This window comes from Centroberyx gerrardi, chromosome 6, assembly GCF_048128805.1.
Source record: "Centroberyx gerrardi isolate f3 chromosome 6, fCenGer3.hap1.cur.20231027, whole genome shotgun sequence".
Classification (NCBI taxonomy): domain Eukaryota; kingdom Metazoa; phylum Chordata; class Actinopteri; order Beryciformes; family Berycidae; genus Centroberyx; species Centroberyx gerrardi.
Window position 1 is genome coordinate 9,423,568 of NC_136002.1, and position 72,089 is coordinate 9,495,656.

Consider the following 72,089-nt stretch of genomic DNA (forward strand, 5'->3'; position numbering starts at 1 on the left):
ACCAGCAATTAAAATCAAAGCTGGATGATTTCTCATCCAACTTTTTATTTTAAATACTTATTTGGAGTGCACTTCCTGTGGTGATGTAAGAGTCTTGAGGAGAAAGGGGAAAAGTGATCCTCACATCCCAGACTTCAGTATGAAGTCAAGAGCCATACAGCTCAAGCTCAGCAGTTGTCTTCTGAGACAGAGAAAACCCTGCACCCAGCTGGGATGACACCCATCCACAAGCTGCTGAAGAGGCACAGCTTCACTCTACTGTATAGTCTAATGGGATTATCAATTCAGCTGCTTTGAATAAGAATCATTATCTGAGTTTAGAGTAGATACTCCATGGAAGATGTATTTGCTTACAAGAGATACTTCAACAAAGGCAACAAAGGTTGAGTGTCAGACTGCTCTGACAGAGGTCAATGAAGGCAGAAGTCTTCAGAAGTCAAAAGTCTTCATCTCCCACAGCCAATGGGACTGAAGACTTTAACAATAATCACACACTACAAATGATACAAACATTCATGGAGCTGTTGCTTTGCTTTGCTTTGTTGAGGTGATCTCAAACTCTGGCAAAACTCGCCGCTGGCCTGCGTGTGCATGTGTTGTGCACCAACACGACAGTTTCACGAGATTGAGCTTCGCTCGCCGCTCCACCTAGACAAAGCTGACGAAATTCCGCCCACCGCCCTCCTCTCATTGAAAAATGTGAAGTTGCGTGCCGTTTATTTGTCCCATCAGAAGTCTGCTACAGGAGTGGAACACTGTGAAGTGTTTGACCACATTAGACTGTGAAAAAGCCACAGTGGCCAGACTGACATTAAAACATTTCAAACAGGATTCCTCTACATCAGCTGGTATGACCTGAACACAGCAGGTGAGAGGAGGAATGACAGGAATGGAGAGAGAGAGAGAGAGGAGAAAGCTGAGTGCTACAAGCATCTGACATTAACTCTGACTGCCCTTTACCTCTAGAGAGAATGGAGAGACTTTTCCTTCTGTAAAACAGAGCTGGGCTTGTTGTTGAGTTCATGTTTGATTATACTCTAATGTTAAATGGATATTAAACAGATGAATACTGTAGGTTTCTTATTGTTTATTACCTTTTAATTTTACAGCCTACTTCAGGGGAAAGGGGAACAATGGATTCAGTTGTCAAGGCCCTGAGAGAGCATGATCCAGCTAGTCATTATCCACTATCCGCTGAACTGAAGCGCGGTTAAGTGGTGCTTTCCAGTGCTGTCCATAGTGGATAAAATACTGGACATCTTGTCCGACCCCCCAGACATCGATATGGTTATTATCCGTCAGATCAAATGACACCGCAGCCACTCCTGTCACATAGCTGAACTCCCTTCAAACTGTCACCACTCTGCATCAGAGGACAGCAGGAGTCCAAGTGTCAGCTGCTTTAACACTCATATATTCCACAGTACTACAGTACACTGATATATTCCACAGTGCAACCGGAAATTATCAAAGAGTTTTCCCCCTCCTATTATACAGTTCAATCCAACATGATTACAGCACTTTTGATTTCCTTCAAATCCTGCTGATTGAATTCAAAGTCCCAATCAAACAGCTTGGAATGACACAATGAAAGAGTTTTCCTCCCTGTATGAGCTACAGAGAGAAGGAGATGGAAATCAAATCAAAGAGCCATCAGTTGGAAAGATGAGCAGACAGCAAACAGAGCATCACCAAGCTGTGTGTGTGTGTGTGTGTGTGTGTGTGTGTGTGTGTGTGTGTGTGTGTGTGTGTGTGTGTAGGTGCGCATGCGTGTGTGTGTGTCGTATGTATGTAGAGTCTTATTGTCTCTTCTCAAGTCCTAAATTCCCAGAAGGCAGTGCCCTCATCACGCCTCTGGCAGACAGGAACAAACACACACACACACACACACACACACACACACAACGTATATGCAGGTTGAAAGAGTCCCCTCTTACCTAGAAAAAGCATAAAACAAACAAAAAAACATATTTTAGAATATTGAGTGTCACTGTGAAAACACTGGAGGCAGTGTGTTGATTTCTTCATGTCAAACATGGAACAACTGACTGACATCATGGAACAGGTGACATGCGTAAAATGTGTCAGTAAGGGAAAGAGCATCAAGTCTCTATTTATAGGAGCTCAGCCATTTGGATAAATTAAGAAATGCTGCATATTTTTTTCCATCTTTTTGGTGTGTGTGGATAGTGATAAACACAAACTAAATTAATAAATATTGCCAGGAATGATTAAAAATGAACATCACTGTATCAGTGTTGCTTCCAAACAGCAACCTGCCAGCATTCAAATATCTATGATATTAAAATGCTATAACATTGGCAGAAAGAAATTCATCAACCTTTCCATTCCAGACCTTTCAACATTTACTGATTAATCATAATTTCACAGCAGCTTAGTCCAACAATAGTTCACTAGAAGCCTCATGTTCACTCAGCTATGAGAGCAGAGGAGGTTTCTCTCAATGGACTGAGCTGAGGCAACATGGATTTATAGTCACCAGTTTAGCATCACATGGACACAGGAGCACTGACTGGATCATTCCTCCAGAAGCTGTAAACCTATTTCTAAATGGATTCTGGTACAGACACTGTTACTCTAATTAAGATTATATGTAGCTACGTTGATCAGCTTGATATCAATAGTGCTGCTAAAAGTACAGTGGGATCTATTAGGAAGCAAAAGTATTTCAGGGGAAATTGTCCTCCAGATATAAAGCAGCATCCAACCAAACACTTTTAAAATGATTCTAAAACAATAAAATAAGAAACAGCAACAGCAAGGACACACAATTATCTCTTTATCTATATTTGGATTTCAAATGACTCTGGTTGGCACAAATCCTGCCAATCTGTCTCTCCCTCTCTCCCTTTCCCCTCTTCCTCTCTTCTCTTTTTCTTCTGTGTTGCCAGAAACTGAGCTGAAGGGCTGATTGCTAAATAGAAAGTTTAAAAACCCAGGGTGACTTGGACTGTATGGATTCACCTCTGAGAACAAATAGAGGGCAAAAAGAAGAATGGATGGAGCTAGAGAGATTTAAACTGATCAGCAGTGTGAAGCTCAGCTCCTCCTTGAATATGTTCTCATTCTATTCTGTTATATGCTGATGATATCCTGCTCTATCTATACTGTTACTCTAAGCCTGCCAGCATGTTGCTTTAAAGCCTTGAAGCTCCATTCTGAAGCAGAGAGATAAATGTAAATGAGTTGACAGAGAGGGGAGAACTAGTGTGGAGTGAATGCAATATCCTGACTGCATTCTCCTGACAACATGACTAGAGAGCCCATAAACACCAGAGGCAGAGTCTTCATGTCTGAATGAATGTATAACTAAGACCCTGTAAATGATATGCAAATTGAAAGGCGAGTCAAACCCTCTTTTCTATCTGAGATTTTCAGTTTAACATTCCATTAAGATCTGTGATTCACTATGACAGTTCTGCTATAACAACCTGAGAGGGAGTGTGGATGCATTTGGTTGAGGCGTATTATCCACCTGAGAAACAGCCTCATAGTCATTTCATATCTGATAACAGAAAATAACAAACGCACCCAAACCCCCAGCACCTATTGCACTCAGCCGTCCTGGTGGGGGAATCCTCTGTGACTCAGGCCTGCCCAAGGTTTCTTCCATTTTTTTTTTCTTGGAAGTTTTCCCTGTATGATTTGAGTGTTGGCTGGTGGTGCTGGGTGGGTTAGGATATGTAGAATAGGTAGGCTGTTATATCTTGCTAAAATCTGCTTTTGTGTGTCTTGTGCTTTTCCTGATGTTTGTCCTATGTCATTCTGCTCTATGGTTGATTGTTGATCAGTTGATCTAGTTAGGCTCATTCTCTGTAAAGTCCTTTGAGACATGCACGTGATAAAGGGCTATACTTGACTTGAAACAAAAGCAATCAGTTGTAAATTGCCCAGGGTCTTGCATGCAACATATGTCTGTCTTTGGCAATGCCAACTCAAACATGATCACAGATTATCAACATTTCTGAAATATCTTATCATAAATTGTAAACCACTGCAACGAAAATCCAGGACATTTCCCTAAAAAACACAGCATTATTCCCCATTTCGTATGACAACTCTCATGCTCAGTAGGTGTCACTTAATAAAAAACAACAGATCAAAATGCAGAAAGTCTTTAAGGATGGAAATCTCTTCCCTTTTGCCTGTTGTGGCTCAGATCACAGAGGAGTTGAGTCTGTCTCAGCTCTCCTCATCCCTAATGCACTATCCTCATCCCTAACTCCAGTTCAGCAACACTGGAACTATGCCAGCAGCATGATATTAAGATACATAGTTAATAAGTTAGACTGTGGTGAATTTTGCCTGAGTAAGGACTTGTCTGATGACTGTTGCTCAACCTTCTGTTCCCTTGTGCTGCATCAGTCCACTGAGCAGATGTCACATCCTGCTCAACCTTTCTAGCAAAGATTAATACTATGAAAACAAAATAACAATAAAATGACCTCTGAATGCGTGATGCTTTCCCTGAAAAAGGAGGTTATTCCTGACTGGAAAACAAAGCATACTAGCTTTGTCCAAATACACAATTACCATTATTTGTATTGTGGCACCCCAGTGCCACTGTGTTGCATTATTGGAGCAAGCCAACAACTTCAGCGCCATGGACAGCGTCCTTTCCACAGCGCAGGCCACTGGGGAAAGTACTAGAGGGCAAGTATTACCCCAACGACCTGCTCTGCACCTGGTAAAGCAGCCACAGGTGAGCTGCATTATCCTAACGGCTGCTGACCCAGTTGGGAGCAGTTTTAAGCAGAGGAAGACCAGAGGGAGGCAGAGCCTGCTGGGACTCTCAGCAGGGAGGATCGCTGTGGCAGCCTGAGCAGGTTGTAGAGACCAGACACCAGACTGCAGACTGCAGACTGCAGAGTCCACCTCTGCAGAAACCCTGGAGGAAGAACCTGAGATTCACTTATTCCCCCCAAACCTTTCCCTGCACTTTTAAATAAACCAACTCTTATTTTGGGACCACATGCTGACTCTGGCTCTCCTTATTTCATCTGTTGTGCTGAATTCACCTCCTGCCAGGCCATGGCCCCCACAGTATTTAGAAACTATAATTTGTGTCAGCCTGTTTTAAAAATCTGTTTATCAGTGTAGGTCCTGCAGAGAATCTACTGATAAACTCAGCAAAATGTTGCAGAATCAATGCTCAACTTAATCACATCATTGAATCTCTGATTATAACTTCTGAAACATAATTACCTCAGTAACTCATTCATGCTAATTGATTCAGCAAAACCAGCCACCTCTGTTGCTTTATTTAAGGTGTTCACAATACACATTTGGAGAGTAAATAAGATAGAGATGATGATGCAGCTACACCAGTACTGTCAGACTCATTACATTATTCCCAGCTAAAGATACCGTTTATCACCACAGCTTTATAGAGCTATAGGAATTTGAATTCACTGTGGCTGAGGAGTTGGTTACAAAAATGCCCCCTTCCCCTTGACAAACAGGAATTAGGGAGAAGAAAGGAACTCTGAAACAGTGACTTTCAATAATTCTGAAATCATCAGGCAGAGAAAAGTTGAGGTCAACTCTTACCTTTTTCTCTCTCTCTCTCTCTCTCTCTCTCTCTCTCTCTCTCTCTCTCTCTCTCTCTCTCTCTCTCTCTCTCTCTCTCTCTCTCTCTCTCTCTCTCTCTCTCTGCATTCTCTCTACATGTTTAAGTGACTCAGCAGACTTGTGTATTCTTCTTTGCTTTGCTCTGTCACTTTGCTTTAAGAGACAGTCGTTACATAAATCTTGAGTGTGAATTGGTTTAAAGAGTTTTAATGAAAAATTGGAAACAGATCTGCAGCCAAACAGATGCATTGACCAGAGTCTCTAGCATTCTTCCCCATGGAGGTTTTCCCTCTGTCCATCCATATTGTTGTGTAGTTGAGGAAATGATTTAGTGCTTCAGAGAGTTCTCCCTGTGGTAAAATGGACTCAAGGAAATCAATTCTGCATTTGACCCTGTGAGGTCCAGAAATTGATCTCTACCAAGCAGAGCTAGCCAGGCCTTCTGATCATGACTCCTCTCTTTCTTTCTTTTTCATTTTTTTGTTTCTTTCTTTTTTCTTTCATTATCTACAACTTATAGACCTGACCTCTAGCTTAATCATGCCAAATATCCACAGAGATCTTAGTGTCGTGTATGTACTTACTTATGTATGGCAGTGTTGAAGCAGGTAGGGTACACAGACAAACTGAACTGCTGTGTGTGTGTGTTTGTGTGTGTGTGTGTGTGTTCGTCAGGCACATGCTGTTGTAACAATGACACTACTAAACTCAGCGCGAATCCCTGAGCATTTTGGTATCAAACATTACTACCTCAGCCCCATGGTAAGATGAATGAATTGATAATGTGAATAACTATTGTATAAAACATCACAGTTACACATAAAACAAGAGGTATTCATTAGAGTCTAACACAACGTGATACCCAAAGGTCTCGAATCTGTATCAAAGCTTTCTTATGATTTTGGGCGCATTCCGATGTGTCTCATCTCAGACGATCTGTAGCCTCACGGTTTGTGTGGGAATAGGATAATTTACCTTCAGGAACTTTCTTTAAGATCCCACAGTTCCCCCCCACACAGCTCGTCTGTTAATCAGCTGAGAGATCACAGACAGGATGCAAAGGGAAATTCCCTGTAGGATGACAGGCTACGTCCACTACAATAGTATGCTAAACATCCCCACTGTTAACTGGGAAAATTGGCAAAGAAATCGTCCCATTTATCTTCTGCAAGACAAAGTATGCAAACAGAGTATACTGTTTTATCATAGTCTATTTAGCAAAATACCACTAGATCCAATCAGAGCTCTGAAGAGGAAGAAACAGGTTTCACTTCATATCCAGCAGGACTGAACCTTTTCCAGGGCAGGGAAGCTGCCACAGATTAACATGGACTTTACAGGATTATAAATTCTGAGTAAGTTCTGAGTGGTCCTGAGTGGTCCATCTCTATTGCTCTTCCACTATCAGACATTTCTATTTTCTATTCTAGGAGGCTCAGGGACAAAGCAGGAGAATCAATGGACAGGCCTTCTCTTCTCTCTGTAAATGCCAGGTCCGTATCAGCAAGGCTGTAGGGAAGGCCTATTGAGTACAGTGCAGCCTGTGTTGAATGAACCAACTGTAGAGGCTTTCACATGGTGTGATCACAACTGTCATATTATTTGTTAGTGAAGAGAAAGAAAGTGCTGTAGCTGCCATGCTGAGTTCAGCTTCAGCTGTTCTGTCCTTGGAGATTAGTATGGGCTGTTGAGGAGGCTGGAACCTATTTGCCATACAGGACATTCATGACCCATTTGGACTGCTTGTTAGCAGCAATGGGAGTTCACTGTTTCAACTGACAGCTGACCAATATCGTCTGCCCTTTCACGGCAATAAAACACAGAGAAGCACAAATACACTGAGACCTAATGACTCTCTTGGCTATTCTCCATTCAGTCTAAGGGACGACTGAGGCAGAGCTGCAGGATACACTGGAGAATTTTCCAGTCTTCACATTCTATGACAGTCTATGGGATTTCTGTTTGTTGGGCTTTCCTGTAAAAGACAGTAGACTTCTGATATTATAAGTTGAATATTTTGTTAGTACACTGGAAGTAAACTCATCCTGGGCTAAACAGTTTATTCAGTAATGATTCTCCATTGTAATTTCCCATTCCTCTACATTACTAAGGTCTATCATCTAGGCAGGGATCCAGTCCATGTTATGAATAATAAAAATACAAGTCGATAACTTCAGCAGGAGTGGAAAATAAGACTTTAACTCTATCAGACAGCCATGGTCAATAGCACACAGCAGGAGAATCTCTGTGTAAAACAACATATTGGGTCTTTGCTTTAGCAAAACTCCACTTTCACCAGCTGCTGGCCTCAAGTTTAGCTTGGCTCTGTGTAGGTGGAGGAGCTGGACTGAACCTCTAGAGACTTTACCATCCACCCACTGTCTGATTTGAACCATCTGCTCCAATGGAATAACAATCACAGTCAAATAACTAGAAGGGCACTCGAGGAGCGCAGACCTCCGCCAAGGTTCGTGCTATTATTGCTTGTTCGTGAGTCGATCCGGAGTCGCTCCAAAATTGAATGGGTTCTTCCTTGGCCCATGCTACACCCTTCCACGAAGTTTCATGAAAATCGGGCCAGTAGTTTTTCCATAATCCTGCTAACAGACAAACAAACAGACAAACAAACAAACGGCACTGAAAACATAACCTCCTTGGCAGAGGTAATGATAAGGAAATATAAAACGGAAGCTGACATTAATCACTAAATTAAAAGAAAGTAAAAGTAGTATAATAGTGACATAAGATGAATGATTTTTACCACTTTTACTTTAAATGCTACTTCTTATCTTTCTGGTTTTTCCCATGGCGCAGCTGAGGGCATCACGAGGCAGGTCAGGCAGTCAGTCAGTCAGTCAGTCAGTCATCTGTCGCTTCGTGAGATGATGCGATCAGATGGCCTCTAGAGGGCGTCTGTGACTTTGAGAAGCAGTGTTTCCCATACAGAGGACAAGATGTCTAGATGTATAGAAATGTATCTAAATCAATCTCTAATGTGCCTGATGTGCGCATCACAACATGTTTGTCATTTGGAGAAGCACAGACAGCAGACCAGCAGCATTGACCTCAATCCTACAGAGTCTCCCGGTGTGAAAACAAAAGTAAAACTTAAAGCTACACTAAGCGATTTCCGACCACTAGAGGGTGACAGAAACTGCAACACCTTTGTAAATAAACCAACAGCAGAGCTGCTGGACTACGGAAGCCCCAAAAGACAAACCTAGTGAAGCACCGTGCATAAAGGCTAATGGCTAAAATAAACGTACCTGCAGAGAAGTGTTGCCGGTTACCAGTCTCACTTTGCCAGATCTTTCTCCCTCTGAAGGTTACATGTCCCACAATGACAAGTGAAGAGGCAGGTAGCAAGTTTACTAGTAGAACAAGTTTAAGCGCTTGCTTCATCGATTCCGCCATTACGAGAATTTTTTTCAGGAATGGGAGGGCGTGAGTGCCGCTTTTAAACAGCGAGGAGGAGACAAGCTAGTAAAATGAAAAGCTACTGAATGGGTCAGGAGGAGCTTCAATTCGGTCCGAGTTTGACAACAAGCTTTAAGAAAGAGGTGAAAACAACAACACAGCTGGCCCACATGTGTGGCTATTTGTTTATATCATTACGTCTCAAAAAAATCTCCACGTAGCACACGTTAGTTTCAGGATTGGTTATAGGGTCTGAAATTGGATATTGCAGGTTTAACAAATTTGCTCCAAACTCGCCTGTGTTAGTAACAGGATTTTTAAACTGTAACCTGACTCCTCTTCTGCTGCCCTACAAACTTTAACGATGGGTAACGTTATTAAGTAACGTTAGTGGAATTTGGTAATTGAACCAATAACTGTGTTGCAGGGCTTCAGTGGATTGAATTGAATTGAATTGAATTGAATTGAATTGAATTGAACACACGCCGTGGGTCTGTACAGGATCTGTGCTTGTTGATGTATCCATAGCCCATTAGAGGACTGATGGCAGGGGAAACATTAAAGATAAAAAGTTGGTTGGAGCTTTGGGGCTTTGAGGCTGGGCAGGCTGGCTAAAGCGATGTGTGATATTAATTCATTATGCTAATTTAGGCGCTGTATTCCCATAGATGAAGCCCAAGTGAGGGTGTGTGTGTGTGTGTGTGCGTGTGTGTGTGTGTGTGTGTGTGTGTGTGTGTGTGTGTGTGTGTGTGTGTGTGTGTGTGCATGCATGCATGTGTGTGTGTTAGTCTCAGTGTCAACTGGCCTTAGTGTTTGGTGTGAAGTATGTGTGTATGTGCATACATAGGTGTGTGTGTGTGTGTGTGTGTGTGTGTGTGTGTGTGTCGTACCAACTAATTATCCACCAGTCACACTGAACAGCAAAAGCGTGGTTGTCATTCAGCTGATATTGAAAGTTCCTCTGTTCATTATGTGACAGTAAATCCATTACTCTGAAACAACATCACTGTAGTTAGTAGTGATACATCATGTTAGCAAATAGCTGCTTTGACCGTCATTGTCATTGCTCTAATATTACACTGATGATTTCCATAGCACATCAGATAAACTGTGATGAATGTGTCATTACTAACAACAGCATCAGTGTGGTTAGTAGTCATGCTTTGGGTCAGATAATTATTGGTTATTACATATTATTTGAATAAATATCATTGCAGTTAATAAAAGCCTTGCTCGAGTAAAGCTGGGAAATGGAGCCCAAATTAATTATGTTATCATTGAACATTAAATCAATGCTATCTCTGTTGGTCATTGGTCATTCAGCTGGTTAACACATTTTAATTCTGATGTTTACTGGGAACACTGGACTGTATCCAGTGTCAGTATCTGTCAGAGAGAACTGTTTACTGCTATGCCCAGGAAAGATGAGGAGGTCTAATGTCACCTCCCTGCTGGGCTCTCACTCACACACACACACACACACACACACACACACACTCAACCACTCTTCATGGCAGATTGCCAGGAATAATTTCCCTTGCCGGTACTGCTACACTGACAGGTGAACGCTGGAGCAGATGTCGCACACACAGACATACACACACACACACACCACACGCAAGCACACACACACACACACACACACACACACACACACACACACACACACACACACACAAAAGGCAGAGCTGAGGAGCACCTGAGTAAACTAATATCACAGTATTGACCATAGATTGTATTTGTGTGGATGAAGCCTGGTATTCAAATGACATAACACAGCAGACTGCCTTTCCTGAATTTACCTTTGCTGTCCTACATGCTCAAAACAATCAGACTAAAATAGATTTAATGGAAATTATGTGCAGAGAGAGAGAGAGAGAGACAGAAAGAGAGAGAGAGAGAGATGGTGACAGAGCATGGTGTCCTGGGAGACAACATGTGAAGGAGACATGCTACGTTGTCAGGGGGGTCAACACTTCACTGTGTGTGTGTGTGTGTGTGTGTGTGTGTGTGTGTGTGTGTGTGTGTGTGTCGTTTTCAGCAGGACTGGATGTGAAGCTAGAGAAACCACTGACTCCTGTAGATTAGATGAAGATTAGATTAAATGCTTAGATGAATGAAGATAATGGATGTTGCACCGTTACAATGTTTACTTTAATGGAGACAGTTTACCTGCTAATGAGACTAAATCACTATCGACTTCCATCAGCATCACAACCTAGCATTAATACATAGCCTACATGATATACTGTAGCTGAATGGGTGGAGCATCACACCAACACTGCCAGGGTCAGGAGTTTGATGAGCGTCTCATACATAATATGTATACACTCATGGTGCATTAAGATGCTTTATAACAAATGCTTTCAGGTCTTTATAACAAAAGAGCCTCTGTTGTGTCAGTGTTTACCAGCCAGAAGACTCAGCCCATCACGTGTGTGTGGTAGAGTAGCTGAGTTGAGTAAGTTGTATGATACTGTGTTGTGTTAAAATTTAACATTTCACCCTGCTTAGTGTAGCAGAGCCTTAGGGAAGCTACCAAGGTTACTGTGATTCTAGCTGAATCAGCTATTAGCTTTAGTGTAGTGTACATGATGTGATAGTACCAAAGGTTACAGTAGGTAGGTTTTATTAAAAATAATTACTTGTCTTGGGTGTAGAGTAAGTGGAAAACCAAAATATCACAGAATATCTCTAAAATAGTGTAGTATAATTTCTTACTTTCGGCTAAATGTGTTTTCCATTGCATCACATCCTGCTGTAGAATGAATGCAGACTGAGACCAGCCTCAAGCATTGTAATCACATGAGCTCATTTTTATAAGGACAATCATTTCAAGAGGACATACTAATTTGATTTTCCAACAGAAACCATGGGAATAATATTAGCAGAAGCTGCTGTCGCTTCCTTACTTATAATGAAGACACAAAATTCGAGTGAGAGAGAGAGATTCTGAGAGTTGATTGAAAAACTATTTTCCCTTTGTGAGAATGTAATAAACAAGGGTTCTGCCAAAGAGCTTAGAGTCATTGGAGAGGCTTGTATTATGTATTGAAGCTGTGGAGAAGCCTTTGATTTGTAATGAAGCGTGTTAGTCAAAAATACACTCACTTGTCTGCACAGTGTGAAAATGTAGTGTGAAAACAACAGAGCAAAAGAGATTATAGATAATAGATACATACATCCTGGGTTGTATTCCAGAGTCTGGAGTATGGAAAGTATATGTGCTGAATGCACAAATACCAACACACACCAACACAAACTCGTAAATGTTGCCATTGAAACCAGCAGCCTGCAGCTGGATGATCTTCCAAAGTCCTTTAGAATGGAGCTGGTAAGGTTCTACATCTCATTATGATGTCACAATGTCACAGCAACAGACAGCTATGGAAGCAGTCACTTCACCAGCAGAGGAGAAGACTGACAACCACAGGATGGACACTGGAAGTAGATGGAAGAAGTTCATCTGTACTGCACACACACACACACACACTCTCTCTCTCTCTCTCTCTCTCTCTCTCTCTCTCTCTCTCTCTCTCTCTCTCTCTCTCTCTCTCTCTCTCTCTCTCTCTCTCTCTCTCTCTCTCTCTCTCTCTCTCTCTCTCTCTCTTGTATATTATACTTTGCATTTTGCTGAACTGTTTTAAGGTGCCTCACGAAAAGAGCACAGGAAGGTAAACAGTTTTGCAACTTGCTGATCTGTATGAAAAAGTATATAAAATATCCAGTAACTCACTGTGCTGTGCATTTTTGACTCCATCTGCATTTACAGTATCATTCATAGAGCAAAATAACCATCATATTTTATTGCTAGTTACAAAGACAGTGAGAGATGTCTGTACTGTCAGAAGAGTCCTTGGTGAACAGCAGCTAGATTCAACAACCATAGCAGCAGTGAAAACAAGAGAAACTAACACTGATATGAAAAAGATCATCATTCAGACCAATGCTGATCAAACTAGCATCTGTGTTTAACAATATTGCAGGTCTGATTTCAAGATGACTTCAGTCAGTACAAGGCATGTTAACTAACAAAGTTATTAACCCTAACAATAAACATCCGCTTAAATCCGGCAAACAAGGAACAATCCATACACCAACCAAAAGGCTTTTCATGTTTAAAAGGAGAACTAATGATTTCATACTGTTTTCTTTGTTTTAGGGGTTTTGCTAGTTTATTCTGGATCTGAGAACACAAAGCAGCTAGAAGCAGCTTACCATAAAGTCTGCTGAATCTTCTCCACACATCATCAAGAATGACTCCACACAGTGATTAGCAGCCTCTCTGTGGTGGCTATGACTTCCACCTGGCAGGGATCAGGATCATTACACTTTACCGAATCACCTCTAAATGTTACAAGTCCCAGTTCAGAGAAAGAATGAGAAGTGGCCATTAGTTTTTCTTCAACCTCTTGGGTTTCTTTTAGTCTATGTTTTAGTCTTATGTTTAAGCTATTACCTTATATGTGAATATATTTCACAGCTTAGTGTAATTCAGAGGTATTAACAGTCCAAGATCTTTTATAATTCCAATTAAATATAACTAATTCGTTAAAAGTTCAAATATATTTGATCACAGATTAAAAAGTAATGAAGTTCTAAGTGAAAATGTGACAGAATGATGGAATTAAAGTGAGTTGAAATGAGGTATTGACACAAGTAAAATTAATCTCCAGTTGTGGTAATAACTATTATTAAAAAGTAATTAACTGAAAAGGAGAACTGGATAATTGCTTCAGGTAAATGATCCAGTATGTGTTTGCAATAGACTGTGGATTCACATTCACAAGAGTATTCAGCCGGTTGTTCATTCAATGTTCACTGTGTCATTGCCATTTAAACCTGGAGCTCCATAACAGAAGTTCCTATTCTTTATTTAAACAGGTCAACCAGACTAAAGCAGGACCTTCCATTTCCACACAGGGCTGCAACATACAAGACATTTTCTAGTTTGGATAAGAAAGCTGCATGTGGTTTTCACAGCAAACATCAGAATCACAATATTTTCCTCATTTTGGCGTCAAATACCACATGAATCAAGACACACACACACACACACACACACACACATCCTTTTCAGATCTGCCTGGGCCCATTATCAAAAGGTCAGTGGACTGTGAAAAAAATGATTTAAGATTAAATATGCAGCTTACAAAGCACTCTCTCTCTGTCTTTCTCTCCCCCCCCCCTCCGACCTGGGATCAGTGGGTCCTTACATTATGCATTACAATCTGCTGAAGGTGTCTAAATGTTTGGACACACTACAGGTTTAGGCAGCATGGAACAGAGGGCTGAAATCTCCATAATAAATAACTCTGACTGTCAGGAAGAAGCACTGACTTGTGGCTGAAGATGCAGTATGGACAGTATGGAACTCAAACACAGAGTGTATGCTAATACACACTGATGATCAAGATGAACACATGGTCAACACAGCTAAATGACAAATTATGAACATTACTTTAACGTGAAGAGTCATAATTATTATGTATGGTGACATAAATTATAGAGCCGAGGCAATTCAAGATTATGAAAAATCTGCAAAGTCTTTAATGTGCTGTACAGGAAGAACACTTCCCCTAAAACTCTAAGATCTTTTAATAACTAATACAAATGCATGAAGCAGATAGGACATTAATTCTTCTGCTTTTCGTATTCCCACATTCCACGCTGAATATGTGTCATCACGTGGCTCATATGTGAAACTCAATAGACAGAAGAACCAGCTCTAATAAAGAATGATAAACAAAACTAAGTACAAGTGCTGTACCCTTCTTGGAACATTAGTGGAATCCGAGGGCGTTACGTTCTCCAGGTAGTGTTTTGCCGCTGCGTATAAGCTTTGTTAGAGTAACTCCCTTTAGAAAACTGCATATACGCTTGTATTATCCTTCTCTCCATTCATGAATGCATAAATAAACATTAATATAGAGGGAAGACTGTTGGTGTACTGTATACAATAATTCATTGAAGAACCTAGATCATAAAACATGTTATTCTTCCACAGCAGCGTGGCCTACATAGTCTTGTTCATGACTCCAAAATGATCCAAAAAGGCCAACAGATGCAAAAAGACTGATGTCTATTGACAGAAGGTCAAAAAAGTTTGAAGTGTGTAATTTGCTGTACAGGAAGAACACTTCCCCTAAAACTCTAAGATCTTTAAATAGCTAGTGTAGGTGTATGAAGCAGATAGAAGGACATGAATTCTTGTGGTTTTCAGGAAATCCTCCCTGAGGCAGCGTGGCCTACATAGTCTTCTTCATCAAGCTCCACTGCTGCATTTCAAGCTGCTGCTTTCTGCTGGAAAAGGTAGATTAAAAGAGATGGGAGACAAGTGTCTATCTATATGTCTGTCTCTCTCTCTTTCTCTATCCATCCCTCCATCTCTCCATCCCAACCTCTTTCTTGTCTTCCTCCCCTGGGAGTTTGTACCTGGTTCCTGTGAGACTCGACTCAGGAATATGTGGGAGCCAGTCAACCAGTCCCAGAGGAAACAAGCCCTGTGACAGCTGAGACAAAGACAATGGGCCTCATTCACAAAACGTGCGTACGGTCAGATTTGATCATAAAGCGCTCGTACAAGCATTTCTACGAACACAGTCCAATTCATAATTTTTGTTCTTACCTGAATTTGTTCGTTGGTATGAACAAAACTCATGTGTGCCTTTAAACATGCGTATGCCTTTGGAAACATGCGGGAAGGCACTTAGAATACCTTATTCTTTATGCAAAATCAATTACAGTAGTGCCAAACCTCACTAACAACAAAATGTTTCAGTGGCCAACATTTGTAAAATAAAAAAAATAAAAAAGACCTAATCGGCTACTGATCATAACCAGCTTGGTCAAAGTGATTAATGATGCTATATAAAGGACCCAAGGGCTTGCTGTCAAACCCGGCAACAATGGCGTATTTGCAGTTATTGGAATACTTGGCTAATCGTGCCATGAGGAGAGAGTGCATCTTCAGGGACCGTGCAGACATGTTTGCAGAGAGCGATGAATGGCTGATCATGCGGTTCAGACTACCGAGGCCAATTCTCCTGGATCCCTGCAACACCCTGGAGCCACAGCTGACCAGGAGAACAAATAGGTCCCAGCCTGTCCCGCCACATGTCCAGGTGCTGTCTGCTCTGGGTTTTCTAGCTACCGGGACATTCCAGAGGGAGATAGGTGATCGGGCGGGCATATCACAGCCATCCATCAGCTGCACGCTCCCAAAGGTGTTGGATGGTATCATCCATCTGGCACCACAATATATTAAATTCCCATATTCTGCAGAAGAACAAATTCAAATAAAGAGAAATTTCTTTGAAATTGCTGGTATCCCAAACACCATCGGAGCAATAGATTGCACACACGTGCGCATCAAAGCACCATCTCCCATATCCTTTCCGTTTTTAAATCGTAAACTGTTCCACTCCATAAACGTGCAACTGATTTGCGACGCAAGCCTCAACCTGCTGAATGTGGTTTCCCGTTGGCCAGGAGGGACCCACGACTCGTTCGTGCTTCAGAACAGCAGTGTGGGCCTGCGCCTTGACCAGGGTGCTGCTGGAGACGCATGGCTCATTGGTAAGTTGTTTTTCTCACTGACTAAATGGAAATTCAATTTACAGGATCTCATGGCTAACTACTTTATCTCTCACCTACCTGTAGGTGATAGATAGTTATGCCCTGAACACATGGCTAATGACACCCCTGACCAACCCCCAGACCCCTCAGGAGCGGTCATATAACTATCGCCATGCGCGCACTCGCTCCGTCATAGAGCGCACCATAGGTGTGCTGAAAGGCCGCTGGATGTGCTTGGACACGGCAGGTGGAAAGCTCCTGTATAAACCTGACAAAGTATGAAATACAAATAAAATATATAACCTACACATTCCCGTTTAGGCAAAGACCTGAAAGCAGTATGCTATAATATTACCCAATTCATGTTTTGTGGAGTCTGAGATGAAGCTATTCATTCCCATCTACTATAACAGGTGTGTAGGATAACCATGGCCTGCTGTGTCCTGCATAACATCGCTAATAAAGGCGGTGTACCTGTTCCACTTCTGCCACCTCCACTGGACATGCCGCAGGACCCGCCTATTGGAGCTGACAACAGGCCTGCTGTTCAACTTCGCCAACAACTAATTGCTCGTTTTTGAAGTAAGGATGCATAACTGGGCGTATACACATGAGGCAATTTCAAACAGATTTTTATTTATTTTTACTTTTAGCATTCAGAGCTGAACTTATGTCCTTCAGCGTGTTTGACATTTCTGCCAGTGTGGCCGCAATTTGGGCAATAGTTTGCATATCACACCACCTCCGCCCGTGGTGGTGCAGTGGTGGTTGAGGGTCTCCTCCGGCTAGCAGTGGCAGAGTCCAGTGGAGCCTGTGACAGAGGCACACCCACAGCGGCCGACGACGATTGTGCCTGACCTGTAATAAATTGCTTCAGAATTATTTGAGGTCTTTGTCAAGATTATCCAAAAATACTGCAAATACTGTTTTCTTATTTTCTAATACTGTTTTATTTTTTAAATAATATTTTATTTCTAAATACTGTTTTTATTTCTTACTATGCAAAGTCGAGTTGGCTCTGAGACCAAGAATTCCGTTACTGGTAATGATGTACATTGTTATCTAGTACATGACAATAAACTTGAACTTGAACTTGTAATGGGTTGATCACATGAACGCCATACAAATACAATTTATAGTCTTACCATCTGATGAAGATGCAGCCTGGATTTTATCTGTGTCCATTTCCAATTCCGACAGGACACCCGATATTGAGGTCTCTCCAATTATGCTGCTTATCCTCTGATCCATTTCGGATAGCGTTCCAGTGCCCTGCCCTCCTCCCGTGGCTGATAAATTGCGCCTACTCGTTGTGATCCACATTAGTCAGACAGACTCAATGCAGACTTGACAAGCTAAAATCCAATTTTAATGGGGGGGAATATGGGGAGTGAGATTTATGTATGTATACTCCTCGTGTTGTTCTCAAAAAGATAATAAAAAAATAAAATAAAATAAAATAAAATCCAATTTTAAGAGTGGGTATCTCTGCAGACCAGAGACTTTGAATGGGTGGAGTAACTGTCATTTTTTATTTTTTTTCAACATATTAATAGTTTTGTATATTGAAGATATAGATAACTGCATTATGGAGAGACTTGGGTGTAGGGTTTTGCAAAAAAAGGTTTAACAAATCTGCAGTCTCTGTGTAGCTGACTCATCTAGTTTAACAAAACTGACAGGTGGATATCCGGAAGAGATAACATACACCCCCACAGACACACAGACACACACACACACACATACACACACACACACACACACACACACACACACACACACACACACACGCACACACACAGTCAGGTTAATCCCTGTGTGTCAGCTGCTATTTCCTATTCTAGAGGGAGATGGGCTGTGACAGTCATTACTGCAGCACACACTCCCTGAATAAGAAACCAGACACCGCTTTTACACTGGAAACACAAGAAAGAAAGAAAGTATTCTTTTGCAAAGAATGCATTAAATTTGGATATCATCAAAAAATTCAACACATATTTAAGTTGAATCTTTTCATGCAAACATAGGGTAATTGTTGTCAACTTTGAAGTACATGGAATCTCTAGATCATCTACTGCTCTACTGCTCCCCAAAAAAAAAAAAAAAAGATTACTTTCCTCCAGGAATGATGGTGATGTGTGTCTGCCAGTAAGAGACCGGATGAAACCAGAAAAGCTTGAAACTCAGGAGTCAGATCTCAGGAAGTGTCAAAAACCATTAGAAAGACAGAGGAAATGGGAGTGAAAGGCTGAGATGTGATGCTGGAAACAGAGCTAGGTGTTGTTAAAGCTTCACCCTGTGATTCAACTCCACTCTGAGGAATAGAGGGATGACATTTATAGGATGGACAATGGATTCTAGTATCAAAAATGGCATATAACTATAGGGCAGATAAATCAGTGTCACACCGTATGAGTTGCTGCATTTTTTGCTTTTTTTGTGTCCTCTCTTAAAATAGTCATGTAGATGTGATGTTCCATCCCTGAATCAACCTTAAAGTCTTCTATTGCCAGAGAAAACACATCTCTGTTTGACATCTTTATATTCTCAGGGAGTGTACGACTCACTGAGGCTGAATCCTTGACAGCAAAAAGATGTCAGACTCACTGAAGCTCAACTTTTACAGCACTTAACCTGTTTAGAGCTGCAGCCGGGGAAGTAAGACAAGGACACTTTTACCCTCCACCTTAAAACATGTGACTAAATATCACTTATCTCCTCGCCTCAGAGGACATCTGCAGTGAAACACATGCAAGATATTACTTTACTTTCCCTCTATGGGGTTTGTGTGTGTGTGTGTGTGTGTGTGTGTGTGTGTGTGTGTGTGTGTGTGTGTGTGTGTGTGTGCCCCTCCAGACACTCGACCAGCCAGACTCTAGACTATGAAATATGCAACAGCAAGAAAGCTGTAACACAAAGTCAAAGGTCTCAATCCAACTGGGTGATTCCAAGAAAACTGGACAGATGGCTGCTTATTAGAAGTCTATGGAGGAAGACAAGGCTCTGAAATCTAGAAACAAACTCTAGCTTTTACAGATTATGGAAGACACTGTAACAAATGGTAACATATGGGTGACATGTAAATTTGTATGTAAAGAGATTACAACATAGTATAGAGCAGATTCATTTAAATGTAGCCTACCTTCTGTTCAATATTTCAACCCTTCACCCTCACTAAACCTGTGAAACTTCTCCATCATGCAAAAGTGTCTGATGAATAATGTGTCAAGTTCTTCATTAAAGCTCCATTAAGCCATCTGTAGATAAACTGATTCTGATTTAAAGGCATACTGAGCAGGATTTTCCACCTAAAATAACATAAACTCCTCCAAAAATGTGTGTGTGTCTGCAGAGAGCCTGGATTTTCTTATTTCTGAATGTTCGGGATGTTTCTGGGCGTCAACCTTTTGGCAGCAGGTATATCCGCCTGCAACCGAAACCACTGCTGAATTGTTTTATAGGAGCTAAAAGCCACACGGACTCTAACACAGAGTAACTGGAATTCTGGTCAGAGCTAATGTGTGTAGTGAGCTGGCAGCTAGCTACCATTGTTAGCATTGCTTCATTGTAGTAGAAAAGCTGATACCTAGCTAGCTAGCTAAGCTAACTGGCACCTATCTGTCCAACAGAAAACAGGCCAACTCTGTGTCATTCTTCATCCCCATCCTCTCCTCCAATACTCGCCAGCCGGTGAAAGCAAACCCCAGATTCACTCTCGTTTTGGAACGAGTCTTGTCTGCTTGGTGTTTCGCATCGCTGTACTTGTGTTTTTTACCGTTCTGGCAATTGCTTTCAGGGTGCGCGCACTTCGCATTTGTTGAGCTATAGAGGGGTCAACTTTGAAAGTTGTGTTCACAAGCCACAACTGGTATGCCTTTAAGAGTAGAGAAGAGGGGGGAAAAAGAAAAAAATCAGACAGGACAGGGAGAGTAATGGACAACATCTTAATTTGTCTTTCTTTAATAACTATAAACCTTTATATAGAGATACCGTATTCACCCCACCACCCCTCCAATTGTTTATGAAGATAAATTGATTTGGATTTTAATAAAGGGAGTTTTCCTCATTTATTTCCTCCACTTAGTTCTCTCTCATAAAGCTTCTCTGCCAAACACAGCAGTGATGATGAATTAGCAGCCGGCCTTGTTAGAGGGGAGACAGAGTAGGTGGAACAGTGAGCTACCTGTGTGATTACAATGATACTGAGCAGGTGATGAGCGCTTATTGACTGGAAGAGGCAGAGCTGATTATACATTTAAAAAGTAGATGTAGGCTCTCTTGATTCACAGAGGTAGCCTAATAGCCAAATGCTATGCTACATTTGTTATACTTTGCTGTAACATTTAAGAAAAGCCTAATATCACAGTTATATATCTCTAGTTTATTTGCAGTGTATTTGCAGCCGATACTGAGCTGTTTGCTTAAATACACCAAAGCCCTATTCTGAGCCAGGAAAAACTCTGAATGCTGATTTCTCATAGGTGCAAATTGTATAATCATTTTGGCTTGTACCATCTCCTATCTTACAATTCAAAAATTCATGGGATCTTTAATAGATTTGTGTTTTTCTCACTGTTGGCATTATTCTGGCTGCACACAGAGACACTAATCCGCTTATTTGGACTTCCTCTTAGTTAGTCACAACACACTTGAAACACTCACATGAAACACACACACACGGTCTCAGCTGACATCACTGCTTCTCATAAAGTCACTGCTCAGCTCTTTGTTATTCTCTAGCTCTACCTCTTAAAAATGATTCCAGGATAGACATGAAAAGTAAATAGGAAGAGGTAGCTTAAAATTCAGGAGGGCCAGCAAACATAAAGGTTATGGAGGGAGAGGTAAGATAGAGGCAGTGAAAAGAGTCTGATAAGATAGAGAGAGAGAGGCAGATACAGAGAGAGAGAGAGGGGGGGGGGGGGGGGGGGGGTATGAACTAATAAGGGGAAGTTAGCAGGGACTGAAGACAGTTAAACACTCATTGAGAGAGAGAGGATTTATAGAAGTAGTGAGGGTTTACATCCAACTCTGCTTTATTTCCTCTCTGCTCACTGATGGAACAGTTCTATTCTTCCACCAGGTAATCAGGTTTCTATCAGCATGTTATTTCCCAGGGTCCATGCTGGGTGTCGACTGAGCCATGGAAAGACATTATTTTGTATGAAGTGAGGAAAAATACACAGCGAAACCAAATGAGTTCAATCAGTGACTGGCATTCAGTTCTGTTCTGGGCTTTGGTCGATGTTTGGTGCCTCTGGACCATTGACTAAAAATGATTTTTCCATTTCAATTTAACTGCCTACTAAATCTTTAAATAGCTTAGATTCCAAATACTCAAAAACTGCTCTACTTGATATGCTGATACATTCTAGTATTCTATTATTGTTATTCTATTCTATTCTATTCTTATACCCAAAGAGCAACTCAGCCACATAAAAAGGTGTGTGCTCTCACACACACACACACACACTCTCTCTCTCTCTCTCACACACACACACACACACACACACACACACACACATACACCAGCCAAGGCCAATTTATTATCAAAATGACCATGATGTTAATCCAATCAGCAAGGTAATTTAAAGTTAGATGAGAGGGAGGAGAAGGTCAGCAAGGGTCTTGGCTCTAGGCTATGTGCGTGCGTGTGTGTGTGTGTGTGTGTGTGTGTGTGTGTGTGTGTGTGTGTGTGTGTGTGTGTGTGTGTGTGTGCGTGCGTGCGTCACATCTTGGTCTGACCCCACCGGTTTGTGTCAAGGTTCAAACTCCACCTGGGATTAAGTCATTAAATCCTGTTGAGCTGCTGATCGATCACTGTGTTGCTTTTGTCACTTCCCCATTACCACACACACACACACACACACACACACACACACACACACACACACACACACACACACACACATCCAAGTTAGAGCTGAACTATTTACAGTCAGGAGAGTATCATTACTTACTGCTGACATTTAATAAAAAAAAATAATTAGAGAGAGAGAGATTATTATATCATCTATAAAAATCCCAGGGGAAGAGGCTCGATTGTTATCATAATCTGGCACAAATCTGATTTGGAAAACTACATCTAAATAATGTAGTGAAAAAGGAAACTACCCATATCTGGCTTCAAATGAAGAAGGAGATCATTGACTTCTATCAGGATATTTACTGTGAACCTCTACACCTACAACAGGCCACCTGCTTGACTTTACCAGTAACAAAGGCAATAATCACATATTTGGCCACAACTAACCCCAAAATACAGTTGATTATCCAAGAAAAAGCTTGATAAACAGGTCAACAGAAACGGGAAATACCTAATAGAGCTCAGTCAAAGTCTGGGTCTGTACATTGTTGTTGTAGAATGAGGGGAGACTCTCTCGGGCAGTACAGCTATAGTTCACCTGTAGCACTGTCGACTATGTAACGGACTTGAATCCATTGTCATTCAGGGAATTTAACGGTCAACCACTGACACCTCTGTCAGATTACAGCCAAAGTACCTAAAAGTGCAGAAACATCTTACACACACACACACACACACACAAGCAAAGCCCAGTAAGCTGTACAATATCAACAACCATTACAGATGGGCCCAAAACACCACAGAAGGATTCAGGAAAGCAATTTGAGAACCCAAAATTCAGTCACTTATAGACAGTTTCTTCAAACTTACCCTCACATTAAAGGCGGCACATCTTTCTGTCCAAAATGTAAATTAAATATTTGACAAATTGCTATCTTTATCAAATCTGAAGACCTCTAGATCAAAATCTAAAAATGTATACACAGAAAAATTGTTTGATTCTGAATGCAAAACCATGAGGACAAAACTCTCCAATTTTATCCAATGATAACCATAGACAGCCAGAGAAGCAGTACTTATGCCTTGGTTATTGTCAAGCATTAAAACAGTAGAAGAACACACTCAGAATGAAGTGGGAACAGTACACACAAGATCAACTCAAAACTACTGAAGAATCAATTAACTCAAAGCAACTGGAGGGCAATTGGAATACACTACATAACAAATACCATACAGATCAGATCTACCAATCCAAGATGGAGACATATGGAAAGACCATTTTGAAAAAATATACAGTAAAATGACAATGAGCCAAAAAAGTTCCTATGAAAAAATGATTTCCTTGGAAATAACCATTAAAGACTACCAAAATCCATTAGGCTACCAAATTATAGAACAAGAACTGAATGAAAAATTACAGGCTCTGCAGCTAAAAAAAGGCATGTGGAGCAGACTGAATATTAAATGAAATGTTAAAAATACAGACACCAAATTAAGATTGGCCATAGTAAAACTCTTCAATTTGATTCTGAGTGTGGAATACTTCCCTGACATGTGGAGCAAAGGACTCATCACACCCATATTCAACAGAGGTGTCTGTATAAGCAGCAATCTGGGAAAAGTATTCTGTAGCAAATTAAGCATGAGACTTACAGATTTCCTCACCAAGCACAGTGTTAACCTCCCAAAAGTAAAATATTAATATTCCAAAAAAGTCCAACTTCACCCTAGGAAAAACTAAAATCCAATAGTGTACTAAAAACACATACCTAGGGTTAAAGGTCACTTCCACTGGAACCTTTAATTTGGCCATTAATAAACTGAAAGTAAGAAGGCGCTTCTATGCCATCAAAAAGTCAATATATATTGACATCGCAATTAGGACCTGGCTCAAAAAACTCCAATCAGTTATTGAACCCATTGCACTGTATGACAGTGAAGTGTGGGGTGATCTCACAAAACACAGATTTGGAAAATGGGAAAAACATCCAATGGAAACCCTGCATGCAAAATGTTGTAAGAGCACCCTCCAGGTCCAGAGGAAAATAATGCATGTGGGGCAGAATTAGGCCAATACCTCTTAATAATTCACATTGAATAAAGAGCCATTCAATTCTGGAAACACCTAAAATGAGTGACTCCCACATCTTTAGCCAAGAGGCAACTGGTCCTAATGCTCAACAAACTAACATTAGACCTCTATGACAGAACCCACAGTGACCAACCCCTGGACAGTGACACAAAGAACCCATCATTGGAGACAAAGACATTCTTTCTTTCTCCTCAATTTATTTTTTCTGTCTCTGCCAAGCTTCAAGACATCAGACCTTATGTCACAGGCGGACTGTTTTTGTAAAGGTAACTTACACTCTCCACCTGTTTCCTTCACACTGCTCATTTGTATTTTGGTCTCAGAGGAGAAGAATGCTGTTTTCATTATAATGTGCCAGCAGCAACACAGAGGGAGAAACAAAGAAAAGGTTAGATGGAATCACATCAAATAAAGATGCTGAGAAATAAAGTTTGCTGTCATAGTCAGAGATGTGAGATTGATGATTCCCAAAGACAAGTCAAGTCTTGTTTCATGTTGGAGTCAAAACTGCAAAGGCCATCAGTCAGAAGGATGAAATGTAAATGATTTCTGCCTCGGAATACTCACTGCATGCTTTGCTTTCATACATTATTCATGACACTACCACATGATATCAGATCTGTGTGGGGCCGTGCATCTTGTAAAAGTGTTCCTGCTTATCTTTACACATACAGGACAGTTCAAAGTCCAGTAACAGAATGATAATGTCAGTCTTCTCTCTGAGCCTCCTCAGTGTAACACACCATAACACCATCACACACTTGCTCTTAGCCTCTGTAAAAACTCTATATTCCTTCAACAGTTTGTGAATTATATACACAACATAAACACAACCCAAATCATTCAGGTCCAGACTGCACAGTGCACAGAAGGTTTATAAAATCTGTTTTGAATCATGGCTCCATGCAGCAAACTGCATAAATATGCAATGCTTTCCACAGACAACTGTCTGCAATGAGTAATTCTATTGTGGGCAGATGGCAGCCTCAAGGCATTGGTACAATACAATTTTCCTTTATCTAGTGTGACAATCAGTTTTACCAATATCAAAAGTAGACAGGTTACCTCACATTATGTAAGACACATGGCTAATCTACCAGTCCATTTCAATCCATAATTACATACAATTCCTTCAGGATTTGCAGTTCTGGCAATCAGAAACTCATCACTGTAGGTAAAACCAAGTCCACCTCATTACATTCCCTCATTAAGGAGAAAATTCAGATTAATTCCACACAGTCCAGTCCACTCATGTCTACTACTGAACAAAAGTTCAAAGTTCCTGACCCCTAAGTGTCTTGATTTATAATTAATTTCCAGCTCACAGGGTTTCTGTCCTCCATCAAAGCTTTGGATGTCGGTGTGAAAACCTTAAGCTTGTGTTGCAGGATTTGCTGCTGTACTTGACTGTGAGTGTAGCAGCTTTGGGACTCTTTTGGTCTCTGAGAAGGGAATTTGAGAACATCAGGCTTGATGGTGTTGGAATAGGAATATAAAACATGTTGGTGTATTTAATTATGTGGTGTGTTTGGGGTGTGTTGGAGTATGGGAGTGGGACTCTTTGGGCTTTATTTGGTTGTGGGAGTGGGATGAGAAAACCTTTGATGATTATTATAGCTCTATCACTCTGTTCTGGAGGAGTTACCAACGGCTTCTGGTCACACAGCTTCTACTGATCTTTTGAATGAGACTGGTGATTTTGAACAGGCAGTGTTAGCAGCCCAGACAGGGGTCCTTTAGTGCTGTGACTGACAGAGGGAGAATAACTGTTTCAGTATTTCAGAACACATAATCCTCATTCACACCATATTTCTGGTGAATGAAAGGACAGAGGGTAGGTAGAGTCTTACCAAGAACAGCAGGGAGCCTCGCTTTGACATTGGACCTGAGATACACAGGTAGGAAACACACTGTGTGGACTGTTGAATAATGTTTTACTGAACTGAAGGCTGAAATCTGGGGGGAAGTTACTGTAGACACCATCTTCTTTGTAAAGAAACACACACTTTTTATATCACAATTGCTAAGCCAAGACTGAGGATTTCTATATTGTCATTTCATTCTTGGAATTGAAGGATAATTCATAACTTAAGCACTAAAAAATAATATTTGCAGATGTTTAGGACTCCAGTCTTGTATTGAGATGTGACCTTGCTGTTCATTCAGGATTCAGCAGGCTGGTGAAGTCGGTGCCAAGAACAGAAACATTAAAGTCCAGAGCTACTGAACTCAACTGAACTCAACTAAACTGAACTACAGTAATAGACAAATGGAGCCATGCTGCTCATTGAGAACCACATGCTTTGGTCCTTAGACAATGAACAGACATCTACTGTATATTGATGTATGTACTACATACCTGTTAATACCTCTGGTAAAATAACATGGGGACTAACATACAGTCAGTTGATCCAGGCTCCCAGTCAGGACCATGGACAGAGACAGTGCAGTAGCAGAGTGAAGAACTTGAGGGGACTTTGAAGAGTTCTCCCCCGAGAAAGGAAGTAACATGCAGTAATAGAGGAGATTGGGGCTCAACCACTTCAGCACTTACAGATAAAGAGGACAAGATGGTGGATGTAATACACAATTGTCTCCCCAAATGGATTTCATTAAAAACATTGTTATTGTACTGAGTGGGAGTTTTCTCTCAGTCAACAACAGATGGGAAAGCTGTTCAAGGTAAAAGTCATACATACACATCAATATAGTCTGCTGCTGTTATAAAAAGACTCAAGAGATGCCAGAGGGAGAAATATGTTTCAATCAGACTGGTCTTTTGAATGTTCATTTCTGGCTGAACCTCAACCATCAAAAGTTATTTCATCTTCTGTTTGTTGTGTGAGTGAGAGGAACTCTATCAAAGTCCAAAAATGCTGCAATATCAGAAAGTTTTACTCTGGCTGATAGATTTCAATCAGAAAACTACTGGAACAAGATGTTCTCATCATCCATGATAACTTCATATTCACTTTTTCTTGGGTTTCATTGAATCTTTTGGACATCAGGGTCTGTTCTCAGTGATACTCCTGGATTAATGACAATGGCAGTCACATTTTGGAACTTTTGGAATTACATAATAGTGTTGCTTTTCAGAAATCCTATGAATATTTTATCTTTTTTATCAGGCAGGGAACCGCTAAAGTATCACTTTTAGTAGAAACCTACACAGTAATAATAGCACCGTGTCTCGGAAAAGTCAAAGCTGAAGTTGAACAAATAGCGTAGAAATTAAAACTCAGGAACTGAAATTACTTTAATTATTATGACAAACAATATGTTCATAAAATAATATTTACTTCAGCAAACTTAAAAAATTGCTGAGAGATTACTGACAAGACACTATTTGATTACTATTCTATTACTATTGTATTCAGACTCTCCTATGTACTGATCTATTACTATGTAGTTAATTGTAGTCCGACTCTCCTACTATATATAACTGTAGTCAGACACAGTAACTATATAAGTGACAGCTTATGGTTTATTAATGGCTCACAATCCAAACCTTATTTCTCTGGGACCAATTATTCCACTCACATGGATGGCTCTGCACACATGTACACACCCTGGAGTCTCACACACACAGTACACATTACCATTATATATATATAGATATATCTATATGTATATATATATATATGTATGTGTGTGTGTGTGTGTGTGTGTGTGTGTGTGTGTGTGTGTGTGTGTGTATGTATATATATATATATATATAGATATATCTATATATCTCACACACACATATATATATAGCTAAACTAGAGAGAAACATAGAGAGACTTAAAGAAATATTCTGATATTGTGTTTATTTTTGAAACCACAGTCATACCCAGTAAAATAAAACGAGGCCACATTAAATCATCCAATAGTTACAGCATTCCAGGTCCTGGAACACAGAGCCCTGCTGTAAAGTTATTGTTATTTTCACAGAAATTGATATTAGTGTTGGACATTCATTTTTATCACATTGTAGCCCTGTTAAACTGGTTATCATTCCTGTTAACTTTGCAGCTTCTGTTGAATGTGAACAGAATTCAGAGATTAATCATTAATATGTTTTCACGTCTCAAACCCACAACACACTCTTTCTAATCTCTGGTTACACTCCCATCTTATTAACAAGCTATCTGCGTCCTCATTACCCTTTCACATATTTCCCAGTAGACAGATAATATGTTGGAAATACTCTAAATGGCTTATGGTAATAAAATCCACAATAAATCATGATATAGTAGATAAACAGCAAGATATTCATATGAATTCATTTATTTTCCCTTCAAGGAGAAGGATTAGTCAAATGATATTGGAGCCTTTGATAAAAGCTAAAGGAAGAGAAGAGAAGAGAAGAGAAGAGAAGAGAAGAGAAGAGAAGAAAGTGGTGAAGAAGTTTCTCCAGAGACCAACAGTGGAGAAAAGCTTGTAGTATATAGATATAGTACAGAGGAAAGAAACAGAAATCACCCTGCTGTTCCTTTGAACAGTGAGAACAAAGATGGGAAGTGTGTGCGTGCGTGTGTGTGTGTGTGTGTGACTGTTCCATCTCCACACCCCAGCATCTCACACAGAGGAGGAAAACACTGAACATCAACAGCTGTTTATGTCGACCTCTGACCTCTCTGCATTGAAAACACACTGCAATCATCAAGAATAATAACCAGTCTACAACTAACCACTACAACAGTGTGTGTGTGTGTGTGTGTGTGTGTGTGTGTGTGTGTCTTGCATCATGGTAGGAACTACACTGTCCTCGTTATCACAGTTACGTTGTTCTCTGCTGAGCCAACCAGGAAACTAAACTGTAATGAAGTCTGGGTTTGGGTTGCTGCTGTTTCACATGGTTTGTAAATCCAAGGATCGTTCGGTTCCCTTAGAATAAGCTCCAGGTTTTATAAAATGGGAAATGGCTGTCTGAAAATCAAATCCCACATAGACTTGGAAAAACAATTTGGAATATGATCAAAAAAAAAAAGATTACATTTCAGAATAAATTATTGTATCTATGACTTTCAGACTGTTTGGTATCCGACACAGATAAAAAGTCAGACACACACACACACACACACACACACACACACTCTCTCTCTCTCTCTCAAGCCTGAGTGTAATCAGCAGTTCTCTCTAGTTGGCAGAACGTTAATTGGACTCTGCTTTTGGAGAGGACACACAAGTAGCATAGGTTGGTTAATTAGTCTCCGTTTTGTGGACTGAATTAGCCTTCTGTAAGAATATACAATGAACTGCAGTAGCAAAGTGTAAACAATGCATTGTAGTGTGTTATTGATGGTTTGGTTCACCACACAATGCTAAGACAGTACTTCTTTCTGTCAAGGATCCAGACACACCACACACAGACACAGACACAGAGACACACTCAGACACACAGACACACACACACACACACACACATAGTAAAAAGTTATGGTGTGAATCTAATGATGATCTGATACTCCTTCACCAAGCCCATGTCACTGTGTGGTTTTGTAGTGTTGTAGTGGTGGAGAAGGCTCTCCACCACTACAATACGCTCTTTCTCTCCCTTCTCTGTATTCTACACTTGACTTTTGCCTTCTATTCTCCATTCCCAATTAAGACTCAGGTAATGGGTTCACATCTTCACATCATCTTCACATAGTAACACATGCATGTCAGTACAGTAGGTTATCATAGAGCTGTACCTTGTGGTGTTGAGGCTTGCATTTAGTAGAGATAACATGTTGTACATTGTGAATACAAGAGTCTCTTGGATGGAGATTTTTTTTCTTTACAGCAGCTGATTTATTTCAAGAAATATGAGCCTTCAAACTGCAGAATCAGGTTCAACTGTAAAGTGTCTGGCTGAAGGTTTAGCTACTTGACTCCTCATCCATCAGGACACATTACAGAATGGACCTATATTGATCTAACATGCTAAAAATATGACACCACATTACACAGCGTTCTCTCCTCTCTATGCTGTGACCTCCAGAACTGTATCATTTACAGTAAAGTTGCAGATACTCTGCAGTAGTCGTACTGTGAAGCTAATGACTCTTGGAGCTCTAGTTTCCCTGTTGGTCTCTGTCCTGAATAAAGCGCTACTTTGTCTATTTCTAGTGACGCCACCCCAGTGGCTTCCATCACACAGGCCTCCAGTTGACTATCTGTGATTCTGCAGAGAGCGTTTGATTTATGACTGTTTTCCTCTTGTTATAGGCTATTTGGATGCTCTGCTCCACCCCACTGGAGTTTTCAGCTAGCTAACAAACCCTGGGAAAGCTTCCCTAAAGACTTTGGTCTGTTTTAGTGCGACTGTCTCCTGCATCGACTCAGAGGTCAGATGTTTTAAAGTGTCGCTTCTCAAGTATACAGAGAGAGAGAGAGAGAGAGAGAGAGAGAGAGAGACATTGACTTTTGGTGTTTTTTAATAAAACATCTCACTTAAAAAAACACCTGAAAACCAGCCACGGTATCCTAAAACCTCATGCACGCAACCCACACTCACGCTCCCTGAAAAACTTACCCAGCCACTCGCTCACACACACACACACACACACACACACACACACCTGCACACCCCAGATTTACACTGACATCATGCCATAATACAACATAATACACATGACATAGCCAGGGTTGGGGAGTAACGGAATACATGTAACGGCGTTACGTATATAAAATATAAAATATGAGTAACTATATTCCGTTACAGTTACAGTTTAAATTGGTGGTATTCTGACTACAGTTACTGTCTTTAAAAATAATTACTTGAAGGGATTACTTTATTTGTTTGTTTTGTTTTATTTGCTCTAAAATTTATATGAGGCACGCATTTCCCATAAACAGATTTAAAAAATGTGCAATTTGTGCACGCGCAGTGCACCTGCCACACACCACAAGACAATGGCAATGTCGGAGGAGACACACAGCCAGGACACTCTCAGGAATGCGTTTTTGACATGGAAATATAAAGAACATTTTACTTACAAACATGGTCAAGAAGGTCGCAACATTACGGTGCAGTGCAAGCTCTGTTTGCCATCAACCAAGCTGGTTTCCGCATCAAAAGACTCCACGTCTAATTTGAAGAAGCACCTTGAGGTAGGTTCTTTTTTTTGTCATGCTAATTTACTCGTTAGTTTGGCTAACTAGCTTAGCCGAATTGCCGATATGTATCGCTAATTAGCCACCTAGAGATTAGTTATCCAGTCTGCTAGTTTGATGGCTGCCGGCTAGTTAACATTAGTGACAGAGTAGCTGGCTAGCCGGTCGGGTGATGTAGCAAACCATCAAGCCAATGAGTGGGGACTGACAAAACAACGGCAATTTCACACTTTTTAAAACGCGTTATAGTTGTAAGCCAGGACCTCTCCTGTTGAAGTATTCCAAAAGTAATCCAAAGTATTTAGAATACGTTACTTAACTTGAGTAATCTAATGGAATACGTTACAAATTACATTTTAGGGCATGTATTCAGTAATCTGTAGTGGAATACGTTTTAAAAGTAACCCTCCCAACACTGGACATAGCGTACATCCACACACCTTACAGCAAAACAAACATAATGCAAAAAAACAAAGAAAAACAGCCATACAGCAACACACACTGCAAACATGAACAGCATACCATCTCAAACAGAGCAAAACGCCCCTGTAGAGACCTGTTACAGTTGGAAAGATACAGACGGCCCCCCCTCCCCAACAGTACACACTGCCCCCTCCAGAGAGAGAGAGAGAGAGAGAGAGAGAGAGAGAGAGAGAGAGGTGTGTACAGATGAACTTCTTCCATCTACTTACAGTGTCCATCCTGTGGTTGTCAGTCTTCTCCTCTGCTGGTGAAGTGACTGCTTCCATAGCTGTCTGTTGCTGTGACATTGTGACATCATAATGAGATGTAGAACCTTACCAGCTCCATTCTAAAGGACTTTGGAAGATCATCCAGCTGCAGGCTGCTGGTTTCAACAACATTTACAAGTTTCAGTTGGCCTGAGAATGAGTGTGTGTTAATGTGTGTTGGTGTGGTCTGGTGTGTTTGTGTGTTATAGAGTACTCAGCATGCATAAATTCCATACTCCGGTCTGTGGGATACAACCCAGGATGTATGTATCTGTTATCTGTAATTTACAGTATCTTGCTCTGTTGTTTTGGCAGTACATTTTCACTCTGAGCAGACCAATAAGTGTCTTTTTGACTAGCATACTTTATTACACAGGCTTCTCCACAGCTTCATTACATAATACAAGCCTCTCCAGTGGCTGTAAAGCTCTTTGGCAGAACCCTTGATTATTACATTCTCACAAAGGAAAAATAGTTGTTCAATTAACTCTCAATATTATGATATAGTACAATCAAGCTACAGTGTTGTTCTCTGGTTCAGATCCAGTTCTAAGTGTTTTGGTCTCTGTCTCTTGTATTTTAGTCCATAGACATCTCAGTAACCCAACTAGACTTAAAGAAATCAGGCTTAGGGAGAAGAGGGATTGGTCTATATCAATAGAGATAATGAAATAAGAGTTAAAAGGAGAGAAGCAATTATTAAATCTTTCTGTTCAACCTCTTGCTTTACTGTGAGCAGAGAGCCAGCAGCTGTAATCTCTATTCATAGATGAGGGAGAGAAGGAGGAGAGAAGATGATCGATAGCCAGTTAAAGGAGAATAGTGGGATATTGTTGGACTGTTGGTCTCAGTGTTCAGCCGTCTGGAACAACAACAACAGATTAAGAAAAGCAGCCGCTGGTGTGATGGTTCATCAATTTAAAGCTGCACTCGGGAATTAGATGTTACATTAGAAACACTGTCAGACCTCAACATGAAATTGTATTTATATCCAGAAAAGAACAGTTTAAAGCTAGTTAAAGCTAGGCCTGGCAAACTGCCTAATGTAAAAACCAAGCAACTGGTACCAAGGTTCAGTCATTAGAAATACAGCTAACATCAGGGAAGCTAACATTGCTTTTGTCACAAACATCTTTTAAAACCCACTGCTACCTTCCAGCAACATCTAACAAGAAACTTTTCTGGACATCACCATTAAAATCTGGGTTTACAGACAGCTTTTTATCTATACTGAACTTTACCATGTTAAATGTGAACAAGAAACAACAACAAGAAATACAAGAAATGTGAAGAACAAAGGTGAGAGTAAAAGAGAAAGGATAACTACTGTTGTTTTAGTCACAGGCAACCTACCTTCCGAGAGAGAGAGAGAGAGAGAGAGAGAGAGAGAGAGAGAGAGAGAGAGAATGGAAGCAGCCAGTCAGTCCTACAGCTCAGGACTATTATGGGATGGCTGCTCTATAGACACTAGAGAGCAGAAATCAGTTTGGACTGGATCATGTAATGGGAGTGCTATCCAAAGTGGTTTCTCAGAAACAACATTGTGCATTCAGGATAGAAACCCCAGATCCCTGATTGGCTGGATTCATGTCGAGGACGAAAGACACATTATCACACACATATTTCTCTGCTACTTGAAATCCTTCTAGAGGCCATTCACTGTTCTGTGTTGTGTTGTTCTGTCAAGATTAAAGACAGATCCAAGGTCGACTCTTAACCTTTCTGCTGGCTGAGAGGAGCAGAGAAATCACACACACACACACACACACACACACACACACACACACACACACACACACCAGGCTGCCTGTCTCATCTCCAAATTCCCACAATGAGCTCTATCTCTAACAGCAACAGATCCTAATGATTCTTCAAGGAAGAAAGATAGAGTGATGAGAAAAGGCACCAGGTAGATATATGTGATTAAAATATGCTAATTAAGATTCTATTAAGTATTCTGTCAAATTGCAAGGTATTTCCACAAATCTGAATGTATTGACTGAAGTTGAAGAACCCACAAAGTCCATTAACTGTGAATCAATTCTTAACAGCTACTTTTGGTTTATTTTGTCTGGTTTATATGAACCTGTGGATCAGTCCTACATCTACAAACCACACCCATCTGGCCTATCTGAATAATCAATAGGATTACAGAGCGTTCTGATTGATATTCATATTGCTTTCCTCCATTAGTCTACAAGACTACAACACTTTCAATTAACTGTCAACCTAGCCAGCAATTTATTATCCTCTCATTCAATTAAAATAATAACATTCTGTTATTAATACATCTAGCCTATCACTTACTGGAAAATGCCATACAGACCAGATAAATCATTTAATATCTTCAGATACTGCCAAATCAATCTTACTTTCTGAAATGGTAAAAACAATGAAAATATGGTAGACAAAGGCTTGTTGGATGGATGGACCAGGTTGGATAGTGTTGTATCCTCTAGTGTTTTCACACAATGTAAAATATATTGATAAGCTTCACATTACAGCAGCCTATACACTCTTTCCCCATGTGAATGAGCTTCCTTATGTCTCTGTCCCGGCCTGGAGAAACCACACTGCTAGGACATTTTGAACCTCTGTGTGTTCAGGTCTGGGACTGTGTTGACTGGCTCCGCTGTGCATACTGTCTCCACCAGCACCTCACTGACATGCAGGGAGAGGGGACTGTGTTATCTGGCATGGCCGACCACAGCTTGAATTCATACAACACATGCAGCAACGACAGACCAATGGAAATAACAGACAGGGACTTTGGTTCATTGAACAGTAGAGGATCTAGGTGGGTGGATGTATAGAAAAGTGTGTGTGTGTGTGTGTGTGTGCGCGTGTGTGTGTGCGTGTGCGCTTGTGTTTTTAAGTAACTCTGACTGTCTTTTTTTAACATGACAGTAGAGCAACCGTGACATTTCCCAATGCTGCAGTGAGTCTGTGGGGAAAAGACACACTGAACAGAGGGGAAGAACATCGAGTTTCTCCTGTGACTCAGAATGTCTCAGTGGAGTGTGTTTCTCTGTGTGTGTGTGTGTGTGTGTGTGTGTGTGTGTGTGTGTGTGTGTGTGTGTCTGTGTGTGTGTGTGTGTCTGCAACATCGATGTAATCCTTTGATAAGGCTGTTTTTATCCCTGTGATACCCAACATGCAAAGCTTCTGTTTCCCCGGGGCAGCTTAGTCTCACTGTTCACTAGTCAGTCTGACAGATTAGTTTCCTTATTGAATGTATGTGTTGATGAGAGCCACAGGATCACTGACGCACGGTGTGAATGTGAATCCAACACACACTAACCATGCAGTGACAACCATGGCTGTCACTGCATGAACAGGTATAAGCATCAGAGCAATATTACAGAGGCACTGCATTGTCTAGTGGCTTTAAGTAATCACACTGTGTTCAACAGTTTCACATAGCCAGACATTTCCCTACACATTGTTTCCATACACTTAGTTTGACACATTGTGCCTGCTGTCAAGCAGGAATAAAGGCAGGGGAAATGTTGCATCCATGTAGGAACCAGAGGACGACTGGCTGAGATGTGATGAACAGGTTGTGGATGTGGTGGAGGGACGGTGGTAATCACAGCAGAGTCGGCTGTTTGCTCCAGAACACAAGAAGAAATCACTATTCCCCAGTAAAACATCTGTTGAGTCGGACTATGTGTTACAGCAGATGAGACATAATGATGAAACACAAAGAGCGGTCAGTCCATCAGCATAGAAGCAAAACTGTCCCCATCACCACTTTATGGTAATAAGACACTGATCTCAGAGCAGCCGTCATTAACTTTGACTTGACTTTGTCTCCTTGATGCTCGGCTGGAGAAACTCAAGGGACCAGAGTGTTGTTTGTCTTTCCTGACCCATCCTGTCTCTCTCTATTGATAAATACTCGGGCCTTCTACATGATACTTCCACCATATTAAATGATTATCCTTCCTGTTTCTGATGGGCATCACAATAAGAGCTACAATCAGGTAGTTTACTAAGCTACTTCTGGTGTTAAAAATAGGTTAAATATACAAATTTGTATCAGTCACCGTAATATCAGTTTTACCGGTACTGAACCCACAGCCTGTGTGCCGGCATAATCATCAATGAGGATGGTGACATTTTATAGTCGCTACTGATGTGAGAACAGGTTTGACCTGATGATAGCAGTGGATTGAAGAATACGATGGCCTGTTACCACAACTTTTGTCCACACACAGAGGGAATATCTAACACCAGTGGATATGTGGACTCACACATCACCAGCTTGCACACACTGTGATGCACAACACACACATGCATAACACCCTCACATCTCATTAGCATAAGAACTAGTTGTTTTTTACCTGTTTCAAGATCCACAGATGAAGGTTCAGGATGGAGCATCCCAGAAAACAGAGGGAGAGAGAGAAAACACACAATTAGCAACTAAACACCAGACATGAACTGAATCTACTTAAAGCCACTGGAGTAAACCAAGCAAGACCCAGTAAGATCACAAATCATTAGTATAAAGGCATTAATCTGAAAGTACTACTGAATATGGATGATGGGGACAGAGGATGTGGTTCTACTTCAGTCCAACCCAAAATAGCAGCTGAACACTCCTCTCTCTGTCTCCTCTGTTTAGACTAATTAGCTGATTCCTCTAGTAGGAACAGAGGTTGGCAGGATCTGGTCCTGCCAGGCTGAGATAGTGTGTGTGCCAGGTCTGCCTGGCATGGCAGCGTGGGAGAGGCTGGCCTGCTGGTCAAGTCTGAGATGAGGTGATGAGAGCTTGATCATAGTAGCAGATACAGTTTGAACAGATTGATGCTTGATGATGAGTGGGACGACAGAGAAGAGAGCAAAACAAACCAGGACTCTGTAGAATGGATTTAAATACAATATGAAAGCTCTGCTAGGTCAAACAATACAAGATCATGTTGCTAAGCCTGTAATTGCATGTAGCCTAAGAGGATCATGGCTTGGTCACAGTTATTCTCTGTGTATCAGTTGTATCCCCAGGCTGCTGCAGCAAGATGAACAACAAGAGTGGATTGTGGAGGTGGAAAGATACTGAATACTACACTTCCAATAGAGAGAAGCTGAACACTTCACACAGAAAATGAGTGTGTATCTGTGAGTGAGAAAGAGAGGAGAGGGAAGAAGAGAGAAAGTGGGAGCAGGACAAAGAGAGGAACGAGCACATTTTCTACAAAATCAACTGGTGACTCAGCATTGATGGAGAAAAACTATTTTGTAACTTGCAAGGAGGACAGTGAGCGGAGGAGAGAGAGTGATGAAGAAAGAGCAAAACTTCTCTTTTGAAACTTGCCTCGTAGAGAGAGAAAAAGTGAAGGAAACTACTCTCTACTTGAAGGCGTCTCTTCTCTCTTCTTTTTCTTCACATCATAGCAGGTGGTAGCGTGTGTGTGTGTGTGTGTGTTTAGTGTAGGTGTGATAGTGAGGCAGTTCTTAGTTTTAGTCCAGTACACCAGCCCCACTGCTCATTGTAGTTCCTTCCTTCCGTCCTTTCTCCCTTCCTGCCTTCCTTCTATCTTACTTTCTATTGTATGCCCTATAGTACATCGATACGTTCTTAATTTCCTGCAGTTCATCAGTTTGATGCAACTTATTGTTCAACGTTTTCAAATCTCCAAAAATACTCCACACTGGACAAAGTAATGCATCATTCATGCTACCCTATATTATCCATATTAACCCATACATCCCTGTTCAAATGCTGTGGTTGACTCACTCTGGTTGATTTACAACACAGCAAGTTAAGTCTGGGCTGAATCCAGTTCACACACAGTCAATAGCAGACAAAACCCTGACTGACAGAGCTTCTCCTCCTCTCCTCCCCTCTCTTTTCCCTCTTTGTCCTCCTCTGTTCTCCCTGCTCTATTATCAATGGACTGAGTGGTCGATAGCTGGAGTAACTATGTCTTGATCTGTAATTGTAGCGGTCAAAAGAGAGAGACATAGAGGACAATGTCTGGTTTCCAACACCAGTGATTTACCAATGATGAGTCTCCATTCTACTCTGATGAGCCAATCTCTGACCTGCTGTGATCCATTCTGGAGACACATTGAAACACACTGGGTTTGGCTAAGGCAGAATGGAGATGGTTTTCCTCAAACAGCCGTACCAGTACAGAGTGATGGACATCAAACATCATATTCACTATAATCCGTGCAAAACATCAATTTAACACTCTTTACTATTTCAGGGAAGAAAACAAGGCTATGAGACTTAATGACTAAATTCATGTGTGAAGGAACATTTTCCATTGTCTACTTCTTTTTCTTGTGTTTTTGAAAAGGAGAAAATGAAAACAGTAAACAATATGAATACCTACTGTCTCCACTAAGCTATGCAACAACCAACTGCATAATCAGTTAATTACTACATTGCAAAACCAATAGTAAGTAGACTAAGGCTTGACAATATAATGTCTAGCACTATTCAGTGAGATGGGATGGGAGGGAAGAAGAGAGAGAGGGTGAGATCAAAATGAAAGACTACTGAGACCACTTGTCAAAGGAATGATCACCACTTAATCTGAAATGTGCTGATTAGAAATCAGAATAAATACCAGTACACCAGTGTATTTCCATTCAGATTCACGGCATAGAATGAATAGTCACATTTTTAATAGCTTAACCCATAATTTAACTGAACAGAACAGAAAGACAGAAAAGACATTTGATTGAAGTGTAGTGTGCTTACAGTCTGATAAGTGTTTTCAGCAGTATCAGACACGACACGCTCAATGCTGGAGACAGACACAATGATATTTAGAGGGAGGATGAAATTGCTCCTGAGAATGTATTGAAAATCCCATTTGCTCTCCATTTCCTCACTGCATTACAGCTTTCCCATGGGTCACTGAGCCATGGTAATATCCAGAAGAGATTATTTGGGGGTCTCAGTACCCATAAAAGGAGTTGACATAAGAGTGCCTCCTTTTTTCATCCAAAGTTTAATAACACCCAATAGCTTTTTTTTCTACACACACACACACACACACACACACACACACACACACACACACACACACACAGAATTACACATTCTCCTCCAGCCTTTCCTCAGGAAAGTCTGTTCCATTTGGAGGTTTTAGTGAGGGAGAGAGGGCTCATTATGGACTGAAGGGTATGCAAAGGCACTCGACAGTCGCTTCTAGCAGCAACCAGGAGACAAACACTCATCAAAAGACCTCTTCACCCCGCTCTGACAGAGGAGATGCTGCCCAGTTTAATCTGCAAATGACTTGGACACTGCTGTGATGGAAATGTATTCAACGAAATTACAAAAGAGCTCACATACTTGAATTCAAACTGATAGCTAAATTACATATTTGGGACATTCAAAATTCCGACACAAAGCTGAAATCACTGGCATTTAATTGTTTGTATATAGTATCATTTTAGTCACTTTGCATCAACACATTAACAGTTTGAAAAGAATTGTGCGAATATGTTTTAGTAACGCATCCATGAATACACATAGACAGTAACAGATGGAAGCAGGCAGACACACATAGAAAGCCAGAGTACACACACACACACACACACACAGTGACACACACACACACACACACACACAGTGAGACAACACCAGGAGCCTGGTGTTGTTGGTGACACAGTTGTCATGGTAACAAACCAGCTGTAAATTGGATCTGTGTGTGTGTTTGTGTTGTTAATGAGAACCTTACTCCTTCATCCTGCCTGGTTAAAATGTGATGAGGTGTTTCTACTCTCCTGTCAGGACCTTCACTGCAATCACTGCCTCATAGGCTTTAATTACACTGAAAGCTGAACACACACACACACACACACACACATACACACACACACACACACACAAGCTAAATTAACTGCTTCTACTATGCCTGACAAAACTTAAAGCCTGGTGCATTTTGGTGAGACATATAATTATTCTTTTTGTTTATTTCTTTGACTTTGCATAGTAATGTCTGCATCAGGCTGTATCACAGTTTAATAAAATGGAGTTTCCATATGATTTATTAGAGAGAGACAGAGAGAGAGAGAGAGATGTTGTTAGATGAGTTTTGTTTTCACTAGAAATAAACTGTGTGAGAATTATATATCACAGACTACAGAAGCCATGAAAGATAAGATGAAAAAAGTATACTTTACACCTTCAGTTGTGCTTTTACACATTGTATTTATTTATTTATTTATATTGGTATTTTTTGCCTTTATTAGAAGCAATCCTTGTAATGCCAGTCTTAACTCCCTACTGATGTAACATGGGGTTACAAACTGTTTTCTTATACTGTTTGTTTTAACACTAACCAAATATGAAAACTCATATTTCAAAATAAAGAGATGATTAGTTTGTTAAGCCAATGAAAGAACTGTTGACAAAATATTCTTATACAATATTTTCAGCTGTGTGGAGCTTTTCTTTTGTCTTCATTAATCTAGTAAGACAGGTGAGAAAACATCAATAAAGGTATAAAGCAGGTAGATGTTGTGGTAGGAATGGCTCTTCAATGCTCCATCATCTGTGATGCTGAAGCAGCTATTCTGCTGACAAGCTGTGACTCTAACTGACACTGTCAACCTGGGGCTTTGTTTCCTTTCAGACAATCCTTTCATCCTTTTCTTTCTCTTCTCTCGATTCCAGAAGACAACAATCTTCCATCTCTGAATCTAGGAGATGGAAAATTAATCTTCCATTCTAGATGTGAATAAACCAAAGAATATTGTCTTTTTGAACTTGCTTGTCTGACCAGCGCTTGGTTTACTGGCCTTTATCTCAGTATGCAAAGGTACATGATGCAGACGTAACGAGCATGAAGAAGGTGTAGAACTAAACTTGACTGAAAAAATCTTATCTCCACTGTGTTTGGAGAGAAACAGAAAAGGTACTTTCACATTTAAAGTATTCCAATTTAACAGCCTGTTAATTTCTCAGCGAAACATCATCCTGGCATCACAACCTACTCAACTTTGTTTACGTATTACACACTTCTATCTGAAGAGAGAGAGAGAATCAGTCAGATCATGTTTGTATCATTTCCTCTCCTCAGACTTTTGATCTGATCCCCTGTCAATATCAAACAAAACACAGCAGGTTTTCTCCCAGTAGAGACTGAACCAATGAAAGAATGAGATACCAAGTTACATACTGACACAGCACATAGAGAATACTGACTGCATGATGCAGGGATGGAGCATGGGGACATACAGTATCAGATTCACAACTGGTAACTCATAGATGTCAAAGCCGATCTGATGTATGAGACAAAACAGTATAGAGATGGATCAGCGGACAGAGGAAAGCTGGAGACAGTCATCTAAAAACCTAGTCTAACCCTTGAATCAAGACAAGGTTTTCTTGATGTTCTATTGGTTTTTTAATTCAATTCTGACTTCATTTCTGTGAAAATTGATTTTCAGACTGAAATCCTTTATTACTTTGACTTTCTCCATCATGACAAACAGATACATTCTCCTGCAATTCTAGCAAGTGAACTTTTGAATGTGAATATTTCACTGGTTCATATTAAACACTAATGAGCCTTTAGTGAGCGGATCAACTCTATGATAGAATATGGATTAGAGAGGAAACCTAAAACCACATGAAACACACAAGGACTCAGAGCTCAGGGTGAACTACAGTAAAACTGCTTGTTCAGTGGAGCTCAATACAAACTCTCTAACTGTTGATGTTGTTCCAGTTCTGCACCTCATCAGTCATGATGCGCAGTAAGACAACACTACTGGATTGTATCCAAACAAGGACAAACTCCATAAGATCTGTGTTAACACACTTCATGTTCACAGCATAAACATTCCAAAGTGTGTGTGCTTGCTTGCATGTGTGCGTTTATGTGTGTGTCTTTCTGTGCTTGTGTGTGTGTGAATGCGCGGGGGTTAGCCAGCCTGAGAAGAGACTCATCACAAGGCAAACAGTTGTTGATTCACTGAGTCGCTGAGGCAGAACAACATCAACACACTCCTGTTGCTCCCATTTATCATTCCTGCTGAAGAAGACACACCAGTCATTTGTCATTCTTGGCAGTTTGTCATTGTTCTCAGTGTCATTCTTCTTAACCACTGGAACAACAGCAAGACGATGTGCTGCTCATCTCCTGCACTTCAACATTCAAATGAAATAATTGCATCAGTCACTATGTTTAGATGCACACCAATAATGTGATTATAATGTGATTAAGGCAATAATGCGAGTAAGACAGAACCCATGTAAACACCATACTCTGATTATGTCAATGAGATTATGCTCATAGGTGAAGTAAGCATGATTGCAGTAAGATATGTGGAGTAGTCTGATCTTAATTGCATTAATAGGACAGATTAGGTTGTGGATGGATGACAGATATTAGTAAGAACAACCTTACTAATATCTGTCATCCACAACAGCTTGTAGGATATATTTTGGTTGATGCTATATCCATCCAAAGGCGGAAGGACAGGTAGGCCTATGTGCGTTCCATCAATATCAGATCACTTTGTATTCTGCTGCCATATCTGTGTGTTTAGAATTCAGCTTGACTATCCTATAGACACTTAAAGGCAGTGAATAAGACATTGATTTTCAAAAGACCAGAAATGCTTTTGGAGAGGGAGAAGAAAATCTGATCCAATTTTAATAGCTGATGTATATCAAAGAGCAGCAGAAGACTTTAAGAAAAGATAAGGACGTAATTTAGCTTCACTCATGTTTATACAATGGCTCTGCCAGAGAGAGAAAATCGGTGAATCACAATGATCTGAATTGAACCCGATGAAAGTAATTTCCGATATTTTTTAGCCCAAGGAAGAGAGAAACTGGCAGACAAAGTATTCATTTCACAGTTCATACTCCAAATATCCTTTTCCCTTTCAGGCTAAGGGACATAGTCCATCAGACACAGACAGAGCTTTTAGACTGGTGGAGGCATTTTGCACTGTTCATCAAAATGTATTAGAGCCATACATAACATTTCTCTACTGTGTATGCAGGTTATCACAGCTACACAGTAGTCACCCAGTCTAACAAATTAACCCCGGGTATGTACTTCAGACTTCTATTGCAACAAATTAAAAACAAGAGTAAAATGTCAACCTCTTTGAACTTAAATGCAATCATGTCTTGTATGAAAACGATCAATGGTGGCACATTTACATTTACTATAACTGACCAGGAGTCTTTTGGTGTTTCTGATTGCAGTCACACAACACATAGGCCTATCAGTTCAGAAATAATGGCTTCAGTCTTACACTTCAAACAAGGACATTGATTTTACTTGAGGAGCTGGTTCAGTGCCAAGGCTGACTGAGGAGCTACATGAGCAGATAACATTTACACCGGAAACTACACTCAGCAAAATGTCTCTCTCCCTGTCTCTCTCTCTTTCTTCCACTCCAAAGTCTTGCTTTTTTTTTTTTAGCTCGCTCATCATGTATAGTTCACATAGCCCTTCAGAATAAAACTCAGGCATGACAGATGCACTGGCTCTTTCCCATTTGTGTTGATGCCTTTATAACAGTACAACATTTCCCTGAGTTTGAAAAATGACATATTTCTGCGTGAAGGGTGTTGAAAAACTCCTCATCAAAGTATGGCAATCCAGATGGCGGAATACACATTCCAAACATAAAAAAAGATCTTTGTTGGATATACTTAGCTCCTGGTCTATTTTAAGCCAAATGTGATTTTTCTCTTGTTTGACAGGTTTTATATATTGGGTCAGGTTGTTTCTAATCCAAATTATTATACTTCCAGAATCTCTACCATGTTGCACAGTTCTTATTTTCCATGAAGGCACTATGATTTTGTAAAAACCTGGAGAGACTGCATTCAATCAACACCAACATTCTATTACAATGAGAATATCAACCTTTTGTGTATAATTCAAGAAGTCTGGATCTGTTGTTTTCAAACCAAAAGCACTTGAGTACAGGCCCTGAATGTTCCAAAAATGTACAGTATATTTAGAGATTTCATCAGTGTGATTTTATATGTCAATATTACCATTTATCCGAAGCAAAATCAAGCCCTTGTATATATTCAGATTGTGAATAATTGTTTTTGTTTGTCTAAAATATGTATAATAATTTGTTAGTCTATTTATATAGTAGTGTGTATTATAATTTAAAGATATGGAGAAAATAAAGGTTACAGGAATAAATTCAATGAAAATATAATGCAGTTAGGTTTTCCTTTTAGCTGCACTGTTACGAAGTAGGCTAGAGAGAGAGAGAGAGAGAGAGAGAGAGAGAGAGAGACAGAGCAGCTGAGGGTGTTTTTCTTTGGAGGGTGGAAGGAGAGAAAAAGCCACTAAGTCATTTTTCCTCCTGAACTCTGTCAGCGAGGGTCCCAGACGGAGCGGGAGTCAGACAGACGGTCAGCCTTGGACAACTAAACTGATGCCAAGCCTGTCAGCAACCCTGACATGGAGGAATCAGTTTTCACCTCACACACTCCAAGATAATTACACATCATTAACAAAGTAGAGGGCTTTAAACATCTACAAGTGATAAGAGGTTGTCAGACAAAGTGGGAGAAAGTGAAGGTTGAAGGTCCTGGCAGATGGCAGAAAAAATGAGGAGTGTTGCAGGGAGCTTTTTTCTACATGTTTTGTTTGAAAAGTAAAGGTAAATGGAATGGAAGGAATTAATTGTGTTAAGTGTTAGTTTTAAAAAGTGAATTAGCCTAACAGAGTGACCACAGTGGACTTCAACAACCGAAGCATGAAATTGCAAGACAAGATTAAACGTATGTAATAAAAAAAAGGCCTTCCATTTGAATTGTATTACAGATGTAAAAATATATCCCACTATTATAAATATAATAGTGAGCTGACATTGCCTGTGGGTTGTGATGACTGGGATAATGTTTGATAATTGTCTCAATTCAGTTCCATTGTATCTACCTATGTTCCTTCTGTTAATGACTATTGACATATTGAAGGATATTCATGAACTATATCTCACTAGATGTTCATTGTTACAGACTCGGGAGTGTTACCAAGATAAACAGCTGTCAGTCATTAGAAGGTATCAATATCCTGACTAGGTGAAATGAGCCTCTCCTAAAGAGCTGATTAATTCATCTGAGAAGCAGAAACATGGTGCAGCATTCCCCTGAGACAGGATATGACAGACATGCAGCTAATACATCATGTCCTGCTCATTACTGCACAACACTGTCTGTCTAATGGACACATCAGCATGATGCATACAAATACTGTACTTAGGTCCTGGTATAATAACTGCTGCAATATGATACATATCTCTCTTCTCCTCTCTCTCCTCTCACTCTCTCTCTCTCTCTCTCTCTCTCTCTCTCCTCTCTCTCTCTCTCTCTCTCTCTCTCTCTCTCTCACTCTCTCTCTCTCTCTCTCTCTCTCTCTCTCTCTCTCTCTCTCTCTCTCTCTCTCTCTCTCTCTCTCTCTCTCTCTCTCTCTCTCTCTCTCTCTCTCTCTCTCTCTCTCTCTCTCACTCTCTCTCTCTCTCTCTCTCTCTCTCTCTCTCTCTCTCTCTCTCCCCCTCTCTTATCTGTTGGTGCTTGTCATCATCTTGCTCACATCAGAAGGAGTTGAGGTGGGGCTGTTTATGAAACCCCATCAAACCTGAAGAGATGTAGCCAGGCGGAGCAGCATTTCACACTGCAGTGGTTCTACAAGCGGCTCTGGGCCCACGGCCGTGCCTCTCTCTGTCTGCTGCTGGATCTGATGCAGACCAACAGGAGTCATACGGCTGACAGCTGCAAATGGAAACAGTGCTTTCCTGTCATGATTACTACATCTAAATCTGGAGGCATACATGTGTTTTAACATGCAATATACAAGATTATTTAGAGGTCTCTCATATCTACAGTAATTTCAGTCAGTTCTCTGTGGTGCGACTGTATGTTGTGTGCGAAGGCATATTAGCACTTTTCCTTTTTTCTCTGCCAGTCCTCTGTTGAAAATAAAATTAAACTGCTCCACTGAGATTCCCTGGAAAAATAAAAATCATAGTAATTGTGGTTAAAAGCTGCAGATGTATGAGTAACAAGTAAACAATTTCCCATCTACAGGCAGTATTGCTCTGTGTGTGTCAGACCACACTTTGACTCTGGGTGAATTTCAGTGTGTTGGAGTTTATGTAATGGATGACTGCATCAGACCATTATTCAGTAACTTTACTAATTAAAATTATTCAAATTACTATCTGTGCTTTTCCAATGATAAGACTATTAGTCAAAATGTTCTCTTTATTCCTGAAATTCTGCACAATTGTCTGAAATGTGCCAGGCCTGCAAAATAGGAACAACTGGCAGCCTGAGGCCTTCAAGAAATCTACATGAACATAAAACTAAGATGAAATCAATTTACAATGTCCAATAAACCAAAACCCTGAGCAAACACTTTCTCTGAACGCTTTTTCCTCAGCAACAATTTTTTTTTATCATTGCAACTCAATCAATGTAATGCAAACCACCAGCACAAGCTGAATGCACTGGAATACTTAACGTGGAATAGTTAAAGTTGAGCTCATTTTTCAGAACCAGTGATATAGGAAGGTTTATCATCAAGATATTAAGCCGTGACCAGTGAATAGGTCAAGGCTTAAACGTCTTGATTTATTAAACCATGGGACAACATGCCATATCACAAGCCTGGATTGACTATGCAGGTCCATCCTACTCCCACACACCAGATAAGGTGGGAGTAGTCTAACATGCGAGCCTCCTAGTACCGGCCGACTCATGGTTGGTCTAAATAGTGCCCCAGCACCTTAAGACTCCAGCACAACAGGCCTCTCTCTTGAGCACTGACCTGGAAAAAGACCCAGACGCATCCAACAGATAAAATCTGATGGACTGACCCCAGAACTACACAGCATGCGCTCCGTTTGTGTATCCGAACTTGTTGTGGCCCAGTTGCAGCGTGATAACTAGGATTTTACCTATGGGTAACACAGTTATCTAGTTTTGCTTATTGTTCCATAAACAACTCAAGTTGTACCGTTAAGGAACATTAATGTACCATAGAGGAGTCACTTTTTTAGGTGTGTAATGTAGGTGTGCTGTCGCCAAATAGAAGCTTCTTAGCAGCTATCCATGGATAACCTCATCTCCAACATTTATTTTAGTGACATTGGTTCATGTATCCTCTATTTTGTTAACTGACATGGTGATAACTACCATAAGCAAAATCTTGGCAGTTATACATTTATATGGCTAAAATACAGAACAGACAGATGCATAGTCCGTCAAAAATAGAAGCCACGCGTATCTCCAGAGTTGCGGCTCTGATCCGGCTCCGTCAGCAGATCTGTCAATGTGCTGCAGGTTACAGTGACGTAAACGGCTGCGTATCTGATCCGACCCTTCCGACACAAACGGACGGAACAGAAACGCAACCGGTGCAGCTGAGCCGTGAGAGGGAGACTGAGAGGATTTTAGGGGTTAGGGTATACCCACCAAATAACCTTCTAACCCTAGTATCTAGGTCTTGCACTATCCGCTAATGTTTCTCTCTCGGGCAGAGAAGAGACAGACAGCGGGCAGGAATAGTGCGGGAGCAGGACGCCACCTGGGCAGAGACAGATAAGAGGCTGCCCGCTGTCTTGCAGGTCATCCTTCGCTAGGGTGGGAGGGCAAGCGGCAGGAGACGTGACAGGGGCAGACGGGCCGGGTCCGGAGGGACGTCACCGCATCCTGCCCCGCTGTCATTGCATACCAACTGCAGCTCCGAGGAGCGGGGTAAAGCGGTGTCTACAGTACCTCTCCTCTTGTTTCCTTTTATCAGGTCTAAATCATATTTCCTTCACAATACTTACTCATAGAGACCATTTTCTCTCCAGATGTCAAACTTTTGTCTGTGAAAAAAAATCCATTTCCAATTCTACCTCTTCATTGTTTTTTTGTTCTATTTCATTCAGTTCTTTTCTTCCTCCTATTATTATTGTTTCCTGCCCTGGGCGATAAGAAAAAAAAGATTCAGCTCCTTTTCAGCAGGCTGGAGAAAGAACAATGTTAGTTTCTGTGACTAACATTGTGACATTGTGGTGAACTTGATTAGTTTGTTGTACCTGGCTCTTGACTGCAAGATGCTGAGGCTGTTAAGTGTTTTGCGATGGTAAATCCTCACACAGCCCGGATCTTTCACTTGAGAGAGTTCAACTAACATTAGAATGATGAAGACTGTAGGTCTGTACTAATGAGCATAGTGAGTTGTGTTGTGTTGTGTGTTTTTGTCATCACAGTGGGAATTTGGAGAGTGACTGATTCCCATTAGCTGAGCTAAAGCTTTATGTATCATGAGACTCTCTTGTTTCTGACAGTAGTTTGGGATGAAAGAGGCATGAGAGGATGGTTAAACACTGGTTCAAAAAGAAGAATATTTAAAATTCAAAATTAACCAATATATAGATTATCTGGGAAAGACCAGCTAGCAGCTGCAGTCAAAAAGCAGCATAAGTTGTGTTGTTGCTACAGTATTTTTTGGAATGGGTATGGGCATGTTTACACTTGCTTGTCTACAAGAGCTGCGAGTAAGTGCAGCTTTTATTTTGATGTGTAACTTCTATTTGCAACTTATATTTACACTGGGGAATGATCTTAGCTAGTACAGAGACGTGCAGGAAATCATACTTTATTGTTTTTATTGTTTTTATTGTTTTTATTGTAACTCTATAACTCTCATTCTATGGGTGGTGTTATAGCATGCATTCCATGGGTCTGACTCATCGGGCTAATCTCTCCACAATATAACAAATCTCAAACCACTTCAAGAATTGTGGTTGCAACATTTATTAGACAAGTCAGATGTTGGCATGCCGGCCCACAGGATACGGTAAAAGTTTAATTGCAGTTGACTATTCCCCCTCCCACTCTTGATTGGTTGAATCCATTCAACAACTAAGTGAAGGCGGGATATCTGGTGAAGTGCGCTACACATACATATTCAATTATTACTCGTGAGATTATCCAGCCTCTAATAACATTTATAACCATACAGACCCTTGAAGGACTCCACTGCATGTCTGGAAGATTCATCCTCTTCTGCTGGTTGATATTCTCCACCTTCCTTCTCTCCTAATGATATTTTGCCATTACAAAATCACATTATTCAAATGTCTTCATAAATATTTATGGTGAGGTGTGAAGTAGGGAGGAAGAGGGACGTGTGAGGGAGATGGAGGTTTTCTACTCCCACCTTCCTGGTCATGGAAATTGGAGAGAAAGCAAGTGTGTGGGTGCAGATTTTGAAGAATTTCCTTCATTGGCATTCACCCACATTAACCAACAAATTCTCTGCCAAAATTAGTTCCAGTCCCTTTTAAAGCTGCTATCACAAAACGAGTGTGTGCATGTGAAGACAGAAAGATGCCTGGAGGCAGGTAGACAACAATGGGAAGACTTAAAATTTTGTGACATTTCCAATTAAGCAATAAGTCATGGGAGGTCATGCTTTACAGAGGCTTTAACCTTCTTGACTGTTCTAAAATCCTGGTGAAGCACAAAAACAGAAAAAAACACAAATGTTAAATAAATGTTTTGTTTACAACTTTAATTTAACTTGTCAAACATGTTTTAGCCAATCAAAATTGAGGCCTGAAGCTATCTGTTTTAGAAAAAATATGAATCCATATCTGAGGCAGTATGTCTACAAATGTCTTGGCCTCTCCTAGTCCCATAGGTGATGACTCTCAAATGTCACTAACCTACCTTACTAACTAACCCTAACATTATTTAATGGTAGAAACAAGTTCCAACACAGTGTTGTTCTGTGATATTAGTTCATCAGTTCTCCTACTTGTCATGCATGTGTTTTTCAATAGTGGAAACTTGTCTTCTCTGATCCAAACAGAAACAGATTGCTTTTTGAAGCTGAGATATTAAGGGTTGGAAACAGACAAAACTGTTTTATAATCTCTGGTATCGGTGCCGTCTCTGATTTAGTGACTCTGAAAGGTCACAAGTGAAACATGCTGACATATTGATATTTAATATCTGAACTCATGTAGCACACTCAGCAATTTTATGTGGTGAACTGAATCTCCAGGAACCAAACTGAACTGAATGTTTGTGTTTGTGCCAGAATTTTGGGCTTTTTTTTTTTTTTTTTTTTTTTTTTTAATTTACCTCCAGGATAGGAAAATAAAAAGGTTAGTCAAAAGGTTTGTAAAGTGTTCTGACCTGACAAGGCTTGGGATCTGTCCAACAGTCTGAAATGCCCATTTTTCCTTGACTAAAGTTGTTATTTTGCCAAGATTGCTAACTGCTGTATGAAGAAATGATCTCACTGTCAGAATTGCAAGTAATGTTTTCTCTTACAATCGCTTACGCAAAGTATATCTTCCTCTAGCCTTCTGGGAAGTACTGTAATCACAGGCGAAAAGTTCAAATAGGTTCCAGAGACAGAATTGCCAGGCCCAGCTGGGTCAGGTCATATATGCAGCTTAAGTACCTCGGATGCTACCTTTTCAGCAAAATGGGAGTTCGGATCTGCACTCCACAACTCCACTGAAGGATTGCTGAGCAACCTGAGAGCTGAATTAAACATTAGAATCTGAATCAAATTGACTGTAATTAATTGATCATATTTTCATTATTCTTTAATCTCAGAGGATTGAATAATGATAATAATCATGTTAGGGAGAAAACCGTTCTATTGCATCAAATCCAAATTAAATCAAATTAATCTCCCCATGCAGATTTCCAGTCATAGCTGTCACCATGTTAATGAGTGGAGTGGGTGTGTGTGGCTGTGATCTAAGTGGATCACTGCTTACTTTCTACTCTGTTTCCACCAAACAAACACACACAGAGTATCTACTGCTCATTGGCACTGGCTATTTCCCCATTTTCCTTGATATGTGTTTCCAAACAGAAATGCAGTATGAAATTACTCAGAGTGGAGCCACTGAATCAGTCCATTTGCCAGCATTACCTCCTGAAAGGCTTGGAGAGGGAAATGCTGTACTTACTGAGATGACTACACTCATGTATGAAAACACACACTGGTGATGTACTGATGGAGAGTATAAGATCTGGGAGGTCATATAGGCCTAAATATCAAAATATATAATAATTATTCAATTAGTGATTAAATGAGCAAATATTAAAATACTGAATGGAACAGAGTGAACAATTCCTTAACAGGGAAAATGATGTGCTTGTGTCCAGCAGACAGCCTGAACCATACCGGGAATTCTTAGCATGCCAATATATAGGAACTAGTACCAGGAGAAAGACAGAAGAACATATAAATCATCCTGAATGATGTCTCAGCAGAAGAAGACGTAACGAGTGAAAGAACATCCCAAAAACGTATCCTTAGTGGGGAGAATCTAAGAACTGAGAAGAGGGGAGGCAGATGAAGACGAGGAGAAAAGAAGACTGTGTAAAGACTGCACATGTTTATCAGTGGGGCAAAATAAACTAATAGAGAATACATCAAAGTCACAAGTGGCAGAAACCTGCAGGAGGTTTGGCTGTTTTTGGGTTTGTACCCCTGCTGTCAGTCACAAATGACAGTGAGGATTTAGGTTCATTCAGAGGCTGAGGATCTGAGGGCAGGTGACATGTTTCCTACCTGTATGAACTTTAAATATAGACAATAGAAACAGATATTTGTACAATATGTACTTGTATGTGGCGAGACTTAAAACAAAAAAACTCATATATTTTTTTTTTAGTTTCACAAAAAGAATACAGATCATAGCTCTTATATCACAGTTGTAAAATAGACTTATAAAGTTACAGAGAACTGCTTTGACCACAAAGGTTTTGAATCCTGGGAAACACTGAACACTGAAGATCAATATTCCTCTAACAGCTTACTGCTTTGTGTGTGATCCACTTCTAGGCATGATGCCAGAGGGATATCAGAGCAATAGCAAAACAGATGACAGTGATCACAGCACAGTTAAGGGTAAACTTTAAGACCACTGCAAAGTGGAGGATAAAACACGTCACCTGTACATCTGTCCCAGCTTCTTCTCTCTCTCTCAGGTCCAGAGAGCTGTAACAGATCTACCAGTCTAACCAGCCTCTCACCTGTGGGACTGAGTCAAATCCACAGTGCCAGACTGTCATTTTAAACCTCCATCATTGCCTGTGCCAGCCTTGTATCTTACCTCTGGGACAGATTATTGCTCCTCTCTCCCTGGCTGTTCCCATCCTGGCCTCTCCTGTTGTGACAGGCTGCTCCTTGTCCTTGGCCATGGCTAGAGGCTGTTAATGCCAGTTGGTTGGTTGAATGGTGGGACTCCCTTCTGCCAGCCAGCTTAGTCACATCTGGCAAGCAGCAGGGTGTGAGTGTGTGTGTGTGTGTGTGTGTGTGTGTGTGTGTGTGTGTGTGTGTGTGTGTGTAGGTGTCTAACCTTGACAGTCAGTGCTGTCCTGTTCCTCTCTCCTGGCCTCCTGCCTGCTGTGTCTCTCTGAACCTCTTTCTGGGTCACATCCTCTCCTGAAGCCTCTCCTGACTCTGTGGCCAAGCCACAACACAGCCATCATGACCCTTAGCATGGAAACAGCAGACCCTGATACCAGTCAACCTGTGGCTCGTAACCTTGTGTGGTACACATACTGTGTCTAATGGCAACACACACCACATTCATTCTCACACATGCAACACCCTTCTGGCATACTGACTATGCTGATGGACCACACTACATCATATTGGTTTGTGATTACATATTTAGTTTACAATAAACCTGTTTAACCTTTATGGCGTGGTGGTCCACTTTGTCATGATTTTGAGCCAGTCATGACACTACTAATCCAATCCCAACCCGGATAACTATGAGCCAACAGCCTTTCATCATTATTAATATCAATACTTGTGTTGTCCTGACTGGAATGGGCCGTTGGTCTTCTGCAGCTTATCAACGCTATATAAGATTTAATAAGAGATTTTGAGCTCATGAGCTCTTGTACTTCATAATAGAGGAGGAATACAACAACCCAGGGATGAAACAGGATTCATAGGAAAACAAGTCCTGCACACTGCCTTAACTTGCAAGAATTACATGCATAAAATGTTTTGGTCTATAAGACTCCTCAGACATAGAACAAATATGATTCAACATCATGCATTAGTGTAATATATTAACAGCTGAATCTACCAACATGCCACAATTCCAGGCGCAGCACAAAAGCAATTGAATGCGCTTTCTGCTACTCTGACAATGAGGCTTAAATGGTGCATTTTTAAGTTAACATACTCTTTTAAACCTAACTGGATGCAATCAAATTAGTGCATGTTTGTAGATGACTGTGTCACCTTGTTCTTGGAGCAGGTCCAGAGACAGAGTCAGGGTCAGGGCCTCAGTGGAGCCATCATGCCATTTCCTCGGTCTTACATTACTTGCACAATCAATGAATGATAAAGACCACCAGCTCTTGATAAATCATGTTCACAGCCAATTTCCATTAATTCCTCCCTTTATTTTGCGCCTTAGCCTTGGAACACCCACAAATGCATATGCAATTAGGCCAAAGCACAAAAAAACACGCACCCAGATCAACCCATGTTTCAAGTGCAAACCTCCAATGCGCTGTCTTAATAAATCAGATAAGACAGATAAGGTTTTTTCACCCGCAATTCGATTTGCACAATCTTTAGTAGATTTGGGCCTTATTTGTATAGTGCTTTTATGGACACTTTCAGACACTTTACAGAAAAAAACAGAAAAAAACACAATTCAAACATTAAAGGCAATTTTATAAAGGTGGGTCTTTAAAGCAATATTCCACTTAGTTTTAACATAGGGGTTATTCGACTCTTGACTGCCATGAAAACCAGAATATAAACTAATCACCAAGATCAGATGCAGCTGGATGAGTTTGTAGTGTTCGGATTTTTACTTTTTTTTACTTTTTTTACTTCCCACAGCCTGAAAACTGACATTTAACACGTTGGTGAACAGATTCAACAACAGATCCTGCTACTCTGATTTTCAAATGACATTTGGTCTTACTTTTTAGAACGTCATTTCACCAAACATAATTTTTATTGATAGACGAGAACATAGCGGAGGGATACCATTTAGGAGAGATAGTTCCTGTCTGGGAGACCGGATCTACTTTTATTATTATTTCTACAGTAAAACTGATTCACTTCAGACAAGCAGTGTGACTGACCGGGCTGAAATCTAGTGTGTCTGACTGAAATGTAACAAACACCCCATGATACTGGTCCAGGTGGGCAGCAAACTATTATGTCTGAACAAGACCAATAGGTAGACCTCCACTAGAGACTAATAACTGTCTTGATTGATGTTACATCTCTCCTTTGATCAAGCAGTTCACAGTAATGCTACAGTGTAACACTGATGAAAGAGTAATGGCCTTTGCACCATCAGTGTCTGTTGAACACAGAAAGAACCAGAACCAAAATAACTTCACTATTAACAAGTTTTCAAACCAATTAATTGTTTCTCTTTCCTCTACCTTCATCTGATGAAATATACCAATCACACATTCTGCGAAAATGTTCTCATTAAGACACTAACACAGCAGAAACACGTCTACTATAAGAGGCCATCTGAAAACCATCTACAGGAACCCAGTAATCTCTACTATGAAGCCCCATTCACCTCAGATGTACTCTTCCCTCATTTTGTGTTTTCAACTGTCAAACAGCTTCATTTAACAGACAAATCAGTGCCATAACAGAGCTGTCTGTAACAGTTTGTCAGCACAGAAGCCTGAGAAGCTGCTGCCTGAGTGGCCCAGAGGAAATGAAGTGAGGCTTGGCTGCTCAGAATAAATAAAGGCACCTGGAGGAGGTCAGCTGTTGTTTAAGATGCTTCGGCTCCACTGGGCGTTTCTAACAAGGTTAGAGGTCATTCTGCAGGGTATTGCCTCCTCTGTATGAGAGTCTCATAAAACCATAGAGACCTGGAGAAAGAGCTTCACTAGAGAGACCATTACTTTAGCTGAGAGGAGAGAGAGAGAGAGAGAGAGAGAGAGAGAGAGAGAGAGAGAGCACAATATGTTCACTTTAACAGAAAGATGTGGAAAACAAGGATAATTTGTTTGACAGTGTACAAAATAAAGTTGTACTACTGAAAAACCTTAACTACATCTTTTCTACTGCATTACCTAGGAGATTCAAGTTCAAACAAGCTTACCCTTGGACCGTGATATAATATACACTTTCATCAAACAGGAAAAAAGAAAATAGGAGCTAAAATAATAGTGTCTGCCTAAGAGTCTGCCTGAAAAAATAACATTTCATACATTTTCAAACTTAATTGCTATGAATGCCTATTTTGTTTAAAATGCTTGGAGGTAACTACAATGTTCCAACAAAATAGTTTTCAATCTGCAACAAATAATCATGTTGAGAAATCAATATCCATTATTCACACTGACGGTCCTCTCATAAGCCACAGGTATGATGTCCATCAGTGCCTCGATATTCAATCTATTTCCCTCCAGAGATAAAATAATCCTTGGATTATCACTGCAAAAAACTAAGACTGGGAAGCTAAAATCTCAAATCTGAAGCCACCAGCTTCAGCTTCAATATGTGACTGGACTCCCCAGTCCAGCTCATTCTTCTTCCTTTACAGGTTTACAGCTACAGAGCAGCTGCCAGAGCTTTTTAATGGCTCTTATCTGCCTTAAACCCTGCAGCAGGACTCAAAGCCCATCTCTCACATCTGATCTTTCCACAGACACTCAAGAAATGAATGTAATGTGTCTCAGTGCTGAGAAGAATAACCTTCTCTACAGCTGGAGGGGTTGAAATTTAACAGGAAGAAAAAGCTTCAATCTGAGAATCTGACCATACTGTAATCCTTTAAATGATGACAGTGTGACAAATATTATATAAATGGTGATAATGGTTGAAATGGATGGGTTTCCATTTGAAATTCCATCTCCAATGTAGATGGGAAAAATGTCAGAGGGTGAATGAGGTTTTGCACAGAGAAACAGTTTAGTCCCACATGGCTGAGAGCAGCAAGTCCTGGCATATGGATGAGACGTGATGTCACCAAGTGGAAGATTTTGCAATTACGGTTTCTGAGCCTCATACTTTTAGCGGAGAAAAATAATAATCCTAACAATTTCAATAGTGTTTTGAGCATGCTTCGAGCACGTAGCACCCAGGTAGCACCTAATAATGGAGTATTTTAGGGGCTGTGGGCTGTGCAGGAGGCTGCATTAGACAAGAAAAGCATGCAATGCATCCATATTTCATTAGGACACTACAGTCCTGAATATATAGCTGCTTCCCAGGGACAATAATAAAACTGAATCTTAGACCAACACTTTACATCCTTAGTAAATGTTGTGACGCCCCTACTCCTGATTGGCTGCGAGGTCTGTCTGTCTTTGTCTGTTGTAATTGTCTTGCAGGTGCCTAGTAGGCAGAGTCGGGTTGTCGGTGTAACTGGGAACACCTGGGCCCGGTGTTTCCCAGTGGCTTATATAAGAGCATGCCACCGTCAGTGCCTTGTGAAAGACTCCTGGGAGACGGACGTGCTCCCGGAAGACTTTCTCCACGCTCCTCATCGTTACTTGTTTTCCTCACTTCACAACAGCACCACACTACTCTTTCTACGCATGCACACACTCACACTACTGACTTTACTGATTATCACACCCCATGACATTTTGGGTAGTTTTAGTTCATTTATGTTAGTTGGATTAATAAATGATTTATATTACTTTAACTCTTCGTATCTCTCCCGTTACTTGTCATGGCCTTCATGACCGGTCATGACAATGTCAGAACATTGATCCTCACATGCGACTAAATGTGACTCTAAAGGAGCCTTTTGACCAAGAATTTACCATTTAGTATTCAAGAGCAGCAGAGCTACAATTCATGAATTATCTAGTGCAGTAGAGGCATTAGATTAATCCCCAGTTCGCTCATGAATTACAAAAAATAAAAGACACTTTTATTCATGTCATTAAATACCGGGGAATATAGTTTTATTTTCAATTAACCATAGACCCTTTTTCCAGTTTCTTAGATACTGAACCTGGAATGCCTGGGTCAATTACTTTTGCCACTCTAATGTTGACCCAAATAGTAACTGAACCCTTTAATGTTTTAGGTACTTTCTTCATAGTATTCAATAAATTGGAATACTGCTCTATTTTCAGTAAACCCTATATCCTGTTCCAGGCTGATTTATACAGTAAACCACAACCACGACTCATCATCTGTATGTTTATTGATTGTATGTTTTGGAGTATTTACATGACCCCTGTCTTCATTACAGTATTAGGACAAATGCATTAAGATCAAAATATTGCTGTGCACGAGAACATGGAATCTCTCTCTCTCTGAAGTATGATCCACTCTGTGTGTGTTATAACTCACCAAGCTATTGCATGAAGGATAACACACATAATGACAGCAATATACCCAGTCTTGATTCAGAAACACTTTGTTAATATTTGAGGAGAATTCATTTTGATGTGAGCAGTTTCAGGTAAACAGTCCACCAGCTGTTTGATTGATATGTGATTCACAGTGAGGAGCTTTCTATCTTCTATCTCAGCTGGAAAGACTTCAGCAGTAAATCCACGTCCCCCGATGATAAATCCTTTCTGCAGATAAACCTCACTGATGAGTACAAACAAATCATCATATGCCACCAAGCACACATATGCAGGGGCAGATGTATGCATGCACATGCACATGCACACGCACACGCACACGCACACGCACACGCACACGCACACGCACACGCACACGCACACGCACACACACAAACAAAAACCCAGTCCCACCCATGAACACACACACTCTCCTCCACAAACTCCCTGCTGCATCTCCACCTTCCACTCCAAAATGTATTTACTGAGAGCCACTGTCAAAGTGGACAGGAACTAGACCAGATGAGATCAAAGGGGGACTGGACTACATGTTGATGTCACTGCTATTAATGTGGAGTTCAGTGCAGCTTCCCGCAACCCAGTGGATTGGATCTTTGTGACGGAGCGGCCTGGAGCTCCACAGCCAGTCCTGACATATCTTCCTCCAACACACACTCAAGGTGATTTATGGAAAAAGAGATTTCACACTCCTCTGAATCTTCTGGGCTCTATGAAAAATGACTTGGATCTCAACGCAGACTGACTCAAGGGAGGAGTAGGGAGAGGAGGAGAGGATGGAGAGAGAAGAAGAAGATGAAAAGGACGTTGAAGGGGGGAGTGGAAGAGAGGGAGGTAAAAGTGAAGGAAGAGCCATACAGCTCAAGCTCAGCAGTCGTCTTCTGAGACAGAGAAAACCCTGCACCCAGCTGGGATGACACCCATCCACAAGCTGCTCAAGAGGCACAGCTTCACTCTACTGTATAGTCTAATGGGGTTATCAATTCAACTTTTTACTGTCCGTTTTGGCCCAAACCAAAAGGCTCTGGGGAGTTGAGACTCATAATTCATATAGACACTGTACTGTTGCCTTTTTGTGGTCACACACACACACACACACACACACATACGCAGACACACATGCACACACACACACACACACACACACACACTCAGTGACACTTGCTCTACCAGTTACACTGTACTGTTTCCTTAAGGTCTCCTATTCCAGTGCAATATATCCAATTATCATCACACACATTATAACATTGATAATGTGTGAGATTCAATGATCAGCCCAGAGCAAGGCTATCAGCCTTTTTGACACAGTACAGTTTCCTCCAGACGGAAAGATGCGACAAACCGCCTGTAGGCTTAAGACATTGTGTTTTTTCTAAACAATTGCTTCTGATTTAAATATTATTAATTTCTACATGTTTCAAACAGCTATTTTGGCTCATTTTGGCAACAGTACCATTAGCTAAGCATGCATCTCTCTTCAATAAACATGCCAACATGCTAGTATTAACACTCAGCCATATAAGGTTTTTCACAGAGGATTGTGAACCACATGAAAGTCAGGGCGCTGAGTTTTTCATGCCGTGAGAGCAGCAGTATACTGAGTCACCACTCCTTCACTGTAAAGAGGGAATACTCTGGAAGAACTGCAGAGTTTGGGGTCATAATGGCAAGTCAGCTGCCAGCCACTGAAGACAAGCCAGGAAAGTAATCCTCAATTCTCCTGATGCAAAACAAAAGATTTTACTAAAATACATTATGAAAGCTGAGGTATGGGATCAGTGATTCACTCCTTTTAAGATGCTGGCTGAATCTAAAACTCTCTGGACTCAGTATTCACTCTATGAAAGTCACAGCCATCGGGTCTCTACTTTCACTCTGTTGTTCTGTCATTCTGTCTCTACCTCTTCTTTCTCCCTTTACATCTCCTGCTCCCTCCGTCTCTATTTTTTCTTTTCCTCCTCTCTTCCTCTCTCTCTCACCTCCTTCCTGTAAGCTGATTGGCCTTAAAGTCCAGTGAGACATGACCTTTAAGTAAGTGACTGTAGTCCATTACTGAGCCAATCTGCACATGAATGTCCTTCAGAGAGACGGCAGTGTTGAAGGAAGCCTCTTATTTTGCTTTGACCAGACCAGCTTCAGAAGTCTGCTACAGGAGCGGAACACTGTGAAGTGTTTGACCACATTAGACTGTGAAAAAGCCACAGTGGCCAGACTGACATTAAAACATTTCAAACAGGATTCCTCTACATCAGCTGGTATGACCTGAACACAGCAGGTGAGAGGAGGAATGACAGGAATGGAGGGAGCAGAGAGAGAGAGAGGAGAAAGCTGAGTGCTACAAACATCTGACATTAACTCTGACTGCCCTTTAACTCTAGAGAGAATGGAGAGACTTTTTATTTCTGTAAAACAGAGCCGGGCTTGTTGTTGAGTTCATATTTGATCATATATGTGGTGTAATACTTTAACCCTCATCCTACCAACATATTTAACATACAAGGACTACTGACTAGGGTCCCTGGAGACCCCAAGAATAAACTACTGTAAGAAACAACCATCATAGCAAAATGTTAACTTATTTCTTCTCAAAACATTATTAGTTATGTAATTAATGTCATCTGAAAAAAAAAGAAAAACAGATTATTATTATTTTAGGAAAGTTACAGTTAATTAAATTATGTATTGTATTTCTGACTTTGAACATCATCTTACCTTAGGAAGAGCAGTATTTAGGGTCGTCGACAGAGCACATGAGGAAATCTGTGTCTGCTGCATCTGTGTCTGTCTCCTTCAAAATGACTGACAGAGTGCCCCTACCCCCCTGATAGTGTGTGATACTTTAAATTAGGACCCATGGCAAACATGAACTCAATAAATCTAAAAATGTATCTAAATCTATAAATAAAGCCTCCTGTGGACAGGTGCTGTAAATAAGCGTTTCGCTACAAACACTAAACACAGTGCATCTGGTCCTTGTGCATAAATGTATGTTACAATTCTAATGCTACTGTGATGTCCATGTCAAATAAAATAAACTTAACTTAAATAGTTCCATCTATTAAAACTGCATAGGCGGAATTGGGTACTTTTGACTGGGGGTCCCCCAGGACCCCAAAACATTGGTATTTTTAAAAAGCACTAATTAAAACAGAAACAGAAAACAATGATATGAAGTCATTAGGAACAAATTGATTGACAAAGTCATGAAAAATTGGAATGATAGAATAAAGCACCTGTGAGATATGACAAAAAGTATACCTATGGGGTCTGCGGGTACCCCAGTCGGTAGGATGAGGGTTAATGAAAGTCCAACTGACTACAGAAAGTGTCACCACTATTGTTTTTCTTATTGAGTTAACACCATTTGGTAGTGGAGCAGAAGTGCAGTTTAAGAAACCTCACAGAGGTGAGCTAACATATTCCATTCGTATAGGATTGTGATGCTTGAACATGGTTTTTGTTTTCTTGTTTCAAGCATTTCAAGCACAGTCTTTCTTTGCTCTATAGGCTTACTGGCTTGGCAGTAGAGGTTTGTGGGGGATTGTTTTTTTTTAATCACACTCCCGCTCACACACACACCCATTTTGTTGGGATCTTTAACCATTTGTTTTAGTTTGATGGATATTAAACAGATGAATATTGTAGGTTTCTTCCATTTATTGCCTATTAAATTTACAGCCTACTTCAGGGGAAAGGGGAATGGGAACAATGGATTCAATTTCAAAGAAAGAGAGCACAATCCACCTACTCACTCTCCACTTGTGTGGTGCTGAACTGAAGTGTGGTTAAATGGCGCTTTCCGGTGATTTGCCCGACTGTGGTGCTGAAACCTCTAAGAAGGATTCAACATCCCGCAGCTAATTCTCGGACCACCTGTTCCAGCCTGCAGCACTGAGAATTAGTCCCATGCTACTGTGATGCTTGAACATGGTTTTTGTTTTTTTGTTTCAAGCACTTCAAGCACAGTCAGAGCATGTATCAGTGTACTGCAGTGCTTCCCATAAAATGTTAATATTTTGGCGGACTGCCAAGATAAATGAACAGCCCGCCAAATAGGCTTCATTTTTGCTTTGGATTCATTCTGGGTGCTGTGATGCATGAAGCTGGCAGTTCTTGATGATGTAGTTTTCAAACAATCCAGATTTAATTCTGTGAAGCGCCGAAAGGGTATTAGTGAACTACATGACCGTAATTCATTGCACTTATGCCGGAGCACACCTTCAAGTTGCAGTGTGCCAGTGCCGACACAAACTGAATGGAAATATAATTTGAAACATAGCGATAATGAGATGGAAGTACATATTCAGTTAATTTAGTTAAAAAAAAAGTCAGCAAAGTTCAACAAAAAACACAAATAGGAATATAGAATGTGAATACCAAATGGCGACCCAAGGACTGGCTATTGAGAAAATGAATTAATTTGCCTGTTTTCATAGATGTAATATTTTTGGCAGATATGGAGAATGATTTGTGTCCAGATCATTCATACTGACTGTCTCACCTCTTCATCAATATTCATGATGGACTGGACTACTTGCCGCTCTACGGACTCTCTCTGTGATACTACTTGTGATGAGTCCACAAGACAGACCTCCTGCCGCAGTGCATACTGCACTCTGCATTTAGTTACTAAAGTAATGCATTTTCTGTAATACCATCTGCTGTTAGTATTTTGTATGTCATTGTGCTGTGATTGACTAATGTTCCTGTTGGAAGAAAACATGTGCTAGTGTTTTGAAATAATTATTTCATTTTGAGACATGTTTGCAGTGTTTTGGTAGAGTTAGTGTATTTTGACAAAGTATTCTTGCATTTTGAAAATTAGTGTTGGTGTTTAGTTTACAATATGTGATTTTGAGCATGAAATTAACTGTTTTGCCAACTGTGTGTTGTAGGTGAGTTGGTGTGTGAAGAGTTTAGAAAAAGTTTTATAAGTATTGAAAAACGCTTGCTAGCGATCGTAAAAAACTGTAATACCGTATTTCCTCTAATAGTGGCCTGTAGTCAATTAAAAGCCGGGTCTCCGATAATGGCCGGGGCCGTCGTCGACACGAACAAATAAAGGCCGGTCTCAAATACAGGCCTGGGGAGAAAACAAAGGAAACAAGACTAGGTCAAAACCTAGTATATGGCTGCACCGTGTCCGTCTCCTCTCTCCGCCGCTGCCTCTCCACCGCGCCCACGGCCCGCATTGATCCTCCCGATCCAAGCCCCGGACGCCCGCCGAAATCTCGGCCGGATCACCGGGAACACATCGGCGCCCAGGTTCAGTTAGCTTCAGTTAGCTTCAGCTTACACGCAAACAACGGTGGATACCGATAAGCTCCTGGTGCCTGGTAACTGTAGTTTGTAGTAACGTACAAGTGCCACAAGATGGCTCGGCCGGCGGAAGTCTCTTACCGTAATTATCGTAATGCATTGCAGTAACAAAAAAACGTCTACCTAACGTACCCCAACAGAAGCAGATCAAAAAACAAGGAGGCTTCGTACTAAAATATGAGCAAATATACTTATCAAACAGAGGGAATTAGAAATAAAGGCCTGTCTCTAATATAAGCCTGCTTCCAATAAAGGCCTGGTACCCTCTGCAGTTGAGGTAAATAAAGGCCCGGGCCAATATTAGAGGAAATACGGTATGCAAGTTCCAGCCTGTTTATTAATGCTCTGCTAACTTCAAAGTGGTCTTGCCAGAGGATAAATAGTCCAGTCAGGATCTACAGAGAGATACCAGCAGGGCAGCAAAAGTCACCATTAGTTGTAGCTTCATTAGTCATTATAATGAGTTGTTACTATTAACAAAATATCACACAAAAAAAAAAGATTGGACAGTTTTACAAGTCTGAACTCTTAAAGTGACAAAGTGATGGCAACTGTTCTCACTTCATTCTCCTCATTTCCTCATAAGGTTCAGTCTGCTGTTTTATAACAGGTCCAACCACTGGTTCAGGTTCTCTTCTCTCTGTCTGAAAGCTGCATTTTCAACACACTGTTTTCTACTCCAGACACAAAACTAGAAGATTCATCTCAGTGCAGGATCCACATAGGTGAACTACCTTCAAACTGTCACCAGCCTGCATCAGAGGACAGCAGGAGTCCAAGTGTCAGCTGCTTTAACATTGATATATTCTGTTCTTTCCTCTCTCTCTCTCTCTCTCTGACATGAATGTATAACTAAAACCGTGTAAATTATATGTAAATTGAAAGGCAGAGCCTCTTTTCTATCTGAGATTTTTATTTGAATATTCCATTAAGATCTGTGATTCCCTATGACAGTTCTGCTATAATAACCTGAGAGGGAGTGTGGATGCATTTAGTAGAGGCTTATTGTCAAGTCAAAGGTATCTGGGAACCAGACTCATTTCAAATTTGATAACAAAAATAAGCACACCCAAACAAAAGCACATCAGTTGTAAATTACCCAGGATCTTCCATACAAGAAATGGTTAAGGTGGATTTTCAGTTGTACAACTGGACGTGATGGATTAATGGCACATTTTAGTCATGAGAGGTGACATATCGAACATGATCATACATTACCAAAATGTCTGAAATATGTTTTCATAAATTGTAAACTACTGCAATGAAAACCCAGTATATTTTCCTAGAAACAAAGCATTGCTCTCCATCTTGTATGACAACTCTCATGCTCAGTAGGTGTCACTGAATAGAAAGCAACAGATCAAAATGCAGAAAGTCTTTAAGGATGGAAATCTCTTCCATCCAAATCTGTTGTGGCTCAGATCACAGAGGAGTTGAGTCCGTCTCAGCTCTCCTCATCCCTAATGCATTCTCCACTCCCTCTTTTCTCCTTTCTCTGCTGGCTCCTCCTCTCCAAAGCAACCTTTCCTCCAAAGCAACCTTTCCTACTCTGTTATCTGTCTTTTTCTTGTCTCCTGCTTGTCTCTCTCCTTCCCTGTCCATAAAGAGATGTGGCTCCATTCCATTGACAATTCCCATTGGCAGACACACACTTCCTTCCTCTCTCAGCTGATGACTTATTCTTCACCAGAAGAAGAAACTCTGACAATTCCCAAATAAGACAGTAAGATGGATTTTCACTGCTTACTCTCATTGCTGTGGGTTTCAATTACATGGAAAGTGGAAATACAGCGAGGCTGATGCCCTGATTCAAGAGGAATCCACTGTTGCTGACAAGACGATTTTTTATGGTCATTTCCTGTTCTAATATAATGTATGACTGCCATCTAATGAAATATGTGACTGCTATCCAATCTGGGTCTTTAATGGATCTTGACATCCATAATGGGAAAGAAATATGCCGTCATTTTAAATGTCTCTATATTTCAAGTATTTTGTGTCTCTATGCCAATCTGCAGAACAGTTTTAAACTACTAAGTGATGTCTAAGAAATGTCTGTTTTTCAGATTTTGTGTGTATATGTGTGTGTGTGTGTGTGTGTGTGTGTGTGTGTGTATGTGTGTGTGTGTGTGTGTGCGTGTGTGCGTGCACGCGCGTGTGTGTGTGTGTGTGTGTGTGTGTGCACGCGCGCAGATGTTCTATCATATGTGCATAATAGTATGCACACCTAATCCACACCATTTGCTGGAGGGACAGGATCTGTATCTATCTGCATCCAGAAAACACCTGGTGTATTTACCAACCACTTCCAGAATAATAATGTAGGCAGGGGCGGAAATCACGGGGGGGACAGGGGGGTCCGGACCCCCCCTTCCTGGGACTAACAGAGAGTTGTCCCCCTCAATATATCATTGTAAACATAACTATATAATTTTAAATAATATAATAATATGCATTGAAAGCACTTGTGCTAATTATAGACGCAAAACAATGCGTTTTTAAGTTTCGAAAGATTGAGTCCCTCTCTCATATGCCTCACAGTGGTTTGGTCCACTGCCTACCTGCCTCCCCGAACCCCCACACACACACATTAGCCCTCGGTACGAGTGTGTGTGGAGGATCTCTGGAAGTGTGTCAGTGGTGGCAGACCTCCAGTAAGTAACTGAGGTTAACTTAAAACAAAGGATGTGTCAGACATTTTTCTTTACTTCTACCACTCAATAGAATAAAACACATTCACAGTTGTAATCAGACTACATTTTGTTCCGTTACCTCGCGGTTGAATCTTGTGCGTCAGCGTGTTGTCACGGAGCCGCGTCTCCTAATGCATGTGTGTGTATGGAGGCAGGAGGTCTATCCACAATTAAAATCCTCATAACTCACTGAATTTTCGACCGATTTTCAAGCGGTTTGGTTTGTTACAAATGCATGTATGTATTTATGATACAGGATAGTTGGTTAAATTAAAATGCGGGATTTCATACCAAAATACTTTATCTTTTGTAGATGGTAACAGTAATATTTCTATAATATAATATTTAAGATTAACTTACCCTATGTAATTAGGTTCTAAGTATATTATTTTTTTCTTACTGCATGTAAAATGGCTGCCACTATGTTATTTTGTTCATTCAAGACTTAATTAATAAAAAAGACATAATTACAACAAACATTATGTTAAATATAAGTACGTTTCTGGCAGGCTTCATAGCGTTCTGGACTTTTACACATTGACAGCAAAACAGATCTGCTTTTTCGGGAAAACAAAATCTAATTAGGCATATATTAGCTTTAGTTCAGTTAATGGGTGTTGCATCTCACCTACTACTGTAAATAACCTGCATGCTGTGTGTGTGTGTGTGTGTGTGTGTGTGTGTGTGTGTGTGTCTATTTGTCAGCCAGCCAGGTCAGTTAAAATGGCAGAGAAAAGAAAAACAGACATCCGATCATTTTTCAGTGCACCGAAACGCCAAGTAGAAAGACCCCAGTAATATCAAAGGCAATTTGATAAAATCTTCATAAGAAAGGAATGAAGTGCTTATGGAAATGTTTCATAATGGACCTCTATATACATTTAATACAACAGTACTTTTGGCGGCACCTTTGGTGTCCCCTTCAGGAATTGCTCTTGAGAAATTTTTCTGTTTATTGTCCCCCCCAACAGTGAAATGAAATATCCGCCCTTGAATGTAGGAGACCAACAGTCTACTGAGAATGCATGGCAACAATGATATGAGACTTCTTCTACAGTCAGACTAATGCATGCTAAATGTTTCAAGGTGTCTGCATTCATCCACTGGCCAGTTTGAGAGCTCTGATGAACAGTCAACAAGCTTTCAGAGTAAAAGAAACGGATGGAAGCAGCTGATATGGAAGAATTTGATGGTCTGAAAGCCCTGTAAGATCTGGGAAGTTAGCAAATATAAATATTCAAATATATATTAATTATTCAAATTAGTGAATAGATTAGTACGTATTAAAGTAGTAAATAGAATAGAGTGAACCATCCCTTAAAAAGGAATGAGTGTGTTTGTGTCCAGCAAGACAGCCTGAACTATATGGGGAACTCTCAAACATGTCAATGCATAGAAACCAGAGAGACAGAAGAACACATAAATCCTTCAGGATGATGTCTCAGCAGAAGAAGAGTAACCAGAGACAGTCTGGCTCTATCAGCTCCCTAAAAACTTCTCCTTAGCGGGACAAAGACTGACATGGACGCTATTTTGGAAAACCCTCCAAGAGGTATAAGAAGAGAAGAAGAAGAGAAGAGAGAAACAGAGAGAGGAGAGGAAGACCCAAGAGAGAACCGTGTAACGACCAGACGCCCCCCCCCCCATCTCAGCTTTTGTCTATGGTACAGTGATATCCTAATGTTACTTATAACTGGTGAGCTGTATAACCCTATGTTTAGTTGGTATACATTTTGTGACTACTCCAAGTAAGGTTAAGATTGATGATTGATTAAGATAGATGATGAAATTGACTGATCCTGAAATAATTGTTACTCTGTTCTGTTCTTATTAAAGAAAAAAGCTATTATTTTACTTAAGGTGTTTTGGCTCTTCTATCTAGCCTGATCCCAGTGAAAGATCCCCCCTAATTGTTTTAAAATGTATTTATTTATGCAAATAGATAGTGGGTATTATTCCTTGACTGTCTTGCATATAGTCTGGTTTGGATTTACCCCTAAAAATCCTACAGCCCTTATAGGTATTGACTGAACAGTGTTGTAGTAATAACAGCAGAGTTGCAGGGAGCTGAATAATTCAAAAACGTTGCATTCTTCTGCATCGTGCCTCAACATCTCTCAAGAGGAACCAGTCACTCCAGTTCAGCAGCACTGGAACTATGCCAGCAGCATGATATTAAGATACATAGTTCATAAGTTAGACTGTGATGAAATTTGCCTGAATAAAGAGTTGTCTGATGACTGAAATTTAACCTTTGAAATCACCCTTATGCTGCATCAGTCCACTGAGCAGATGCCACATCCTGCTCAACCTTTCCAGCAAAGATTAATACTATGAAAACAAAATAACAGTAAAATGACCTCTGAATGCATGATGCTTTCCCTGAAAAAGGAAAACAAAGCATACTAGCTTTGTTCAAATACACCATTACCATTATTTGTATTGTGGCACCCCAGTGCCACTGTGTTGCATTGTTGGAGCAAGCCAACAACTTCAGCACCATGGACAGCGTCCTTTCCACAGCGCAGGCCACTGGGGAAAGTACTAGAGGGCAAGTATTACCCCACATAACTTGAATGGATAGAACAGTCCATCCAGTGTTTGTCATGGTAATTTGGCTAGTACAGCATAAAATGGCGACTATGGAAGTTTAAGGGTCAGTTGCTATGGTGACAACACAAGTCTTGGCATTAGTAAAGTCTGTCACACTTGCTTGAGAACTGTGCAGATGAGTCTGTTAGCAAACTGTCAAAACTCCACTGAAAGCTGACGTTTGCACTGAGGTTAACGTAGCATTATCAAAGATTGTGCTTCTCTCGCTAGCTCTTCCTTTCAAAATCAGCATATTAGAAAACCTAGCTGTTAAGCATCATCAACTTAACATAAAATAGCCCCTTAAATGCTATAAACTAACATAGCTTAGCCTAGCTTTAGCTAACTTCAAACAGCAGACAAAAGTGGACATCGGCAGAAACAGATGAACTCAACTATAACCACTTCCACTAACTGTGCACACACGACTTAAAAAGACAGCAGCAACTGGTAAAAGACCACCACCTAGTGGTGGCATAAGTGACAACTCAATTCAGCTGCAATGGCGATTTTCCACTGCTTTGGTCCTTGCTGCAAAACCTCTCACCTCGGGGACTTGCCTTAAATCGGTTCATGCAGAAGCTAGCCCAACGGTACATATAAAAATGGTCGCCGCTCTGACCATCACGTTCATTTGAATGAGAAAGATTGTTCTATCCATTCAAGTTCTGGGGTATTACCCCAACGACCTGCTCTGCACCTGGTTAAACAGCCACAGGTGAGCTGCATTATCCTAACGGCTGCTGACCCAGTTGGTAAGTGTTTCTTTGTCTTTGACAAGGCTGAGAAAGAGGAGGGACGGAGAAAACAACATTTGTTTCTCCTCCTGTGAGCCCTGCAGCCTCCACAGTTCATTTCATTCAAGTTAATGAACACCATTTACCAGGCAGGGAGCAGCTTTGAGGAAAGACTCAGAAAGACCAAGGCTGCTGACCAACAGGAGATAGAAACACTCCCACAGGAGACACCAGGAGCGACCCTCTATGTTAATGAATAAGCCTTTGATGATGGAATTTATTCTGTGGGAAATACAACTTAGATGAAAAATATATTTCACAGCCGCAGCTCTCTTAATGTTTGAAAACGTCAACCATAAAATATATTCAGTTCTCTCTCATTGCTTCCTCCTCTGCAGTATGGATGTATTCTTCTTGTGTAAGGCCAAGAAACAAGATGTCTCCATTAATTGAAAGGTAAAGGATGAAGACAAAACTATTCAGTAAGCATTTGAAATGTTTATGTTAAGCAACAGTTATTCTGCTCTTTAACTGGAGAGCACGGACAAACCTGAAGTTGAGTATATCATAGCTATATTCTGTATGTTGTTGAGTCTACAGATGCTTCTCCAGTACAGCATGAACAAGTTTACCTTGTACAAAACTAATAATCCAATTTCCATACCTGAGCACTCCAGCTGAATATTCATTCTGTTCATTAGTAGTTGAGAGTTGTAGAGATAAATCTGCTTTAGTGTGAAGTGGTTTAAAGATTTTTAATGAAAAGTTGTTCCACTGAAAACCGATCTGCAGCCAAACAGATGCATTGACCAGAGTCTCTAGCATTCTTCCCCATGGAGGTTTTCCCTCTGTCCATCCATGTTGTTGTGTAGTTGAGGAAATTATTTAGTGCTTCAGAGAGTTCTCCCTGTGGTAAAATGGACTCAAGGAAATCAATTCTGCATTTGACCTTTTGAGGTCCAGAAATTGATCTCTACCAAGCAGAGCAAGCCAAACCTTCTTCCTCTATCTTCAAGACCCTGACTCCTAGTATCGATATCTCTTCTTCTTTATTTTGTTCCTTCTCTTTCTTTCTCTCTCTCTCTCTACCGTTTATAGAACTTGGCCTCTGGCTTATGCCAAATATCCACAGAGATCTGCAAAGTCTGCAAAACACCCCCAGAGTTCACTGCCATCAGCATTGGCAAAGGAAGCATCTTATTTATCTACTGCAAGTCAAAGTATGCAAACAGAGTATACTGTGCTATCATAGTCCATTTATCAAAATACACACAGCAGGAACCACTAGATCCCATCAGAGCTCTGAAGAGGAAGAAACAGGTTTCACTTCATATCCAGCAGGACTGAACCTTTTCCAGAGCAGGGAAGCTGCCACAGTTTAACATGGACTTTATAGGATTATATACTGTATGTTTGTCCCATGTGACATAAATCACATTTGAGTATCTTATCAAAGGGGCAGAGATTTAACATGCAAGTCTGATTTCCAGCCTGGTCCAGAGAAAATATCAAAATATTATATCAAGTGTACCTCAAAGGTCTGAAGTGAACAACATCAAATGCTTTAAAGTATAACATCATGAAAACTTGTAAACCAACTAATCTACCTCATAGAAAAGTAATATACCGTACTTGTTAAAATTGTTCTGAATCTATGATTTCTTAATGTAATAATGTGAAATTTAAACAGCATTATGAATGGACAAATAAACAGACTTTACCAAGGTCTCAGTGCAATATGATTCAACTTAATATTCCTCACTCCTCTAACTTTGAATTTGGAGATATTATTGTGTGTGAGTAGTGGAGGTGATGAAACCTGGAGGAGGGTATTTTTCTAATCTCTCTGCCACACTTCATTTGTCCCATTAATTAACACTTAATCTGCAGACTAAAAGGACCTCAGAGCCAAATAAAGCATTTAGGTCGGTTCATTTAAAGTCTTCTGTTAGTCAGACAGTCACTGTACAACTCCTACTCAGACAACATGTCAGATGTTAAACATGCTTCCTCCCAACTACTTTGCTTGCCAAAAGTAGTTTGGCAAGCAATATATCAATGCAAATATGACATGATCCTAAAATTTGCATTGCATTATTACCATGACGACCACAATGACATCAAACGGAAGGAGCTTCAAGTCCAAGGGATCTAAGGAATAGAGTCAGAGTAGACTTTCTTTTGATTTGTAGGCCAACAAAATGTTTTACTGCTGCAGGTCAAAGTAAGATCATATAGTAGTTGTTGAGTGACGGACAGTTCACAGTTGTCCTTAGATAGAAATCTCTCACTCAGTTTTTCCTTATGGCTTTTATTCCCTCTTCTTCTCCCTACATTTCTCTCCAGTCCCTGACTGTGAACAAACCACAGACAGATGGAGATACAGAGAGAGAGAGAGAGAGAGAGAGAGAGAGAGAGAGAGAGAGAGAGACTAAGAGAGAGAGAATAAGTGAATTGACAGAGTGCTCCATCTCTATTGCTCTTCCACTATCAGACATTTCTATTTTCTATTCCAGGAGGCTCAGTGACAAAGCAGGAGAATCAATGGACAGGCCTTCTCTTCTCTCTGTAAATGCCAGGTCCGTATCAGCAAGGCTGTAGGGAAGGCCTATTGAGTACAGTGCAGCCTGTGTTGAATGAACCAACTGTAGAGGCTTTCACATGGAGGCTGATTGTAAGGAGATGAGTGGGAGAGCAGATTAACTGAGCAGGTTGTTCATGTTATTCATGAGGTCAACTAGGGGGCGGTAATTTCAATTCTCCACAACGTCTGGCACACAACAAATACCTGGAACAGTTCATTATTATGTGCTGAGATTTGTATTGGTGTCTGTTCATTTCAGTAGGAAAATTCCTGACCTGATCTCTCCTGTATCTCTCCTTCCTTTGTCTCTCTAATAAACTCTCAAAGACACAAGGACAATCCTGGCGATAGCCGGGACTGGATAGTGTTTCTCAGCTCCTTGTTGCTGTTTTTTTCTTACATCACTGTCTTTAATGCAGTCTCCATTCATTATGATCAGTCATACGATGGGCATCCTAAGTTCCTTTGAACAGAACATCCATAGTTGAAAGTAGAACAGTGTCATCAGCATAACACACAAGGTGTCTCTGAACACATGAAT